Here is a 72,089-nt window from a genome sequence, read left to right as displayed (position 1 = left end):
CAAAATCATGGAATTCCCTCCCTGAGGGGTCTACCTATATCTCATGGTCTGCAGCAATTCAGGAAGGCAGCTCATCACCAACTTCTCAAGAGCCACTGGGCACTGGTGATAAATGCTGGCCAGCTAGTGATGCTCATGTCCCACAAGTGACTAAAAATAATTCCATTCCACTGAGACTGTTCCAGAAAATGAGAGGTTTCACCAATCGCCTCTTAATCCTGGGGATGCAAAAATCATCACAAATTTGGGATTTTCATCCCTGCAGCATCTTGGCAGTGCTTTTCTTTCTGGACACCATTATGTTCCTGTTAGAGTAAAGCTGGTAAATGCAGGTACAGTGGATGAAGACATAAAGTCGCAGAGACATACAGCACAGACTTCCGTCCAACTCGTCTATGCCAACCAGATATCCTAAATTAATCTAGTCCCATTCACCAGCACTTGGCCTATATCCCTCTAAACCCTTCTTATTCATATACCCATCCAGAGGCCTTTTAAGTGTTGTAATTGTACTAGTCTCCAACAATTTCTCAGGCAGCTCATTCCATACATGCACCACCCTCTGCGTGAAAAAACTGCCCCTTTTAAATCTTTCCCCTCTCATGCTAAACCTGTGGCCTCAAGCTTTTGACTCGCCAAACCCGAGGAAAGTACCTTGTGTATTTACCCTATTCATGCCCCTCATGATTTTATAAACCTCTGTAAGGTCACCCCTCAGCCTCCAGGGAAAATAGCCCCAGTGTATTCCGCCTCTCCTTATAGCTCAAATCCTCCAATCCTGGCAACATCCTTGTAAAACTTTCCTAAACCCTTACAAATTTCACAACATCCTTCTCATAGCAGGGAGGCCAGAATTGCACACAGTATTTTAATAATGGCCTAATAAATGTCCTGTACAGCTGCAACATGACCTCCCAAAGTCTCTACTCAATGCACTATGCAATAACGGCATGTATACCAAATGCCGCCTTCATTGAGGCTCTGTTTGAACAAGTATAAGGAGGCATATGTTAGGTATAGACAACTGGGATCAAGTGAATCCTTTGAAGAGTATTTCAAGAGAGATAGATAGGTCCATTATTAAGAGGGAAATCAGGGGACAAAAGGAGATGAGATAGCCATGGCAGATAAGGTTAACAATAATCCAGAGATTCAACACATATGTTAAGAGCAGCTAAGGAAAAAATAAGGCACCTTAAAGATGGATGAGGTTATCTTTGTGTGGAACCACAGATGATGGCAGGCTTACTAAATTTTGTGCCAGTTTTTACTGTGGAGAAACATGAAGGCGAGAGAACTGAGAATAAATATTGATGTTTTGAAAACAATCCACATTACAGAAGAGGAGGTACTGGAGATCTTAAAAACACATAAAGGTGGATAAATCTCTGGGACCTGATCAAGTGTATCCCAGGACGTTGTGGATAGACAGAGAAGAAATTGTGGGCCCCCTACCATAGATATCTATGGGGCACTAGAGGACTGCAGGTCGACTGATGTGCCTTTATTTAAAGAAAGGCTCTGAGGAGAAGCCAGGGAACTATAGACCAGTGAATCTGTCATCGGTGCCACATGGAGTTATAGAGTCATAGAGATGTACAGCACAGAAACAGACCCTTCCAGTCCAACTCATCCATGCTGACCAGATATCCTAAACTAATCTAGTTCTATTTGCCAGCACTTGGCCCAGATCCATCTGAATGCCTCCAATTCATGTGCTCATCCAGATGCCTTTTAATGTCGTAATTGTACCAGCTTCCACCACTTCCTCTGGCAGCGTATTCCATACATGCACCACCCTCTATGTGGAAAAGTTGCCTCTTAGGTCCCTTTTAAATATCTCCCCTCTCACCCTCAACCTATGCCCTCTAATTCTGGAGTTCCCCCATCTCAGGGAAAAGACATTGTCTATTTGTCCTATCCATGCCCCTGCATGATTTTATAAACCTCTATAAGGTCACCCCTCAGCCTCAGATACTCCAATGAAAATTGCCGCACCCATTCAGCCTTTCCCTTTTGCTCAAACTCTCTAACCCTAGCAAAATCGTTGTAAGTCTTTTCAGAACCCTTTCAAGTTTCACAACATCCATCTTATAGCAGGAAGAGCAAAATTGCACACCGTATCCCAAAAGTGGCCTAACCAAGGTCCTGTACAGCCGCAACATGATCTCCCAACTCCTTTACTCAATGCTCTGACCAAACACCACCTTCACTATCCTATCTACCTGTGACTCCACTTTCAAAGAACTATGAACCTGCACTCCAAGGTCTGTTTGTTCAGCAGCACTCCCCAGGACCTTAGTGTTAAGTTTCCAAGTCCTGCCCTGATTTGCCTTTCCTAAATGCTGCACCTCATATTTATCTAAATTAAACTCCATCTGCCACTCCTAAGCCCATTGGCCCATCTAGTCAAGATCCTGTTGTAATCTGAGGTAACCTTCTTCGCTGTCCACTACACCTCCAATTCTGCGGTCAACTGCAAACTGACGAACAACACTTCACATCCATATTATTTATATAAATGACACAAAGCAATGAACCCAGCACCGATCCTTGTGGCACACTGCTGGTCACACGCCCCCAATCTGAAGGCAATCATGCGTCAGCACACTGTCTTCTACCCTCGAGCCAGTTGTTGAAGAGATTATAAAATATCATATTTATAAAAATAAAATTATAAAATACATTGCATTTGGAGAGGTAAAGACAGATTAAGGTTAGTCAGCATAGCTTTGTGATTGGGAAATTGTGTCCCATCAAATTGATTGAGGTTTTTGAGGACGTAATTAAAAGGATTAATAAAAGTAGAGCATTAGATGTTGTTGACATAGACTTTAGTAAAATCTTTGATAATGTTCTACATGGTAGACTAATTAGTATAGTTAGATCACATGGGATACAATTGGATACAAAATTAGCTTGACAATAGAAAACAGAGGAAGATTGTAGAGTTGTTTTTAGACTCGAGGCCGGTAACCAGTGGTGTTCAGCAAGTTTCGGTGCTGGGTCCACTGCTGTTCATCAAAACGATTTGGATCAGAGGTTGTTGACTTGCTTGTTGGAAAGTTTGTTTGCAGACTTTTCAACACCGTATCAGGTAACATAATCAGTCCATCTCCCGTGAAGCGTTGGTGTTCTGTCCTGGTTGTTATTTATGTCTTCCGGTTTGCTGAGGTGGGTTGTTTCATATCTGGTTTTGTTTCTTAGTTGTTGGTGTATGGGGTATAATTCTACATGTTTGTTAATGGAGTTCAAGGTTGAGTGGCAGGCCTTCAGGGATTCCCATGCATGTCTTTGGCTTGTCCGTGGATAGGTACGTGTGTCCCAGTCAAATTGGTCTCCTTCTTTGTCCATGTGTATGGACACAAGTGATAGTTGATCATATATCTTGGTGGCTAGTTGGTTTTCATGTATCCTGCTGGCTAGTTTTTTTTCCAGTGTGCGTTTTGTGGCAATCTTTCCATTGTATTTTGTATATAATGTTGATTCTGTTAGTTGCAGGTATGGGATCCTTTATGCTCATCAGTAGCTGTTGTAGCGTAATTGCTGATTTGTGGGCTACCATAATACCTAGGGGTCAGAGTAGTCTGGTGTTTGTTTCAGAAATGTCCTTGACATATGGCAAAGAAATGCACAGAAATTCCTGGAGGTCTGGCACTCAACCTGGCATTCCATTAACAAACATTTTGAGTCAGATCCCATATTCCAACCACTAAGAAACATTACTAGAAATGTTACCACCTACCTCAGCAAACACACAAAATCAAGTGGGAAGAACACAGGAAATGGGTGGCACAGTGGTGAGCACTGCTGCCTCACAGCGCCAGCAGAACTGGGTTCGATTCCCGTCTCAGGTGACTCTCTGTGTGGAGTTTGCACATTCTCCCCGTGTCTGCGTGGGTTTCCTCCGGATGCTCCAGTTTCTTCCCGCAATCCAAATGAATTGGCCATGCTAAATTGCCCGTAGTGTTAAATGTAGGGGAATGGGTCTGGGTGGGTTGCGCTTCGGCGGGTCGGTGTGGACTTGTTGGGCCAAAGGGCCTGTTACCACACTGTAAGTAATCTAATCTAATCTACCAATGCTTCACGAGAGGCGCCCTGATGATGCTACCGATGACGAAATGCCTGCAATCAAACCTACCAGTTCAGCGAAAAAGTCTACAACCTGAGCTACAAATCTTCTCAGGAACTTCGAGTTGGATGAGAGTTTAGGAGGAAGGATTAGGAGGATGACACCAAAACTGGTGGTGTAGTCGATAGTGGAAATTCGCCAAGAGTACAGTAGAATTTTGATCGGTTGGGTCAACAGGCTGAGTGGCAGTTGGAATTTAATTTGAATAAATGCATTTTGATAAAGTGAACCAGGACAGGATTTATAACTAATGGTAGCACCCCGAGTACTGTTGTAGAACAGAGAGACCTAGGGGTTCAGGTACATAGTTCTTTGAAAGTTGTGTAACAGGTAGACAAGAGGTTTAAGAAGGCTTGCTTGCCATCATTGCTCAGACCATTGAATATAGGAGTTGGGACATCATTTTGTACAAGACATTGGTAAGTCCTCTTGGGAGGACAGTGCACATTTCTGGTCACGCTGATATAGGAAGGATATTATTAAATTGGAGAGGGTTTAGAAAAGATTTATCATGATGTTGTTGTGACTGAAGGGTTTGAGTTATAAGGGGTGACGGGAATGGTTTTCACTGGCATGTAGGAGGTTGAGGGATGACCTTATAAAGGGGCATAGAAAAGGTGAATAGAAAACTTCTTTCCTCAGTTGGGGGACTTCAAAACTTGGGGCATATTTTAAAGGTGAGAAGAGAAAGATTTAACAAGGAACTGAATGACAACTTATTCACACAGAAGGTGGTCCATGTGTGGAACAAACTGCCATAGGAAGTGGTGGATGCAGGTATAGTTCACAACATTTCAAAGACATTGGACAGTACATGATTAGGAAAGGTTCAGAGGGAAATGGGCCAAATGCAGGCAAATGGGACGAGTTCACTTTAAGAAACCTGGTCAGCTTGGATGAGTTGGACCAAAGGGTCAGTTTCTGTGCTGTATGATTCTATGGCCACATTTCTTTGCACATTCTTTCAAATATTATCTTTGTCTTCCTTAGAAGGCCATGGTGGACCTTTCCTAGTGGGGTTTTGTTTTTAAATTGATTTTTTTTTGTTGTTGAATATTTTTCAATTGTTGCTTTCAATGTTTCCAGCTTTCTATTTGTCACCATAGCTTTTTGTCCATATGCCCAATAAACCTAGCCCACTCTCCCCTAAATTTATGTTTTATGTGCTAGCTTTGTTTTTTGCAGTCTGGTCACGATATTATAAGAAGGATGTGACAGCATTGGGAAATTTACCAGGATATCACCTGGACTCAGGGTCTGAGCAATGAGAAAAGTTTGGAGAGACAGTGGTTGATTTTCTTGGAGCAGTAAAGATTGGGAGAGGATCTTATAGAAACATGCAAGGTTGTGTGAGACATAGATAAGGATGGGAGGGAATGTTTCCCATTACTAGATAGGTCAATAACCAGGGAGCATTGATTTAAGATCGAAGACCGAGAGGAGAGTGAATGAGAATTATTTTCACTCAGAGCAGAGAGAGTCTAAAGAGTCACTGCTTCAAAAGGTGGGAGAAAGTGAGGACTGCAGATGCTAGAGGTCAAAGTCAAAAACCATGATGCTGGAAAAGCACAGCAGGTCAGGCAGCATCCGAGGAGCAGGAGAGTCGACATTTTGGGCATAAGCTCTTCATCAGGAATGTCCTGATTGAATGCCTATGTCTGTAATTTTGACTCTCCTACTTCTCGGATGCTGCCTGACCTGCTGTGCTTTTCCAGCACCACACATTTTGGCTCTGCTTCAAAGGGTGGTTGAGTGAGACATTACCTTATCATGAAGTCATATTTAGATACAGGGCAACTATTGGAAAATGGTATTAAGAGTCACATCACAGAAATAATGGGCTGCAAATGTCTATGAGTCTAAATCTCTGTTTGGGACTGGAGTTTATCAATATTAGATATTTCTTAACCATCCTCTTCAGAGATGTTGCGGCACGGTGGCTCAGTGGTTAGCCTCACAGTGCCAGAGACCTGGATTTGATTCTTGCTTTGGGTGACTGTGTGGAGCTTGTGCCTTCTCCCCATGTCTGCGTGGGTTTCCTCTGGGGGCTCCGATTTCTTCCCAAAGTCCAAAGATGTGCAGGTCAGGTGAATTGGTCATGCTAAATTACCCATCGGTTAGGTGCAGTAGTCAGGGTGGGTTGCTCTTCAGAGGGTCGGTGTGGACTTGTTGGGCCAAATAGCCAGTTTCCACCCTGTAGGTAATGTAATGTTATGACATAGCTCTGGAGTAGTGAGGGCGTAAACACAAGTGGCCCCTCATTGACTCTACTCCATAAGCTCGGAGGTATAAGATTTATATTCCTTTACAGGGAGTGTAAATGTTACTTACTAGGTCCACAGAGTAGTTATGAGTCAGCTACGTTGCAGTGGGTCTTTAGTGACTTGTAGGCCAGGCTAGATAAGGATGACTATGAAATAAACCTGATGAAGGAGCAGTGCTCCGAAAGCTAGTGCTTCCAGTTAAACCTGTTGGACTATAACCTGGTGTTGTGTGATTTTTAACTTCATACACCCCAGTCCAACACCGGCATTTCCAAATCATTACTAAATAAACATTAGTGAACCAGACGTGTTTGATTTATATGACAATCAGCATTATTTACATGGTTGATTTTGGACTTGCTTTTTATTCCAGATTTTTACTGAATTTATATTATGCCATCTACCATGGTGGGATTTGAACCCATGTCCCCAAAGCATTAATGTAGGGTTCGAGAGTATTGATGTGGTGAGAATATCAATATACCATCATTTCCTCACATCTCCATATTGAACAATACTGCCCGCACTGCTGTTGTGAAACAACATGCTCAAGAATAGAAATGCTGGATTCTGGGACATTACTTTTTATCTGTGATTCAATATCTTATTATAAGGCTTTTAATTTTAATTTTTAGTATGTAGATTTCTTATTTTTGATAGAATCCTTCAGATATTTGTGTGTGAGTAAGTATTTGCCTCTTAAATCCACAAACTCTTTCCCACATCTACAAGGTGTAAGTCAACACAGTGATGGAATACTTCACTTACGTCAGATGAATCCTCCTCCAACAAGAATCAGAAAGCTGGATGTCATACCAGGTTTTGCAATTTACATATGAAATAAGTGAAACTAACATGGTCATTCTAACAGATGACAGACTTAACAAACATCTGGGTCTTTTTCAATATATAATTTCAGTTACATCACACTGTAAACTTTTGCTCCAAACTGTGTCTTACAACCTTATTCTCCACAACCATCTGATGAACATGCAGCGTTCTGAAACCTAGTGCTTCTAAATAAACCTGTTGGACTATAACCTAATGTTGTGTGATTTTTAACTCCTATTTAGAGGTCACAGAAGTGATTTTATTTAATGCTCAAATCTGTAACAAGTACATAGACTTTAATTTCCATTATAACAACAGTTTATCTCCTCCTGTTGATAACAGAAACGCAGAATGTTTGTGACTTGTTGATAAACCAATCACCAATGTAGAACAGTAGCATTCTCACGATCAGTTTGTACATTTTCACTTGTGTAATGACCCCACTAGTCTGAGCGGAGAATTCTCTGAGACACAAGGGGTCAGCAAGCACAGAGTAGGGTGATCCCGGATCGTGAGGGGAAAAAGAAAACGCAGTGCGGTGAAATTGACATAGGAATTGAAATTGACATCGGAAGTGAAATTGACATTGTCAGAGAAACACAGCGCAGGAAGGAGGTAGAGGGGCATGGAGGGGCGGTGGACAAGATGGAAAGGACGGGGTCAAGGGAGGGCACAGACGGCTGTGTAAGGGCATGACCAAGAGTTTACCTTCATGGTGTGGTGGGGGGATGAAGGTCGGGTCTGCAGGCAATGATAGTCTCCAGCTGAGAGTCATGAGAACCCAGAATCACTGTGTGTGAGTGTGGGTGCATGTTTGGGTGTGTGTGGCCGTGTGTGAGTGTGTTGCTGCATGTGTGTGCATAGGTGCATGTGTGGTGTGTGTCCTGTGTGTGTGGGTGCATGCGTGTGTGTGTGGCTGCGTGTGTGAGTGTGTGCGTGCATGCGTGTGTGTGTGGCGGCGCGTGTGTGTGTGTGCGTGCATGTGTGGGTGTGTGTGTCTGTGTGTGTGTCTGTATGTGTGTGCATGTAGGGATATGAGGGTCTGTGAGAGTGTGTGTCGGTGCATGTGTGTGAGTGTACTGGGGTATCAGTTTGTGAGAAGGTGCGTGAGTGGCTGTGAATGTGGAAGTGTTTGAGTGAGTTTATGAGAGTGAGCTTGTGTTTGAGAGAGGGTATGCATGTGTGTGTGGGTCGGTAGGAGTGTGCTTTTGTGTGTGTGCGTGTACTTGTGAGTGTCCGTGAAATAGTATACAGTGCAGTGTTGTCACGTGTCGTGTGACATGAACCAAAGTGCCCAGTTAAAGTCATCCCCATGGGTACCGAACTTGACTATCAGCCTCTGCTTGGCCACTTTGCATTGTTGGCTGTCCCATAGTCTGCCTTGGAGGATTGTCACCGAGGGGTCCGAGACCGAAAGGCACAGTGTGCTGAAGTGCTCTCCGACTGGGAGGCTAGAACCAGTCTGACTCAAGATTGGGACACAGACAGACTTTAACCTCACACCTTTAATGCATTGTCTGAGCTGAGATGGCATCTCTTGTTAGACAACCTGAAGTTATCTCGACAACGTAACGTTGTTTGGATATTTGTGAACTGTCCACCCACATTTCACTTGATATTCGGCTGTAGTTCACAAAAAACAAAATGAGAGTAATGTTGAAATGAGTGAAATCCGAAAACATTTCTTTTGTAATAAGATGGAAAACCAAGGAATTCTGCCATGACTCGTGTTTCTTTGAACCGTGCTCGACTTGACTCCATAATCCTCTTGGGGACATCCTCAACTTCAAAGTTGTGTCTGCACTCCAGAGGTCTGGCAGACTCAATGTGATGTGCAGACGGAGGTGTTTCATTCCCACTGAATCGATCGGCTCTTTTGGTTGTGGAGTGGTGTTAAAATGCACTCCTTGCGACTGCCGGGAATCGAACCCGGGTCAACTTCTTGGAAGGCAGCTATGCTCACCACTACACCACCAACGCTACAGCCAGAAGCTATCTAGAAATCAGCTGATGTGCCATAATAGTTCTTGACTCGAAATTTCGTTGTTGTTTTGTTGGAAATTTTGCAGTGAAATATTAGAATTGAGAAGTCATCAAAGACCGAATTTTACTGAGTGGATCGGTCTCCTGATGCCCCGCCTCAATTTTTAATACACACAAAGCAGCATTTCGGATTTCTCATCATCTGAAATCAATCAATAACAGAAATAGCACGAAAATCCCAGGGCAACCCTGGAACGATCACATAATTAAAACTTGTCAAGTTCTCAGAAAGGTTCACCGGACCGAAACGTGAACTCTGATTTCTCTTCATACAGCTTTACCACCGACTTCGGGTTTGGTTTCTGATTTACAGCGTAGACATAGTCATCGAGATAGAGATGTACAGCTCGGAAACAGACCCTTCGGTCCAACCTGCCCATGCCGACCAGATATCCCAACCCAATCTAGTCCCACCTGCCAGCACCCGGCCCATATCCTTCCAAACCCTTCCTATTCATATACCCATCCAAATGCCTCGAAAATGTTGCAATTGTACCAGCCTCCGCCACTTCCTCTGGCAGCTCATTCCACACACATCCCACCCTCTGGATGAAAGCGTTGACCCTTTGGTCGCTTTTATATCTTTCGCCTCTCACACTAAACCTATGCCCTCTGGTTCTGGACTCCCCGACCCCAGGGAAAAGACTTTGTCTATTTATCCTATCCATGCCCTACATAATTCTGCAGTTCTTTCAGTTTCTAAAACTTCTCAAGAGTTTTCTTAGAAAACAAAAACGGCAAAAACAGAGGAACCATTAGACTGAGGCCACGCTGCAGTAATTGTGGAGAGGAGGGAATTCCGGGTAACAGTTCGGGAAGCAGAACCCTCTCGAGGAATATGTATTAATTTGAAGTTCGATCCCGTTGATAGATTTGCAGGTTTCTCTTTTACTTTGTAGAAGAGGGGGAGGTGTCAGTCAGCAGTAAGGGGTTTTCACAGGAGGGCATGATTTGGAGATGCCAGTGTTGGACTGGGGTATAGAAAGTTAAAAATCACACAACACCAGGTTATAGACCAACAGGTTTAATTGGAAGCACTAGCTTTCGGAGCGCTGCTCCTTCATCAGGTGGTTGTCCGAAATCTAGAGCTTCCAATTAAATCTGTTGGACTATAACCTGGTGTTGTGTGATATTTAACTTCACAGCAAGGGGTAGTCATGGGCAGCTGTTTAGTGAAGGTCGCTTCCACTGATGTGGGAAGGCAGTGCACGCAAAACCCTCCCTGCCCTAGATAGGTAACCTGAACCAAGATGGGCTTTCCAAGGTCAGGGGGTGCAGAGTGCTGAGGCCGCTGTCATAATTTAGTTCCCAAGGGTCCCAAGTCCTTGGGATGCCGTGGCGCCTTAATGATGAATGGGATTGTGTGGAACCGAGACAGGGTCGTGGCAGAACAGTGTCGAGAGTGTGTTGCTGGAAACGCACAGCAGGGAAATCGATGTTTCGGGCTGCAGCATCTGCAGATCTCCCTGTCTCCGAGCAGAACAGTGTTATCCGCTCAGGTTTAAGCAGAACGTCCGCAGCTACGCCCGCGGGTCCAACGAAACACAAAGCGCTATCCGGGAAGGCAAACGTAGGGGGTGGGGTCAGCAAGCAGAGCGTAGCGTGATCCCGGTTCGTGAGGGGAAAAAGAAAACGTAGTGCGGTGAAATTGACATAGGAAGTGAAATTGACAAAGGACGTGAAATTGACATTGTCAGAGCAACCCTGCGCAGGAAGGAGGTAGAGCGTCATGGAGGGGCGGTGGTCAAGATGGAAAGGACGGGGTCAAGGGAGGGCACAGACGGCTGTGTAAGGGCATGAACAAGTGTTACCCTTCATGGTGTCGTGGGGAGATGAAGGTCGGGTCTGCAGGCAATGATAGTCTCCAGCTGAGAGTCGTGAGAACCCGGAATCAGTGTGTGTGTGGGGGGGGAGGGGACTGTGTGTGTGTGTGTGTGTGTATCTGCGTGTGTGGGTGCATGCGTGTGTGTGTGGCTGCATGTGTGTGTGTGTGGGTGCATGTGTGGGTGGGTGTCCTGTGTGTGTGTGTGTCTGCATGTGTGGGTGCATGCATGTGTGTGTGTGTGGGTGCATGTGTGGGTGTGTGTGGCTGTGTGTGTGTGTCTGTGTGTGTGTGCATGTAGGGATATGCGTGTCTGTGAGAGTGTGTGTAGGTGCATGTGTGTGAGTGTACTGGGGTATCAATTTGTGAGAAGGTGCGTGAGTTGCTGTGAATGTGGAAGTGTTTGAGTGAGTTTATGAGAGAGAGCTTGTGTTTGAGAGAGGGTATGCATGTGTGTGTGGGTCGGTAGGAGTGTGCTTTTGTGTGTGTGCGTGTACTTGTGAGTGTCCGTGAAATAGTATATAGTGCAGTGTTGTCACGTGTCGTGTGACATGAACCAAAGTGCCCAGTTAAAGTCATCCGCATGGGTACCGAACTTGACTGTCAGCCTCTGCTTGGCCACTTTGCATTGTTGGCTGTCCCATAGTCTGCCTTGGAGGATTGTCACCCAGGGGTCCGAGACCGAAAGGCAGAGAGCGCTGACGTGCTCTCCGACTGGGAGGCTAGAACCAGTCTGACTCAAGATTGGGACACAGACAGACTTTAACCTCACACCTTTAATGCATTGTCTGAGCTGAGATGGCATCTCTTGTTAGACAACCTGAAGTTATCTCGACAACGTAACTTTAAAAAGGTTCTGAGGTTCTTATATTAAAGAACGGAAACTAGTAAACCCATTATAAAAGATGAAAGGCTTAACCTAAATGTGTTTAATATATCATTTCAGCTGCATTAAACTGTAATCCTTTTGCTATAAATACTGCGTCTTATGGTCCTTCTTATCATCAGGTTGATCTACATCGGATACTCCATCCATTCTTTATCCTTCAAAGAAAATCAGTCACCTTCATCAGACACTACCTTCCCTTAACAAATCCATGATGACTATATCGGATGATGACGTGGAGGAGCCTGTGGTGGACTGGGGAGGACAAAGTTCAAAATCACACAATACCAGGTTATCGTCCAAGTAGCTTTCGGAGCACTCCTAAAACTAGTGCTTCCAAGTAAAGCTGTTGGACTGTAATCTGGTGTTGTGTGATTTTTAACTTTATCCTGGATTAAACTTTCACTCACTCTGTGGTCATTTCTATCATCTCTCAGAGTTTTATCGAATCATTTTCTCATACTGGAAATATAAAAGCAGCTGGTGTCCACTCCTCCTATTTCTGACCTGCACCTAAAACAATGACTATCGGTAACATTACCGATTCGATATGAGAAATAACGTTGTTTGGATATTTGTGAACTGTCCACTCACATTTCACTTGATATTCGGCTGTAGTTCACAAAAAACAAAATGAGAGTAATGTTGAAATGAGTGAAATCCGAAAACATTTCTTTCGTAATAAGATGGAAAACCAAGGAATTCTGCCATGACTCGTGTTTCTTTGAACCGTGCTCGACTTGACTCCATAATCCTCTTGGGGACATCCTCAACTTCAAAGTTGTGTCTGCACTCCAGAGGTCTGGCAGACTCAATGTGATGTGCAGACGGAGGTGTTTCATTCCCACTGAATCGATCGGCTCTTTTGGTTGTGGAGTGGTGTTAAAATGCACTGCTTGCGACGGCCGGGAATCGAACCCGGGTCAATTTCTTGGAAGGCAGCTATGCTCACCACTACACCACCAACGCTACAGCCAGAAGCGCTCCAGAAATCAGCGGATGTGCCATAATAGTTCTTGACTCGAAATTTCGTTGTTGTTTTGTTGGAAATTTTGCAGTGAAATATTAGAATTGAGAAGTCATCAAAGACCGGGTTTTACTGAGTGGATCGGTCTCCTGATGCCCCGCCTCACTTTTTAATACACACAAAGCAGCATTTCGGATTTCTCATCATCTGAAATCAATCAATAACAGAAATAGCACGAAAATCCCAGGGCAACCCTGGAACGATCACACAATTAAAACTTGTCAAGTTCTCAGAAAGGTTCACCGGACCGAAACGTGAACTCTGATTTCTCTTCATACAGCTTTACCACCGACTTTGGGTTTGGTTTCTGATTTACAGCGTAGACATAGTCATCGAGATAGAGATGTACAGCTCGGAAACAGACCCTTCGGTCCAACCTGCCCATGCCGACCAGATATCCCAACCCAATCTAGTCCCACCTGCCAGGACCCGGCCCATATCCTTCCAAACCCTTCCTATTCATATACCCATCCAAATGCCTCGAAAATGTTGCAATTGTACCAGCCTCCGCCACTTCCTCTGGCAGCTCATTCCACACACGTACCACCCTCTGGATGAAAGCGTTGACCCTTTGGTCGCTTTTATATCTTTCGCCTCTCACACTAAACCTATGCCCTCTAGTTCTGGACTCCCCGACCCCAGGGAAAAGACTTTGTCTATTTATCCTATCCATGCCCCACATAATTCTGCAGTTCTTTCAGTTTCTAAAACTTCTCAAGAGTTTTCTTAGAAAACAAAAACGGCAAAAATAGAGGAACCATGAGACTGAGGCCACGCTGCAGTAATTGTGGAGAGGAGGGAATTCCGGGTAACAGTTCGGGAAGCAGAACCCTCTCGAGGAATATGTATTAATTTGAAGTTCGATCCCGTTGATAGATTTGCAGGTTTCTCTTTTACTTTGTAGAAGTGGGGGAGGTGTCAGTCAGCAGTAAGGGGTTTTCACAGGAGGGCATGATTTGGAGATGCCAGTGTTGGACTGGGGTATAGAAAGTTAAAAATCACACAACACCAGGTTATAGACCAACAGGTTTAATTGGAAGCACTAGCTTTCGGAGCGCTGCTCCTTCATCAGGTGGTTGTCCGAAATCTCGAGCTTCCAATTAAAACTGTTGGACTATAACCTGGTGTTGTGAGATGTTTAACTTCACAGCAAGGGGTAGTCATGGGCAGCTGTTTAGTGAAGGTCGCTTCCACTGATGTGGGAAGGCAGTGCACGCAAAACCCTCCCTGCCCTAGAGAGGTAACCTGAAACAAGATGGGCTTTCCAAGGTCAGGGGGTGCAGAGTGCTGAGGCCGCTGTCATCATTTAGTTCCCATGGGTCCCAAGTCCTTGGGATGCCGTGGCGCCTTAATGATGAATGGGATTGTGTGGAACCGAGACAGGGTCGTGGCAGAACAGTGTCGAGAGTGTGTTGCTGGAAACGCACAGCAGGGAAATCGATGTTTCGAGCTCCTGCATCTGCAGACCTCCCTGTCTCCGAGCAGAACAGTGTTATCCGCTCAGGTTTAAGCAGAACGTCCGCAGCTACTCCTACGGGTCCAACGAAAAACAAAGCGCTATCCGGGAAGGCAAACGGAGGGGGTGGGTTCAGCAAGCACAGCGTAGGGTGATCCCGGTTCGTGAGGGGAAAAAGAAAACGTAGTGCGGTGAAATTGACAAAGGAAGTGAAATTGACAAAGGACGTGAAATTGACATTGTCAGAGCAACCCTGCGCAGGAAGGAGGTAGAGCGTCATGGAGGGGCGGTGGGCAAGATGGAAAGGACGGGGTCAAGGGAGGGCACAGACGGCTGTGTAAGGGCATGAACAAGTGTTACCCTTCATGGTGTCGTGGGGGGATGAAGGTCGGGTCTGCAGGCAATGATAGTCTCCAGCTGAGAGTCGTGAGAACCCGGAATTAAAGTGTGTGTGTGGGGGGACTGTGTGTGTGTGTGTGTGTGTGTGTGTGTGTGTGTGTGTGTGTGTCTGCGTGTGTGGGTGCATGCGTGTGTGTGTGGCTGCATGTGTGTGTGTGTGGGTGCATGTGTGGTTGTGTGTCCTGTGTGTGTGTGTGTCTGCGTGTGTGGGTGCGTGCATGTGTGTGTGTGTGGGTGCATGTGTGGGTGTGTGTGGCTGTGTGTGTGTTTGTCTGTGTGTGTGTGTGCATGTAGGGGTGTGCGGGTCTGTAAGAGTGTGTGTAGGTGCATGTGTGTGAGTGTAATGTGGTATCAATTTGTGAGAATGTGCGTGAGTGGCTGTGAATGTGGAAGTGTTTGAGTGAGTTTATGAGAGAGAGCTTGTGTTTGAGAGAGGGTATGCATGTGTGTGTGGGTCGGTAGGAGTGTGCTTTTGTGTGTGTGCGTGTACTTGTGAGTGTCCGTGAAATAGTATACAGTGCAGTGTTGTCACGTGTCGTGTGACGTGAACCAAAGTGCCCAGTTAAAGTCATCCCCATGGGTACCGAACTTGACTATCAGCCTCTGCATGGCCACTTTGCATTGTTGGCTGTCCCATAGTCTGCCTTGGAGGATTGTCACCCAGTTGTCCGAGACCGAAAGGCACAGAGCGCTGAAGTGCTCTCCGACTGGGAGGCTAGAACCAGTCTGACTCAAGATTGGGACACAGACAGACTTTAACCTCACACCTTTAATGCATTGTCTGAGCTGAGATGGCATCTCTTGTTAGACAACCTGAAGTTATCTCGACAACGTAACTTTGAAAAGGTTCTGAGGTTCTTATATTAAAGAACGGAAACTAGTAAACCCATTATAAAAGATGAAAGGCTTAACCTAAATGTGTTTAATATATCATTTCAGCTGCATTAAACTGTAATCCTTTTGCTATAAATACTGCGTCTTATGGTCCTTCTTATCATCAGGTTGATCTACATCGGATACCCTCCATCCATTCTTTATCCTTCAAAGAAAATCAGTCACCTTCATCAGACACTACCTTCCCTTAACAAATCCATGATGACTATATCGGATGATGACGTGGAGGAGCCTGTGGTGGACTGGGGAGGACAAAGTTCAAAATCACACAATACCAGGTTATCGTCCAAGTAGCTTTGGGAGCACTCCTAAAACTAGTGCTTCCAAGTAAAGCTGTTGGACTGTAATCTGGTGTTGTGTGATTTTTAACTTTATCCTGGATTAAACTTTCACTCACTGTGTGGTCACTTCTATCATCTCTCAGAGTTTTATCGAATCATTTTCTCATACTGGAAATATAAAAGCAGCTGGTGTCCACTCCTCCTATTTTGACCTGCACCTAAAACAATAACATGACCGATTCGATATGAGAAATAACGTTGTTTGGATATTTGTGAACTGTCCACCCACATTTCACTTGATATTAGGCTGTAATTCACAAAAAACAAAATGAGAGTAATGTTGAAATGACTGAAATCCGGAAACATTTCTTTCGAAATAAGATGGAAAACCAAGGAATTCTGCCATGACTCGTGTTTCTTTGAACCGTGGTCGACTTGACTCCTTCATCCTCCTGGGGACATGCTCAACTTCAAAGTTGTGTCTGCACTCCAGAGGTCTGGCAGACTCAATGTGATGTGCAGACGGAGGTGTTTCATTCCCACTGAATCGATCGCCTCTTTTGGTTGTTGAGTGGTGTTAAAACACACTGCTTGCGATGGCCGGGAATCGAACCCGAGTCAACTGCTTGGAAGGCAGCTACGCTCACCACTATACCACCACCGCTACAGCCTGCAGCGCTCCAGAAATCAGCTGATGTGCCATAATAGTTCTTGACTCGAAATTTCGTTGTTGTTTTGTTGGAAATTTTGCAGTGAAATATTAGAATTGAGAAGTCATCAAAGACCGAGTTTTACTGAGTGGATCGGTCTCCTGATGCCCCGCCTCACTTTTTAATACACACAAAGCAGCATTTCGGATTTCTCATCGTCTGAAATCAATCAATAACAGAAATAGCACGAAAATCCCAGGGCAACCCTGGAACGATCACACAATTAAAACTTGTCAAGTTCTCAGAAAGGTTCACCGGACCGAAACGTGAACTCTGATTTCTCTTCATACAGCTTTACCACCGACTTCGGGTTTGGTTTCTGATTTACAGCGTAGACATAGTCATCGAGATAGAGATGTACAGCTCGGAAACAGACCCTTCGGTCCAACCTGCCCATGCCGACCAGATATCCCAACCCAATCTAGTCCCACCTGCCAGCACCCGGCCCATATCCTTCCAAACCCTTCCTATTCATATACCCATCCAAATGCCTCGAAAATGTTGCAATTGTACCAGCCTCCGCCACTTCCTCTGGCAGCTCATTCCACACACGTACCACCCTCTGGATGAAAGCGTTGACCCTTTGGTCGCTTTTATATCTTTCGCCTCTCACACTAAACCTATGCCCTCTAGTTCTGGACTCCCCGACCCCAGGGAAAAGACTTTGTCTATTTATCCTATCCATGCCCCACATAATTCTGCAGTTCTTTCAGTTTCTAAAACTTCTCAAGAGTTTTCTTAGAAAACAAAAACGGCAAAAACAGAGGAACCATTAGACTGAGGCCACGCTGCAGTAATTGTGGAGAGGAGGGAATTCCGGGTAACAGTTCGGGAAGCAGAACCCTCTCGAGGAATATGTATTAATTTGAAGTTCGATCCCGTTGATAGATTTGCAGGTTTCTCTTTTACTTTGTAGAAGAGGGGGAGGTGTCAGTCAGCAGTAAGGGGTTTTCACAGGAGGGCATGATTTGGAGATGCCAGTGTTGGACTGGGGTATAGAAAGTTAAAAATCACACAACACCAGGTTATAGACCAACAGGTTTAATTGGAAGCACTAGCTTTCGGAGCGCTGCTCCTTCATCAGGTGGTTGTCCGAAATCTAGAGCTTCCAATTAAATCTGTTGGACTATAACCTGGTGTTGTGAGATGTTTAACTTCACAGCAAGGGGTAGTCATGGGCAGCTGTTTAGTGAAGGTCGCTTCCACTGATGTGGGAAGGCAGTGCACGCAAAACCCTCCCTGCCCTAGATAGGTAACCTGAACCAAGATGGGCTTTCCAAGGTCAGGGGGTGCAGAGTGCTGAGGCCGCTGTCATCATTTAGTTCCCATGGGTCCCCAGTCCTTGGGATGCCGTGGCGCCTTAATGATGAATGGGATTGTGTGGAACCGAGACAGGGTCGTGGCAGAACAGTGTCGAGAGTGTGTTGCTGGAAACGCACAACAGGGAAATCGATGTTTCGGGCTCCAGCATCTGCAGACCTCACTGTCTCCGAGCAGAACTGTGTTATCCGCTCAGGTTTAAGCAGAACGTCCGCAGCTTCTCCTGCGGGTCCAACGAAACACAAAGCGCTATCGGGAAGGCAAACGTAGGGGGTGGGATCAGCAAGCACAGCGTAGAGTGATCCCGGTTCGTGAGGGGAAAAAGAAAACGTAGTGCGGTGAAATTGACAAAGGAAGTGAAATTGACATTGTCAGAGCAACCCTCCGCAGGAAGGAGGTAGAGGGGCATGGAGGGGCGGTGGGCAAGATGGAAAGGACGGGGTCAAGGGAGGGCACAGACGGCTGTGTAAGGGCATGAACAAGTGTTACCCTTCATGGTGTCGTGGGTGGATGAAGGTCGGGTCTGCAGGCAATGATAGTCTCCAGCTGAGAGTCGTGAGAACCCGGAATCAGTGTGTGTGTGGGGGGGGACCGTGTGTGTGTGTGTGTGTCTGCGTGTGTGGGTGCATGCGTGTGTGTGGCTGCATGTGTGTGTGTGTGGGTGCATGTGTGGGTGTGTGTCCTGTGTGTGTGTGTGTCTGCGTGTGTGGGTGCATGCATGTGTGTGTGTGTGTGGGTGCATGTGTGGGTGTGTGTGGCTGTGTGTGTGTGTCTGTGTGTGTGTGTGCATGTAGGGATATGCGGGTCTGTGAGAGTGTGTGTCGGTGCATGTGTGTGAGTGTACTGGGGTATCAATTTGTGAGAATGTGCGTGAGTTGCTGTGAATGTGGAAGTGTTTGAGTGAGTTTATGAGAGAGAGCTTGTGTTTGAGAGAGGGTATGCAATAGTGTGTGGGTCGGTAGGAGTGTGCTTTTGTGTGTGTGCGTGTACTTGTGAGTGTCCGTGAAATAGTATACAGTGCAGTGTTGTCACGTGTCGTGTGACATTGACCAAAGTGTCCAGTTAAAGTCATCCGCATGGGTACCGAACTTGACTATCAGCCTCTGCTTGGCCACTTTGCATTGTTGGCTGTCCCATAGTCTGCCTTGGAGGATTGTCACCCAGGGGTCCGAGACCGAAAGGCACAGAGCGCTGAAGTGCTCTCCGACTGGGAGGCTAGAACCAGTCTGACTCAAGATTGGGACACAGACAGACTTTAACCTCACACCTTTAATGCATTGTCTGAGCTGAGATGGCATCTCTTGTTAGACAACCTGAAGTTATCTCGACAACGTAACTTTGAAAAGGTTCTGAGGTTCTTATATTAAAGAACGGAAACTAGTAAACCCATTATAAAAGATGAAAGGCTTAACCTAAATGTGTTTAATATATCATTTCAGCTGCATTAAACTGTAATCCTTTTGCTATAAATACTGCGTCTTATGGTCCTTCTTATCATCAGGTTGATCTACATCGGATACACTCCATCCATTCTTTATCCTTCAAAGAAAATCAGTCACCTTCATCAGACACTACCTTCCCTTAACAAATCCATGATGACTATATCGGATGATGACGTGGAGGAGCCTGTGGTGGACTGGGGAGGACAAAGTTCAAAATCACACAATACCAGGTTATCGTCCAAGTAGCTTTCGGAGCACTCCTAAAACTAGTGCTTCCAAATTAAGCTGTTGGACTGTAATCTGGTGTTGTGTGATTTTTAACTTTATCCTGGATTAAACTTTCACTCACTGTGTGGTCACTTCTATCATCTCTCAGAGTTTTATCGAATCATTTTCTCATACTGGAAATATAAAAGCAGCTGGTGTCCACTCCTCCTATTTCTGACCTGCACCTAAAACAATAACATGACCGATTCGATATGAGAAATAACGTTGTTTGGATATTTGTGAACTGTCCACCCACATTTCACTTGATATTAGGCTGTAGTTCACAAAAAACAAAATGAGAAAAATGTTGAAATGAGTGAAATCCGGAAGCATTTCTTTCGAAATAAGATGGAAAACGAAGGAATTCTGCCATGACTCTACTTTCTTTGAACCGTGCTCGACTTGACTCCTTAATCCTCCTGGGGACATCCTCAACTTCAAAGTTGTGTCTGCACTCCAGAGGTCTGGCGGACTCCATGTGATGTGCAGACGGAGGTGTTTCATTCCCACTGAATCGATCGGCTCTTTTGGTTGTGGAGTGGTGTTAAAATGCACTGCTTGCGATGGCCGGGAATCGAACCCGGGTCAACTGCTTGGAAAGCAGCTATGCTCACCACTATACCACCATCTCTACAGCCAGAAGCGCTCTAGAAATCAGCTGATGTGCCATAATAGTTCTTGACTCGAAATTTCGTTGTTGTTTTGTTGGAAATTTTGCAGTGAAATATTAGAATTGAGAAGTCATCAAAGACCGAGTTTTACTGAGTGGATCGGTCTCCTGATGCCCCGCCTCACTTTTTAATACACACAAAGCAGCATTTCGGATTTCTCATCATCTGAAATCAATCAATAACAGAAATAGCACGAAAATCCCAGGGCAACCCTGGAACGATCACACAATTAAAACTTGTCAAGTTCTCAGAAAGGTTCACCGGACCGAAACGTGAACTCTGATTTCTCTTCATACAGCTTTACCACCGACTTCGGGTTTGGTTTCTGATTTACAGCGTAGACATAGTCATCGAGATAGAGATGTACAGCTCGGAAACAGACCCTTCGGTCCAACCTGCCCATGCCGACCAGATATCCCAACCCAATCTAGTCCCACCTGCCAGCACCCGGCCCATATCCTTCCAAACCCTTCCTATTCATATACCCATCCAAATGCCTCGAAAATGTTGCAATTGTACCAGCCTCTGCCACTTCCTCTGGCAGCTCATTCCACACACGTACCACCCTCTGGATGAAAGCGTTGACCCTTTGGTCGCTTTTATATCTTTCGCCTCTCACACTAAACCTATGCCCTCTAGTTCTGGACTCCCCGACCCCAGGGAAAAGACTTTGTCTATTTATCCTATCCATGCCCCACATAATTCTGCAGTTCTTTCAGTTTCTAAAACTTCTCAAGAGTTTTCTTAGAAAACAAAAACGGCAAAAACAGAGGAACCATTAGACTGGGAGGAAGTCGTAGCCAGGCACAGTGATGTTGGGACAGGAATACCGATCAATGCAGGGGACACAGAGAGCAGGGTCACTGGACAAGGGATTATTGGATCACAGCCCCTCGTGTAGCAGTCCACCCATGCACTGCCCTCAGGTACTCAGCGAAACGGTGCCCATCCACAGAGACAGCCTCCGCAGGCCTCCTATATTATGAGTGGGCCATTTCCCCAACACGCGAGACCCTTGGGCTACTGCAGGAGCGAGGTTTTGCAGGCTGTCTCTAAACGCTCCTCACACTCCGCGTTTGCGAATCCAATTCACGTGGAAGTAGGGGGGACATTTCATTGTCTCAGTGAGAAAGTCCTTGAGGAGTGTGATAGGTTAATGAACTCTCTGTCTCAGGAGCAAAGAATCCAGTTGAAATGATTGGTGCAGCAGCATGACAACATATACAGGAATAAGATGAGGAGGACTAATACTGTTGTGCATGAGCTGGAAGTTGGGAATGCTGATGCATAAAATAACACCCCTGCAGACTTCATCATTTCAAAGCCACACAGGTCCAGAAGGAAGTGGATGTCATGCTTAACGGAGATATCTTCGAACTGAGTCAGAGCAAGTGGAGTTCGCCGATCGTGATAGTTCCCAAACCTGACAAGACTCAATGGTTTTGTGTGGACTATTGGAAGATCAATGCCGGAACAAAATCAGACTCATACAAGATTGGAGGACTGTAGGGTGAAGGTTGGATAAACTAGTTACATCAGAAAGTTGGACTTACTGTGTGTTTATTGACAGGTACCTTTATCAGAGAAAGTGAAAGAGGTTTCTGCGTTTGTCATTCCAAATGGGCTATATCAATTCAAAGTGGAATGAAGAACACACCAGCCACATCCCAAAAATTTATGAACAGAGTCGTGGCTGAGTAAACAAACTGTGCAGTTTATCTGGATGATATATTGATGTTTCGCGAGTCATGGAAAGATCACATGGTTCAGTTGGCAGAGCTCTTTGAACAATTAAGAGAAATAAAACCGCAATAAATGTAAAGAAAACAGAATTTGCGAAAACCGAGGTGATGCTTTTGGGGCATAAAATCTGCCACCTCAAGGATCGCAAAGACAAAGGCCATCAAGGAATTTCATCTGACAGCACGTGTTATTGTGAATTCAACAGATAAATTACAACTAAGATTGGACAGATACCTTATGTTATGTATATGTGCAGAAATTTAATATGATCTTAAATTAATGTCTTTTGTATTTTATTGTAATGGGATTTAAGAATTAGAAAAAAGATGAAGCAGTTGTTTCATTATGATGGTCCATCTTTTACTTAACGGAGGGGGGGAGGTGTTATGAAGTTGAAGTTTAAGAGAGAGTAAATGCTGTTCTGAACTGAGAGCTGACACGCACCTGTGGGGACTAGATGGCAGTTTCAGAGAGTATTGGAAATTTGAAAATATGTATAATTTGGCTGTGAAATGGATACATGAGTTGGTTGCTGCTTTGACAAGAATTCAAACTTACCCAATCATTTTGATTATGCCCCAGGATACTAAAACCCAATCGCGTTTGTATTTATTGTTTTTGCAAACATACAACCAGTGAGACGATGTGATGTTGGGGTATTAAAAAAAAAGCCGGCATTTAGAAAGTCTGACAGAGCAACTGCTATTGAGAGAGTAACTGCTATCAAGAAAGACTGCCATTCAAAAACACTCTCTGTCAGAGGTATCTTCTTCATATGAAATATCTTCTCATTAAAAGGCAGAAAGCAACCCAGAGAGATCTTCAGCCAAAAGAAGACAGACACCGGAGACGACAGCCACCATATGGTTTTGAAACTAAATTGATGTAATATTAATATGTTTTTTTTATTGGAAGAGTTCATTGTTATAGAATTGTAGGCAGACAATAAGCAGTTAAGAGAGGGAGGACGGAGCTTAGAGTTGTGAATTGTTGTTTAATGTTCACTTTTAGAGTTAAGGAATAAATTAATGTTATTTTCTCTAAATAGTGGAATTTGGATGTTCTCTATTACTCATATTTTAACAGATTATGAGGTGAGGAGAACTTTTTTGGGTGTTTCATTTAATTAACAGAGGAGTTCACCACCGTGTCATAATACAATACATAAAGCCATAGTATCATCACAGAAGACATAATGATGCTGCCTCCGGAGATGAATGACTGGGCTTGCAACAATGGTGAGCTGTCAGAGTAATAATTGACATGGTGATTGGCCATTGGTGTTGGTGTGATGATGTGGGCGGTCAGGCAGAGGAATGATGGCATGAATGCCAATAGGATGGGAATGTTGGTGAGGTATATGTGAGAAAGAGAGTGCTAACGTACATGGAGACTGGACATGGAGATGTGCATGCTGGGTTTAGAGTTATGGTGGGTTAGGTATGGAGTGCTATGACGGCCATGGTAACTGACCATTGGGATGCCAGTAATGTTGGAGTCTGGGAATGGCCAATAGGATGTGGGAGATAGTGCAGTGGAGGTTTGGTGATGAACATGGAAACTCGCCAATAACATAGCAGCGTTGGTGAGGTGGGCAGTAGGACACAGGATGAAGGATGTGGATACTGGATTTCAGAGTTTTAATTCAGAAATCTTTTGAGGTATCAAGTGGATTCAGTGAACAGTTAGGAAGGCAAATGCAATGTTTGCATTTGTTTTGAATGGACTAGAATACAAGAGCAGAAGTGAACTGTTGAGGCTGTACAAAGTTCTGGTCAGACGGCATTTTCTACATTGTGAGCAGCTATGAGCCCTGTGTCAAAGGAGGGATGTGTTACCCAAGGAAGTGACAGAGAAGGTCTACAAGAATGGTTCTGGGTTGTCATATGAGGAGAAGTTGAGGAATCTGAGCCAGAACACAATGCTGAGTAGATAGATGATGTGGGGCCTCACTGAAAATTATAGACAGTTACCTTGGATGAGGGGAATGGCCAATTCGATGGGGGCTAATAGTTGGGATGAATGTGTTGCTTGACGTGTAGATTGTCCAATGGGATGAGAGAAATGGTGTGGGAAAGTGAGAGTAATGATGGACATGGTGTGTGGAATGAGGATGGTGTGGAGGTTTGGAACAGTGTAGGGATGGGGATGATATGAGATATGTGATAGTGTGGAGGATGAAGACGGGGATGGAGATTGTTAAAAATCACACGGCACCAGGTTGTAGTCCAACAGGTTTATTTGGAAGTACCAGCATTCGCAGCACTGCTCCTTCATGAGGGAGCTGTGGAGCAGGACTATAAGACACAGACTTTATAGAAAAAGATCACAGTGTCATGCAACTGAAATGATATGTTGAACAAACCTAGATTGCTGTTAAGTCTTTCATCTTTTAGAATGGGCTGCAGGTTTCAGTTCATTAATATGTAAATCCCAGAACTTCTTTCAAGTCACATGCTTGAGATAACTTCAGGCTTTATTAGAAAAGAGATGACATTTCAGCTCAGACAATGCATTAACTGTGTGAAGTTAGAGCCTGTCTGTATCTTAATCTTGAGCCAGACTGGTTCTATTTCCAAAGTAGCAATTTGTAAAATGTTACATGGATTGCCTGCTTGCATTGACTGCTTGCAAATTGTGTGCTTTTTGAACAAAATAGAATCTATCTGCAATGACAATACTGTAAACGCAAAATCACCCCATAGACTTATATGAGTGTGTGTTTGCATGTAAGTCTCAGAGACTCTGAGTGATTTTACGTGGGTGTGTGGTAAAGACTGTGAGTGTGTACATGTAAGTGTTAATGCTTGTGAGAGGGTGTGTTTGCGTGTGTGCATTCTTAGTAGAGTGTGTGCATGAGTATGACGGAGAATAAGCCTGTGAGAGAGTATGTCCATGGGTGAGAGTGTGGGTGGTGTATGTGTGTGTATGATAGGGTCCATGTGAGTATGTAACAGTGTGTGGGTATTGTGTCGTGCGGTCCCCTGTGGTGTGGCATGAACCTAAAATCCTGGTTGAAGCTATCCTCATGGGTACCAAACTTATATGAGCCTCTGCCCGGCCACAGTGCAATGTTGCGTATCCCAAAGTCGGCCTTGGAGGACAGTCCCCTGAAGATCTGAGGCCGGATGTCCGTGACTGCTGAAGTGTTCCCTGACATCTTGATTTATTGTAGTCACGTGTACCCAAGTAGAGTGAAATACACAGGCAGGAGGCTGGAAGAACACAGCAAGCCAGGCAGCATCAGGAGGTGGAGATGTCGATGTTTCGGGTATAACTCTTCTTCAAGATCTCCTGATGCTGCCTTGCTTGCTGTGTCCTCCAGCCTCCTGCAGTATTTTTTGTCGTAATCTAAGTGCAGCTTTGTTTTGTGAGCAGAACAAGCAGATCATAACAAGCAAGGACATATAGATCAGAGGGTGTCTGGGCAGAGCCAGGCATACAGGTTACACTGCACAGAAGGTGCACAAAGCAGTTTCAACAACAGCAATATCAACATTATTTTAACTGAGAGGGGTCCTTGCAGCAGTCTAATAACAGCAGGGGATGAGGCCAGTTATGAGAGATTGAGGATGATGTGTGGAATGGGGACAGATTGGAGGAGAGTTGTGAGGGAAGGGGATGGTGTGTGGATTGGAGATGGGACTTCATCCAAACGCCAATCAAATGAAGGATACGAACGGAAGCCCCGCCCACTGCGACGGTTCCGTCACTGCCGTGAAGGCCAGCTTCCGGCTGAGCGGTCAGGGGGCGGGGCTTATGACCAGTTAAAGATGTCAGGGGACGACGGGGCTGGGTCTCCGGGCGGGGCGTGGTATCCGGGACAGGCGTCGTGGGGCGGGGCTTGATATTGGGGAAGAGACGTCAGTGGGCGGGGCGCGGTGTCCAGGATAGGCGTCGGAGGCCAGTCGAGGTGTCCGGGGAGGATGTCCAGGGGGGCGGGGCTGGGTTGCCCGTGGGCGTGGCTTGGCAAACCGGGTGAGGCGCTAGGGGGCGGGGCTTAGTTGCCAGGGCGGGGAATAAGTGGGCGGGGCTTGGTGTCCATGGGCGGAGGGCAAGGCTTCACACAGTGCTGAGTGTCTGGGAGTGAGGTCAGGGGGCGGGGCTACGTGTCCCGTAGTGACGTCAGGGGGCGGGGCTACGTGTCCGTAGTGACGTCAGGGGGCGGGGTTCTCAGCGCAATGGCGGTGGTGGTGGTTGCTCTCGGGTTGCAGCTGGAGCGAGCGGCGGTTGCGGCTCCCGCTCGAACAGGTACTGGGTGGGCAGAGTCATGCCCCTGTCACCCGGCCATTGTCAGCAGTGATGACCCATGTGCACCTGCATTAACCCCGTCTCTCTCTCTCTGGGCCTGAAGGTTGGCGGTTGATGTCGGCCTCGGCTGAAGCCTCGATAGCCCCGGACACGCGAGAGAACGAGACGGTCTCGCCGCGATTTGTGAACCGCAACCCCCGGAACCTGGAGCGTCTGGCGCTGGCGAGGAAGGACAACGGCTGGCAGAGCACCTGGCCGAGGGGCAGCTACTGGCACCGGTGAGCACCGGCCACCACATGGGACAGCACAGTACAGGCCCTTCGGCCCACCATGTTGTGCTGAGCATTTATCTAACATCAACCACATCTACACACCCTGCAAATTACTGCCGTCCATGTGCTTGTCCAGCAGTTGCTTAAATGTCCCTAATGTCACTGACTTTTCTACCACCGCTGGCAGTGCATTCCACACACCCACCGCTCTCTGAATAAAGAACCTACCTCTCACATCGCCCCTATACCTTCCTGCAGTCACCTTAAAATTCTGACCTCTTGTGACACCCATTTCTGCCCGGGGGTGGGGGGTGGGGAAGTCTCTGGCTATCTACTCTATCTAAGCCTCTCATTAACTTGTACACCTCTATCGGGAAAAATCCACTCCATCTTCCTTCGCTTTGCCCTTGAATGTATCTGTCCGCTTCCCCCTCTTCCAGCTTCTGCCCTCAGTTTGTCTAGTTCATTTGAACCGTGATCGACTTGACTTGACTACTTTATCCTCCTGGGGCATCCTCAACTTCAAAGTTGTGTCTGCACTCCAGAGGGCTGGCAGACTCAATGTGATGTGCAGATGGAGGTGTTTCATTCCCACTGAATCGATCGGCTCTTTTGGTTGTGGAGTGGTGTTAAAATGCACAGCTTGCGATGGCCGGGAATGGAACCGGGTCAACTGCTTGGAAGGCAGCTATGCTCACCACTATACCACCATCGCTACAGCCTGTGGCGCTCTAGAAATCAGCTGATGTGCCATAATAGTTCTTGACTCTAAATTTCGTTGTTGTTTTGTTGGAAATTTTGTAGTGAAATATTAGAATGGAGAAATCATAAAAGACCGGGTTTTACTGAGTGGATCGGTCTCCTGATGCCCCGCCTCACTTTTTAATACACACAAAGCAGCATTTCGGATTTCTCATCATCTGAAATCAATCAATAACAAAAATAGCACGAAAATCCCAGGGCAACCCTGGAACGATCACACAATTAAAACTTGTCAAGTTCTCAGAAAGGTTCACCGGACCGAAACGTGAACTCTGATTTCTCTTCATACAGCTTTACCACCGACTTCGGGTTTGGTTTCTGATTTACAGCGTAGTCATCGTCATCGAGATAGAGATGTACAGCTCGGATTGGCTCGGAATATGTGTCGTTCCCGAGGACCAGAGGAAGAGATTCTGCTCGAGTGTTGTCGGTTCGACGCAGCAGACTGTGCTGGCGGGGGAAGTACCACGGGGATCGTGTTGCGAGTCGTCGGAGCTGCTGGAGACCATTGCTGGATCGTGATTGAACGTTGGAGGATCGTTTGGTTGTGCTGACCTGCTCTTGGTGGATCTTCATGCTGGCTTCGACCTAACGCCAATTCAGGGACGAGCCACCCTCAGAGCTATGGCCTCGACAGCTGCCCGCAGCCCTGGCCAGGGGGTTCGAAACACAGTCAGGGTGACTGTGAAGAAGATTGAGGATCATACACCACTCGACCGCACCGTGTTTTTCAAGAAAGTACTGTTGGGATGCTGTGGGTTTGCTGCTGTGGATGTGTGCTGCCAGACCGGGCCATCTTCCAATTCATTTGGAGATCAAAGATGGACCGGGTCCGAAGAGACTCAATGTACAAAGACCGGTGCAATGGGGGAAAAAAACACGCCCAATGCCACCCTCACCCTGATGGCCACCTTTGTGTGTCGCTGCATCAAGCTGTGCGTGGATCCCCGGTAAGCAAACACCAAGTGTCACTACGTACTGAGGTTCTACCTGTCCCCGGTGTTGCGAAGGATGGGCCTGGCCTCGCTGCCGCGGAACGCTCCGAGTAGTTGGACCGTTCTGTATCATCTGTCCTTCGTGGAGAAATTTATGAGGAAAAACACCTTTGACCACAAGTCCATCAGGAAGTGGTCAGCACGTAGCGTCCTTGAGACCCTTCGGGAAAAGGAGAGGGCGGATCCTGTCGAGCGGTTCCCTGAGCAGACTGTCAAAGCCATTTGGCAGAATGCCTCATCGCCAGAACATTCCAACAAGCACCAAGACGTGGCTTGGCTGGTGGTGAGAAGGGCTCTGCCTGTGAGATCCTTCATGCACGCCCGGACTCTCTGCCGCACCGCACGCTGCCCTTGAAGTGGCTGCGGGGGGGACGAGACTGTCACACACCTCCTTCTGGAATGTGCCTATGCAGAGGAAGTCTGGAGAGGAATGCAGTGGTGCTTGCCGAGGTTCGTCCCGAGCAGCGCTGTGACGCGGGACTCCGTGCTCTATGGCCTGTTCCCCGGGACTCACACCGAGACGAACATTAACTGCGCCTGGAGGATCATCAACTCGGTGAAGGAGGCTCTCTGGGCGGTCCGAAACCTGTTGATCTTCCAGCTGAAGGAGTTAACCCCGACCGAGTGTTGCAGACTGGCACATTCCAAGGTCCAAGACTACGTGTTGAGGGACGCACTGAAGCTTGGGGCAGCTGCCGCCAAGGCGCGGTGGGGAAAGACCACCGTGTAAGATCAGCCTGCCTAAAGAAGAACAGGGGGCCCATGCGGACGTTTTTTTGGGCTCTGCTGATGCCTCAGCCAAATATATGTACAAGATTGAAAAATGCACAGGATTGTAAATGACAAGGATAAATTCGAATCTGTTTTTGTAAATGTGGACATATGTATGGCATGATCAAATGTACAGACCATCAAATCATTTTATGAATAAAGTATATTTTTGAAATTAAAATAAATGTGTACTGTCTGCAGGATTTCCCTGGGGCAGGCTACTTCGATGTGACCTTCAGAAGTGTGAAGCAGTGCGAACAGCTCCTGAAGGTCTTCAAGGAGAAGGAAGGCGAGCCGCTGTTTTCCATCTTGTCAGCGAACCCATTGTGTGTGCTTCCTGCACAGAGGAATCGTGTTGTTACAATCCATATGTTCCAGCGGCTGATGTCCTGACCTTCCTGGGAAGGTGCGTCCAAGTTGAGGGAGAAGCCACTGATGTGATCGACCCTTTTGCGATCTGGACCAGTAAGCGGCAGGTCAGGGTAACTCTGAGGGCCGATGATAGTGGGAACATCCTCCACCCACCCTCGAGCTTCACAATCGGAGGGAGCAGAGACTACCTGACATATGCAGGGCAGCCGAAAGTGTGCCGAACCTGCGGGAAGTCGGGACACGTGGCGGCGGATTGCAAAGTGAGCATCTGCAGGAACTGCAAACAGGAGGGTCACTTGACTAAGGACTGTCAGGAAGAAAAGAGCTGCAACCTGTGCGGAGAGGCGGGCCATATGTATAAGACCTGCCCAAGACGGGGGGGGGGCCCACTTACGCACAGATGGCTGGAGGTGGCAATGTGACCCGTGGACCCCCAAAGAACAGTAAGGGCCACCCGGACAGCAGTGAAACGGAGTCTGGTGACACCCAGAAAGAAGAACAGGCTGGAGTGGAGGAGGCGGCAGCCAGCGGAGAGACACAGCAGCTGATCCTAGCTCTAGCTGGGCAGATGGAAGAAATGGAGGAGGAGGTAATCAAGCAGGCAGAGGAGTCGATACCTGTTAAAAACAGGAGGAGGAAATCTTGCCAGGCTCCCAAAGCCCCCCAGCAAAAGGGGAAAAGACAGCTGCACGAGGGAGGGACGGCCAGCTCTTCGGAGGGGGAAGATGGACGCAAAGAAGGCCATCACCAACAGAAGAAGAGACAGAGCGCCGTCAGTAAAGAGGAGGGCATTTCCTCCCAACCAGGAAACACCGGATCCCCAGAAGTCCACCCTCCACCCAGTGAGAACCAGGAGGTACCCACTGGCCCACAACTACAGGCAACCGAGATCTGTGATCCTCTGACAGTCCCACTGTCAGACACAGAACTGGACAGGGAGGACCCTTGCCTTGGCTCAATGACACCAGAGCGGGAAAATGACCCCAGTGAGGGGCTGGATAGCTACCTCAGCCCAGCGAAGGTCCAGCAGTTCCTGCTTACCATGGGGATGTAGACAAGCTACCCCAGAGACAGGACAGTCAAATGGACAATGGTAACCCCATAAACTGGGCGTTAAAGAAGATTAATTTGCTTTCAGATAACAGGGCACCCACTCTTTAGGTGGGTTCCGCTGAAGCCACAGCCAAATACCAAGAGACTGGATAGTTAATAAAGGTAAATGTTAACAGGATAACTGTGAATTCGATTAATTAAGTTTGTTCTTTGTAATGTTAAGACATGCAATGTATAAAACTATGAACAACATGGAAAAATTGTCCAAGTACCAGAGATTTATTTACATGAATAAAGTATATTTTGAAATTAAAAAAAAAACGTGTACTGTCTGCAGGATTTCCCTGGGGCAGGCTACTTTGATGTGACCTTCAGAAGCATGAAGCAGTGCGAACAGCTCCTGAAGGTCTTCAAGGAGAAGGAAGGCGAGCCGCTGTTTTCCATCTTGTCAGCGAACCCATTGTGTGTGCTTCCTGCACAGAGGATTCGGGTTGTTACAATCCATATGTACAACACCTATGTTCCAGCGGCTGATGTCCTGACCTTCCTGGGAAGGTGCGTCCAAGTTGAGGGAGAAGCCACTGATGTGATCGACCCCTTTGGGATCTGGACCAGTAAGCGGCAGGTCAGGGTAACTCTGAGGGCCGATGATAGTAGGAACCTCCTCCACCCACCCTCGAGGTTCGCAATTGGAGGGAGCAGAGGCTACCTGACATATGCAGGGCAGCCGAATGTGTGCCGAACCTGCGGGAAGTCGGGACACGTGGCGACGGATTGCAAAGTGACCAGCTGCAGGAACTGCAAACAGGAGGGTCACTTGACTAAGGACTGTCAGGAAGAAAAGAGCTGCAAACTGTGTGGAGAGGCGGGCCATATGTATAAGACCTGCCCAAGACAGGGGGGCCCCACTTACGCACAGATGGCTGGAGGTGGCAATGAGAGCCGTGGAACCCCAAAGACCAGTAAGGTCCACCCAGACAGCAGGGAAAAGGAGTCTGGAGTGGAAAGAAGAACAGGCTGGAGTGGAGGAGGCGGCAGCCAGCGGAGAGACACAGCAGCTGATCCAAGCTGTAGCCGGGCAGATGGAAGAAATGGAGGAGGAGGAGGTAATCAAGCAGGCAGAGGAGTCGATACCTGTTAAAAACAGGAAGAGGAAATCTTCCCAAGACCCCAAAGCCTCCCAGCAAAAGGGGAAAAGACAGCTGCACGAGGGAGGGACAGCCAGCTCTTCGGAGGGGGAAGATGGACGCAAAGAAGGCCATCACCAACAGAAGAAGAGACAGAGCGCCGTCGGTAAAGAGGAGGGCATTTCCTCCCAACCAGGAAACAACGGACCCCCCGAAGTCCACCCTCCACCCAGTGAGAACCAGGGGGTACCCACTGCCCCACAACTACAGGCAACCGAGAGCTGTGATCCTCTGACAGTCCCATTCTCAGACACAGAACTAGACAGGGAGGACCCTTGTCTTGGCTGAATGACACCAGAGAGGGTAAATGACCCCAGTGAGGAGCTGGATAGCTACCTCAGCCCAGCGAAGGTCCAGCAGTTCGTGCTTACCATGGGGATGTAGACAAGCTACCCCAGAGACAGGACAATCAAATGGAAAATGGTAACCCCATAAACTGGGGTTTAAAGAAGTTTCATTTGCTTTCATATAACAGGGCACCCACTCCGTAGGTGGATTCCGCTGAAGCCACAGCAAAATACCGAGAGACTGCAGAGTGAATAAAGGTAAATGTTAATAGGATAACTGTGAATTCGATTAATTAAATTTGTTCTTTGTAATGTTAAGACATGCAATGTATATAACTATGAACAACATGGAAAAATTGTACAAGTACCAGAGATTTATTTAAATGAATAAAGTATATTTTGAAATAAAAATAAGATGTACAGCTCGGAAACAGAACCTTCGGTCCAACCTGCCCATGCCGACCAGATATCCCAACCCAATCTAGTCCCACCTGCCAGCACCCGGCCCATATCCTTCCAAACCCTTCCTATTCATATACCCATCCAAATGCCTCGAAAATGTTGCAATTGTACCAACCTCCACCACTTCCTCTGGCAGCTCATTCCACACACGTACCACCCTCTGGATGAAAGCGTTGCCCCTTTTGGTCGCTTTTACATCTTTCGCCTCTCACACTAAACCTATGCCCTCTAGTTCTGGATTCCCTGACACCAAGGAAAAGACTTTGTCTATTTATCCTATCCATGCCCCACATAATTCTGCAGTTCTTTCAGTTTCTAAAACTTCTCAAGAGTTTTCTTAGAAAACAAAAACGGCAAAAACAGAGGAACCATTAGACTGAGGCCACGCTGCAGTAATTGTGGAGAGGAGGGAATTCCGGGTAACAGTTCGGGAAGCAGAACCCTCTCGAGGAATATGTATTAATTTGATGTTCGATCCCGTTGATAGATTTGCAGTTTTTTCTTTTACTTTGTAGAGGAGGGGGAGGTGTCAGTCAGCAGTAAGGGGTTTTCACAGGAGGGCATGATTTGGAGATGCCAGTGTTGGACTGGGGTATAGGAAGTTAAAAATCACACAACACCAGGTTATAGTCCAACAGGTTTAATTGGAAGCACTAGCTTTCAGAGCGCTGCTCCTTCATCAGGTGGTTGTCCGAAATCTAGAGCTTCCAATTAAATCTGTTGGACTATAACCTGGTGTTGTGTGATGTTTAACTTCACAGCAAGGGTTAGTCATGGGCAGCTGTTTAGTGAAGGTCGCTTCCACTGATGTGGGAAGGCAGTGCACGCAAAACCCTCCCTGCCCTAGATAGGTAACCTGAACCAAGATGGGCTTTCCAAGGTCAGGGGGTGCAGAGTGCTGAGGCCGCTGTCATCATTTAGTTCCCATGGGTCCCAAGTCCTTGGGATGCCGTGGCGCCTTAATGATGAATGGGATTGTGTGGAACCGAGACAGGGTCGTGGCAGAACAGTGTCGAGAGTGTGTTGCTGGAAACGCACAGCAGGGAAATCGATGTTTCGGGCTCCAGCATCTGCAGACCTCCCTGTCTCCGAGCAGAACAGTGTTATCCGCTCAGGTTTAAGCAGAACGTCCGCAGCTACTCCCGCAGTTCCAACGAAACACAAAGCGCTATCCGGGATGGCAAACGTACGGGGTGGGGTCAGCAAGCACAGAGTCGGGTGATCCCGGTTCGTGAGGGGAAAAAGAAAACGTAGTGCGGTGAAATTGACATAGGAAGTGAAATTGACATTGTCAGAGCAACCCAGCACAGGAACGATTTAGAGGGGCATGGAGGGGCGGTGGGCATGATGGAAAGGATAGGGTCAAGGGAGGGCACAGACGGCTGTGTAAGGGCATGAACAAGTGCTAACCTTCATGGTGTGGTGGGGGGATGAAGGTCGGTTCTGCAGGCAATGATAGTCTCCAGCTGAGAGTCATGAGAACTAGGAATCAGTGTGTGTATGGGGGGGGGGTGGCTGTGTGTGTGTGTGTGTGTGTGTGTGTGTGAGTGCACGCGTGTGTGCGTGGCTGCATGTGTGTGTGTGTGGCTGCATGTGTGTGTGTGTGGGTGCATGTGTGTGTGTGTGTCCGTGTGTGGGTGCAGGCATGTGTGTGTGTGGGTGCATGTGTGGGTGTGTGCGGCTGTGTGTGTGTGTCAGTGTGTATGTGCATGTAGGGATATGCGGGTCTGTGAGAGTGTGTGTAGGTGCATGTGTGTGAGTGTACTGGGGTATCAGTTTGTGAGAAGGTGCGTGAGTGGCTGTGAATGTGAAAGTGTTTGAGTGAGTTTATGAGAGAGAGCCTGTGTTTGAGAGAGGGTATGCATGTGTGTGTGGGTCGGTAGGAGTGTGCTTTTGTGTGTGTGCGTGTACTTGTGAGTGTCGGTGAAATAGTATACAGTGCAGTGTTGTCACGTGTCGTGTGACATGAACCAAAGTGACCAGTTAAAGTCATCTCCATGGGTACGAAACTTGACTATCAGCCTCTGCTTGGCCACTTTGCATTGTTGGCTGTCCCACAGTCTGCCTTGGAGGATTGTCACCCAGGTGTCCGAGACCGAAAGGCACAGAGCGCTGAAGTGCTCTCCGACTGGGAGGCTAGAGCCAGTCTGACTCAAGATTGGGACACAGACAGACTTTAACCTCACACCTTTAATGCATTGTCTGAGCTGAGATGGCATCTCTTGTTAGACAACCTGAAGTTATCTCGACAACGTAACTTTAAAAAGGTTCTGAGGATCTCATATTAAAGAACGGAAACTAGTGAACCCATTATAAAAGATGAAAGGCTTAACCTAAATGTGTTTAATATATCATTCCAGCTGCATGAAACTGTAAACCTTTTGCTATCAATACTGCGTCTTATGGTCCTTCTTTTCATCAGGTTGATCTACATCAGAAACACTCCATCCATTATTTATCCTTCAAAGAAAATCAGTCACCTTCATCAGACACTACCTTCCCTTAACAAATCCATGATGACTATCTCGGATGATGACGTGGAGGAGCCTGTGGTGGACTGGGGAGGACAAAGTTCAAAATCACACAATACCAGGTTATCGTCCAAGTATCTTTCGGAGCACTCCTAAAACTAGTGCTTCCAAATAAAGCTGTTGGACTGTAATCTGGTGTTGTGTGATTTTTAACTTTATCCTGGATTAAACTTTCACTCACTGTGTGGTCATTTCTATCATCTCTCAGAGATTAATCGAGTCATTTTCTCATACTGGAAATATAAAAACAACTGGTCTCCACTCCTCCTATTTCTGACCTGCACCTAAAACAATAACATTACCGATTCGATATGATAAATAACGTTGTTTGGATATTTGTGAACTGTCCACCCACATTTCACTTGATATTAGGCTGTAGTTCACATAAAACAAAATGAGAGTAATGTTGAAATGCGTGAAATCCGGAAACATTTCTTTCGAAATAAGATGGAAAACCAAGGAATTCTGCCATGACCCTCGCCTATTTGAACCGTGATCGACTGGACTCCTTCATCCTACTGGGGACATCCTCAACTTCAAAGTAATGTCTGCACTCCAGAGGTCTGGCAGTCTCAATGTGATGTGCAGATGGAGGTGGTTCATGACCACTGAATCGATCGGCTCTTTTGGTTGTGGAGTGGTGTTAAAATGCACTCCTTGCGATGGCCACGAATCGAAGCCGGGTCAACTGCTTGGAAGGCAGCTTTGCTCACCACTATACCACCATCGCTTCAACTTTAAAAAGGTTCTGAGGTTCTCATATTAAAGAACTGAAACTAGTAAACCCATTATAAAAGATGAAAGGCTTAACCTAAATGTTTTTAATATATCATTTCAGCTGCATGAAACTGTAATCCTTTTGCTATAAATACTGCGTCTTATGGTCCTTCTTATCATCAGGTTGATCTACATCGGATACACTCCATCCATTCTTTATCCTTCAAAGAAAATCAGTCACCTTCATCAGACACGACCTTCCCTTAACAAATCCATGATGACTATCTCGGATGATGACGTGGAGCAGCCTGTGGTGGACTGGGGAGGACAAAGTTCAAAATCACACAATACCAGGTTATCGTCCAAGTAGGTTTCGGAGCACTCCTAAAAGTAGTGCTTCCAAATAAAGCTGTTGGACTGTAATCTGGTGTGTGATTTTTAACTTTATCCCTCAGGATTCCCTCCAACAACTTGCCCACCACTGAGATCAGGCTCACTGGTCTATAGTTCCCTGGCTTGCCTTTACCACCCTTCTTAAACAGTGGCACCACGTTTGCAAAACTTCAGTCTTCCGGCACCTTACCTGTGACTATCGATGATACAACTATCTCATCAAGAGGCCCAGTAATCACTTCTCTAGCTTCCCACAGAGTTCGCGCGTACACCTGATCAGGTCCCAGGGATTTATCCACCTTTAACCATTTCAAGACATCCAGCACTTCCTCCTCTGTAATCTCGACATTTTGCAAGATGTCACCATCTATTTCCCTACAGTCTATGTTTCTTTTTATTTTATGAAACAATACGCAGTTTGCAAAAGAATTAACATTAACAGCTGCACACAGAGAAACAGCAATTTTACGAGGGAAAGGAGTGGCAAAGCCAGGCCCCAACCCTACCAGTTCAACCAGTTTTCAGGGAAATGGGGACAAACCTCAAATCCCACTTTCAATCATTACAAAACACTACCAATAATATTTGTACATATAAGACAGTCCAATTACGTTTTTAAAAATGTATACAATATAGACCACAAGCAACCCACCAGTCCCTCCCACCTTCCGGCCACTCTAAGGCAGTCTGCCCCTACACCCCTTCCAGTTCTAGGTCCACCCCTTGCCCCTTCCAGCTCTCAGTCCACCCTGACACACCTTCCGGCCTCCTCTAGGACAGCCCACACTGGTTTGTTCCCCTTGTATCGGACGGTTCAAGTTAGAAATAATGAGTGGAGACCAGCTGCTATTATATTTCCTGTGGTGAGAAATTGATTGGAAATTCTCTGAGCTACAATAGAAATGACCAAATAGAGTGTGAAATTTCAATCCAGGAGAGTCAGCATGGACTCATTAAGAGAAGATCGTGACTGATGAACTTAACTGATTATCCTTGAAGGAACAATATTATTAATTGAGATGGCATTTGTGATGTAGGTCAAACGGATCACAGAAATAGTGGTATATGGTACTGGCTGAAATAGCTCAGTTGTGAGAATGTTAGCCTGAAGATCTGACCTGGTGTTGGACAAGAGTTGATTTGGTTTTTACTGACACAATGACAATGCTTCTTTCTTTGCTATAAACTGTCTCTAGTTCCATGACCCCATGTAACAGTGTGGTAGCAAGGTAAAGTAACAGGTTAGATTGATAATGACACCAAAGTGAAAGGTAACAATGGACTCATATTTGCATGATTGGAAAGTTGGTTTCAAAACAGAGGAACAAGAACGGGCTGTTTTGCCCCTGGAGCGTATTCCACCATTCAAAAGCCAGATCCATGGACTAGCTCCATATGCCTTGGGCCTACATTCCTTGAAATCCTTGCTTCTAAAAATGTTTATCTCAGATTTCAATTTAACAATTGAATGAGGAACAACCACCCATTTGAGGAAGAGAATTCAATTCTCCTGAAGTCTTGTGTGACTAAGTGCTTCCCACCGTCCCTCGTGAATGGCCTGGCCCTAATTCTTACACTATGCCCCTGTTTCTAGAATCTTTAACCAGTGGCAAAAGTTATCTCTATCAACTCTGTCTTTTCCTGTTAATTTGCTGAAGAGCTCAATAAACTCATTCCTGAACCATCTAAATTCTGGAGAATAAAAGCCTAATTTGATTAAATTGATTGCATTTCTTGACCCCTGAATCCCAGGTATCATCCTTGTAAACCTATGTTGAACTACCAACAGAGCTAAAACAGTCTTCCTAATGTATGATGCCCAGCTCTGCTCACAGTAATTTAAGTGGGATCTGAATAGGATTTTCCATACCATATGCATCCCCTTACTCCAGCTTTTTAGATTTGAAGGCCAGCATTCCATTAGCTGCCTGATTATTTTCTGAAACTGAACCTCAGAATCTTGTTGGACGTTCACTGCATTAAACAAATTGCCTTCTGAAAATAATCCTAATCTATCCTTGTTCGAACCAATTGGGTAATTTCTCATTTGTTTGCATTGAAATCCATCAGTCTCAGCTTTGCCCATTCACCTCATCTATTAATATTATGCTCCAATTTTGCCCAATTTTGTCTTCAGCAACCTTGGATATTTGATTTTTGGTACCATTACCAAAGTGTTAATGAAATGGCGAATAATTGAGGGCCCCACCACAGATCCCTTTGGGACATCACTAGCCACAAACTTCCAGTTTGATTACTTTTAAAATATTCTGAATCCCTGTTTGCTGCGACAAAATAGAGCAGACGAGCTGAGGCTGATAGCCAAGTTGGGTACCCATGGGGATGACCTTTCTGCATCCTGTTAATGTCCTGTTGCAACATGCAACAGACCTCCACACTATCCACAACTCCACCAACCTTCGTGTCATCAGAAAACTTACTTCCACTTCCTCAACCAAGCCATTTATAAAAATCACAAAAAGCAGAGCTCCTAGACAGATCCCAGTGGAACGCCACTGGTCACTAAGCTCCACACTGAATACTTTCCATCTACTATCACCCTCTGTCTTCTATGGGCCAGCCAATTCTGTATCTAGACAGTCAAATTCCCTGTATTCAATTCCTCCTTACTTTCTGAACGAGCCTCCCATGGGGAACCTTATTAAACACCTTGCTGGAATCCATATTATCCACATCCATTGCTCTACTTTCATCAATACGTTTTGTCATAACCTCAAAGAATTCAATAAAGTTCAATAAGATCTCTCAAATATTTCAATGAGGCATGATGTGCCCCTCACAAAGCCAAGCTGACTATCTCTAATCAAACTATGCTTTCCAACTAATCATAATTCCTGTCTCTCAGAATCATCTCGAGTACTTTGCCCACCACCAACATAAGACTGAATGGTCTGTAATTCCCAGGATTATCCCTATTCCCTTTCTTGAACAAGGCAATAACATTTGCCACCTTCCAATCATCTGCTACTGCTCCACTCGACAGTGTGGACGCAAAGATCATCGCCAAACGCACAGCGATCTCTTCCCTCACTTCTCCCTGAAACCTTGAGTATATCCCGTCTGCCCCAGGGGACAGATCTGTCTTCATGTTTTTCAAAATTTCCAGCACATCCTCCTTCTTAACATCAACCTGTTTCAACCTAATATCAACTTAACATCAACCTCATATCCGCCTGTTTCACACTGTCCGCACAAACGACAAGGTCCTTCTCAGTTGTGAATACTGAAGCAAAGTATTCATTAAAGATGTCCCCTACCTCCTCCGACGCGAAGCTTACATTCCCTACACTATTCCTGATTGGCCCTACTCTCACTCTGGCCATCCTCTTGTTCCTCACATAAGTGTAGAATGCCGTAGGGTTTTCCTTAATTCTAAGTGCTAAAGCTTTTCCATGTCCCCTTCTAGCTCTCCTCAGTCCATCCTTCAGTTCCTTCCTGGCTGCCTTGTAGCCCTCTAGAGTCCTGACTGATCCTTGCCCCCTCAACCTTAAGTAAGCTTATTTCTTCCTCTTGACTGGATGTTCCATATCCCTTGTCACCCAAGATTCCTTCACCCTATCATCCTTTTCTTGCCTCAGTGGGACAAACCTATCCAGCATTTGCAGTAAGCGTTCCTTAAACAACCTCCACATTATCGACCTCCACATTTCTCTGAGAACATCTGTTCCCAATTTATGCTCCACAGTTCATGCCTAATAGCTTTGTAATTCCCCCTTTCCCAAATTAAATACCTCCCCACACTATCTGCTCCAATTCTTCTCCATGACCGTAGTAAAGATCAAGGAGTTAGGATCACTATCACTGAAATGCTCTCCCATTGAAAGATCTGACACCAGACTTGGTTCGTTTCAAGCACCAAATCCAACATGGCCTCCCCTCTTGTCAGCCTATCTACATCCTGGACACACCTGACAAAATCAGCTCCATCCAAACTCTTTGCACTAAGTCAGATCCAATCAATATTGAGAAAGTTGAAGTCACCCATGGTAACAACCCTGCTACTTCTGCACTGTTCCAAAATCTGCCTCCCAATGTGCTCCTCCGTGTCTCTGTTGCTGTGAGGAGGTCTATAGGAAACTCCCAATAAAGTGACTGCTCCTTTCCTGTTTCTGACTTCCACCATAATTATTCAGTTGGCAAACCCTCTTCAACAACCTCCCTTTCTGCAGCTGTGATACTATCCCTGATTAGGAATCCCACTCCCCCACCTCTTTTACCTCCCTCCTTATTCCTTTTGAAACACTTGAACCCTGGAACATCCAACAACCGTTCCTGTCCCTGTGACATCCAAGCCTCTATAATGGCCACAGGGCTTCAGCTCCAAGTACAGATCCATGCTCTAAATTCATCATCCTTATTCCTGACACGTCTTGCATTAAAATGGACACACTTCACCCCATCACACCGACTGCAACTTTGCCCTATCAACTGTCTGTCTTTCCTCACGGACTCTCTGCACACTCTATCTGCCTGTACACCTGTTACCCCATCCTCAAATCTGTAACTCTGGTTACCACAACCACTCCCCTCCAAATTCTTTGTAGATGATGGAAGGACATTATCCTGCTTTCAAGCAGAAGAATCAGGGCTTTTTAAAAACTTCTGAGATGAAATCTTCATGACTTCATAGAATCCCTACAGTGTGGAAGGAAGCCATTTGGCCAATTTAGTCCAAACCAACCCTCAGAAGAGAGCCCTGCCCAGAGGTGGCACGGTGGCTCAGTGAGGGGTGGCACGGTGGCTCAGTGGTTAGCGCTGCTGCCTCACAGTGCCAGGGACCCGGCTTTGATTCCCACCTCAGGAGACTGCCTGTGTGGAGTATGTACATTCTCCCTGTATCTGCGTGGGTTTCCTATGGGTTCTCCGGGTTCGACTCACAATCCAAAAGATGTGCCGGCTTTGTGAATTGGTTGTGCTAAATTGCCCAGAATGCAAGGTGCATTAGTCAGGTGTAAATATAGGATAGGGGAATGAGTCTGGGTGGGCTACTCTTTGGAGGGTTGGCATGGACTTGTTGGGCCAAAGGACCTGTTGCCATTCTGTTGGAAATCTAACCTAATCTAATCAGACCCAACTCCCACCTTATCCCCGTATCCCTGCATTTCTCAATGTCAGTCTATCTAGCTTACAGTTCCTTGGCGATTTAGGATGGTCAATCCACCTAAGCTGTGCATCTTTGGACTGTGGGTGGAAACCGGACCACCTGGAAAAAACCCTGGCAGTCCGAACCACTGAACCATCATGCTACCCACAAACCTTTCACTAAATCTTTTAGTTTCACATCGCACACAACCTGGTTCTGTCTGGATGTTGGAAGTGTTTAATCAAGAGTAAGGAGATTTCTCAGAATAGTTGAGAAACCCTCATTTGAAAGTAAGTAACATCAAATAACATTTAATAAAATCAGAATCTCTACAGTGTGGAAGCAAACTATTCAGCCCATTATGTCCACACCAACCTTATCCCTGTAATTTCCATAACTAATGGCAATTTAACATGGCCATTCCACTGAACCTGCACAACGGGAGGAAACCAGAGTATGTGCAAACAAACTGAGGCTAGAATTGAACTTTGCCCCTGGCACTGTGAGGCAGTAGTGCTAACCACTAAGCCACTGTGCTGTCTTGTCACTTTGGTAAGGGCAGAAACTTGTGTTTACATGGGATACCTGAGCTTTCAGTTCATTCTAGTTGTTGGACCCCTCACATTAATAGCCTGACTCCGCCGACTACAACTGCAAAGAGGGACAGGTTCCTGAAACATCGAGAGATACTTGCTTGCCGACATCCAGGTCAGACCAGACCAGACTTGATGTCACTGTCATCCATCATTTACTTTGGACAATCAATGGACAGTTATTGAAAATGTAACTTTCAAATGTACCATTTCAGCTTTTATTAAAGAACATTCATGCCATTCCCAACATTTCCTATTTTCAGGTTGTCAGGACGATTGATATTCTCAGACAGAAAACCAGATGGAATATTGTTTTAGTTACAAGATTTTTTTTTGGTTTGAATTCACATGTCTGTTATTTTAAAAAAAGGATCAAGAGATTTATCCCAAGGAGACTTCAGAACATCTCTCAGCTCTTCTCTGATTTTCCTCTGGGTTGCTGCATAAATGCACGTGTTTGTACAGGAACTTAAATACACAAGCAGATATCCTGTTTCCGTGGCGATATATCCAGGATTGGAGTAATCACCTTGATAGTAGACATTGCTTGATAGTCTGGTGGCTGCAAAACTTCCAACAGATGTTAACCACAACAGAATAAAGGTGCCTGACACAGTGAAGAGTAATATGATGGATTTCCTCCGACCTCTCACCTCTGGATCACTCTGACTCTCGGTGTTTTAGCTCAGAGTCCCTTGCATGTTCTGTTAGCCAATAAAATACGTCCGACAGTCAAAGAATTAAACAAGGTCATGAGAGCAAAAGGAAGCAAAACAACTGACAATGACTGCATCCAACTCTACACTGACCATGCAGGTATTGTATAAACAGCTGCTTTTGTCCTGCACCCTCAGTGCACATTGTTACTTATTTGTTCAGCTTCATATGAAAACAACCCTTTAAACAAGTCAAGACTGAAGATGTTGCTATAACTGTAGTTGCAATTCTCTTGGTGCAGTACTTTTCTTTAAAGTCATGACAACAGATCGCCACAAATCGATCAAATGTGAATGTGACTGTGAACCACACTGACATATCCAGCGTAGCAAAAGCTATGTACAAGACAAACTTACAAACAGCAGTGTAAGACAGAAAGGAATATGGAAAGTGATAATTAAATATCAAGTAAACAATCACATTGAAGATCATGACAAATAGATCTGCTCCTGCCATGCCCACCATGTAGACAGAGATACATTTCGATATGCCACAATTTCCTCTGGAGAGAATCATAATTGTCATAACATTTGCTGCAAGAAACGGACAGAGAAGTGGAAAATTATTGTGTGCTTCACATCGTAAGTTCATGTCTGTTATATCTTACTGAGGCTTTCAGGTGTACTGCTTAGTCACGTACATTAATAGGAAGGTGGAAACTGAAAGTGTTATCAGGATGAAAAGTGGCCTCATAATCTATGCTTGTTCCAGTAGAGTTTGGCTGGAATTTGCCAAGGAAGTGATAATGGATGGACAAATGGTGGCAGATCTCTGAAGGCTAAGGTAGTCGGCATATTTCTGCCTCTTCTCTTCATGCCTCAGCTTGTGGCCTTCTGCATAAAGGGTGGTGATCTTCAAAGGTGAGTCACTCAGCAGATACTTATAAATCAGGTGACTTGACCAATACTCCATATAGAATGGTGCTCAATGAGCTACTTTAGCAGACTAGCATGATCTGAGTGGATTTGTGCCACTCAGGTGACATACGATTCCTGTCACCAGTAGCACAAAATGTCACCATCTCTGCTTATCATTCAATGACATGACCATATTTAAATTCCCCATGATGAACATTTAGGCTGGACAAGAAACTGAACTGGACTTATGTAATGGACCCCGTTAAAACATTTAAGAAGGTAGCCGAGACCTTAACATTTTGTGTTAACTTAGGCAGATGGAAGGTGGATATTCCAGGACTCAAGCATCTGGTCAAACCACTCAGTTTTAAACAAAACAGAATTTATTTAAAGCCTACTGAATGAAACATGAACAGAAAAGAGAACAGAATGTAGAGTGTAGAGTAGCAACCAATCTGAAAATCCATCCGACTCTATCTAGAAAACTAGCCATCCGGATACATGAACATGAAAGACATGACCCTCTTTCACTAGTATTCTTACATGCAGATGAGGAAGAACACCACTTCAACTGGGGCAACACATCCATCCTAGGACATGCCCAACAGAGACATGCAGGAGAATTCCTAGAAGCATGGCATTCCAACCGGAACTCTATCAACAAACACATTTACTTGGATCATAATTACCAACCCCCTGAGAAAAAGAACAGGAAATGATATCACCACAGGAAATGACATCACCACAGGAAATACCACAAGTAACCCAATGAAACCTAAACATGTAAATAGAAAGTGAGCTGCACCCCCAGTGCTTCATCCGGAGGTTACAGTATGGTGATGAAATGTCTGACAATGAACATTCCAGCTGAGCGAGCAAACCTACACCCAGAACCTCAACCTGAGCTACAAATCGACTCAAAGACCAGCTGATCTGACTGATTGGTGGAGCAGGCTCGAAGGGCCTACTCTTGCTCCTCGTTCTTATGTTCTTAAAGGCTTTAGTTACTACCTTCCCAGCTTAGTACTTTCCAGCATATTTCGGCATACTTTCCCAGCTGATAGTAATAACTCTTGCAGGGCATTTTGATTCACTTCCTGAAGGTAACTTAATAATTTACCTCAATTTTTGACAACTTCCTCATTGTCCAATTTAATTTGAGGAATGTCCAATTCAGAATCCTCTAAACTAGTTCTTCACTCTGTGTTGTAACTCGTTTCACATTCCCCTTTTGCTTTCCTTCCTGATCAAAATATATTTTGAATATATTCACATGACATACTCGACGAGATTTCTTTCTGTCTGGAGTCTTTATCAAATAGGTCACCTCACTCACTCTCATTTTAACGTAATAAGGTCCATTAAACTTTCATTTAAAAGTTTAATCTACTACCATTGGTAGTAACTTTATCTCCAATAGCAAAATTGCGAGTTTTTAACTCATTGGCTACTTCCTGTTTCATTGTATGTTGTGATGTTTTTTAAAAGCTATGTAGCCAGCACCCCCACTCCATTTAGTTATTCCATACAATTTGACACATAGTTCAAACATGTGGTCTCTGAATTCTGGCTTACCAATTTCTCCTTAATCAATTTTAGTGGCCCTCTCACTTCATGCCCAAAAACTAATTAAAATGGATTGAATTTGTTCGATTTACAGATAGTACAAATGGAAATCCTTTACCCTAATCACCTGGGTAGTGTTGACTATAAGCCCTGAACATGGTCTTTGATATCTAATGCCACCTTTCCAGCACTCCCTGTGATTCTGGATGGTATGCATTGGATTTGAATTGTTTTATTCCTAAGCTGTCCATTTCTTCCTTGAATAATTTTGATGTGAAGCTTAACCCTTTATCTGATTGTATCTTTTTGGGTAGCCCATACAGAGTCATAGAGTCATCAAGATGTACAGCATGGAATCAGACCCTTCAGTCCAACTCGACCATGCCAACCAGATATCCCAATCTAATCTAGTTCCACCTGGGAGCACCTGGCCCATATCCTCCCAACCCTTCCTATTCATATACCCTTCCAGATGCCCTTTAAATGTTATAATTGTATCAGCCTCAATCACTTCCTCTGGCAGCTCATTCCACACACGCACCACCCACTGCATGAAAAAGTTGCCCCTTGAGTCTTATATCTTTCTCCTCTCACCCTAAACCTATGCCCTCTAGTTATGAACTCCCCCACCTCAGGGTAAAGACCTTCTCTATTTACCGTAACCATGCCCCTCATGATTTTACAAACCTCTATATGGTCACCCCTCAGCCTCCGACATTCCAGGGAAAACAGCCCCAGCCGATTCAACTTTGCCCTATACCCTAAGTCCTCCAACCTTGACAACATCCTTGTAAATCTTTTCTGAGTCCTTTCAAGTTTCACAACATCTTTGAATCACAGAATTGCACGCAATATTCCAAAAGTGGCCTCACCAATGTCCTGTACAGCCTGAACATGACCTCCCAACTTCTGTACTCAATACTCTGACCAATAAAGGAAAGCCTACCAAACGCCTTCTTCACTATCCTGTCTACCTGCAACTCCAGTTTCAAGAAGCTATGAACCTGCACTCCAAGGTCTCTTTGTTCAGCAACACTCCCTTGGACCTTACCATTAAGTGCAGTAGTCCTGCTGAGATTTGCTTTCCTAAAATGCAGCACCTCTTATTTCTCTAAATTAAACTCCATCTTCCACTCCTCAGCCCATTCTTGTGAAAACTTTGAATAACTCTTCTACAATCCTTTTAGCTGTGATATTGCCTCATGGAATGTCTCCAGAAATCTAGTGGACACATCCATCAATGTTACCAAATATTGATTCCCACCTTTTGTTTCAGGTAGGGGTCTTACATAATCAATCAAGACTCTTGTGGAAAGTTCCTCAAATGCAGGAATGGGTATTAAAGGTACAGATTTTATTATTGCCTGTGTTTTTTTCCAAATACTTGACATGTACGGCATGTCTGGAAAAATTCACCTACATCCTTGTGCAGTCCAGGTCAGTAATAATATTTTTGTATTTTAGCACAGGTTGGACTGAAGGGTCTGTTTCCATGCTGTACATCTCTATGACTCTATGACTCTAAATGACCTCCTACTGATATTTCATACACCTCCAGTAACACCTCCTTTCTATAACCCACTGTCAAAACAACTTGACGAACTTCTGCTCATTTCTCATCCTCCAGAATACGTGATGGTCTCCATTTCCTCATTGAGACATTATTTTTAAGATAGTAGTACACAGGGATACATTCAGTTTCTCTTCTGTGTATGCTTTTCGATACAATTGCTTCAGTTTTTCATCTTCCTGCTGTAACTCATAGACCCTTCCAAACAAAGGGTATTGCTCTGAGCTAAAGATGTGTGCTTTGTCATCCATCTGCTCCTGTTTTGTTCTCAACCATCTGATCATTCTGATAATTTCATTTCCTATTTCTTACTTCTCTTTGATCTCTCCTGTTTGAACTACTGACATTGCGACCTCCTTACCACACAGTCAGGAAGAATCCCAGGGCATGCTTCTTGTAATAGCTCAGTTGCCTGATTGTCCACTGGGCTTATCAACCACAGTAGGCAGCACTCCTACCTGTGAACCAGCTATATCGTTAGCAAGGACAAATTGTATTCCTGGAGCTGAGAGTTTTTCCAGTACTTCGACTGTCACTTCCCCACTTTGCACTCTAACCTCACTTTACATACTTGAGCCCTCTTGTCTCACCGTGAGTTCCACTTACTAGCACATTTTCCGGCACTGGTCCTTCGGAGGTATATATCTCATCATTCAAAATCCTGCTGCTCCCTGAATATGTGAGTAAACTTTACCTTCACAAGTATATGGTTTTAGAAGATCTGGCACTTCCTCCTGAACCAACCTCCGGTCAGCTTGCACATTCCGGTCTCCATTGTGCTTTCCTTTACAACTCCAACAAAATTCACTTGCTTATCCTACTTTCCCAGTGCTTTTCTTTACTGACCAACACTGTGAGTTCATGTGGCCTCCTTTATTGCAGTGAAAGCACAAGAGATTTTTCACTTCACTTTCCCTGTCACGGGTTTTCTTTTTACCCTGTGGTAGGTTATCCTTACAATCTTCACTGAGGTCTACAGTTCCCTTATCATGTGAGGATTTCTCTCTTCCCCCAGTTTCTATCCCTCATGGGTTGAAATTGTTGGAAACCAAACTTTGATTTAAGAACCATCTCACAATCATCAGCCATTTGAGCTGCTCGTTGTTTTAACTCTCTGTTCTTCCATGAGTTCTCATTATTGCTGGAAGTGCATTTCTGAACTCCCCCAAAATAATCATCCCCGGAAGAATGTCATGGGTATGCTCTATTTTTGGTGCCTTTATCCAACTATCAAATGTACGTTGTTTGATCCTTTCAAACTGAAGAGTATGTTTGACCAGGGTCCCTCCTTAGGATTCCTGAAATGTTATCTGTAGTGTTCTGGCACAAGCTCATATGTACTTAAGATGTCTTTCTTCACATCCTCATATTCCCCAGATGCCTCTTGTGATCGTGATTCAAATACCTCACTAGCTCTACCTACCAGCTTTGTTTGGATCAACAAAACCCACATGGTCACTGGCCACTTCATTTGTTTAGCCACTTGCTCAAATGAGGTGAAAAAGGCTTCTACATCCTTCTCATCAAATGTTTGTATATATCTGAACAGATCCCCACCAGGCCTTTTGTCATGATGGGTTTGGTCATCCTCATTAAGCTTACCTTCTGCATTCACCTCTCCCCTTTTAAGCCAACTTTTCTTTGTAAGTACCAATTTCTGAAGTTCAAACTCTCTCTCTTTCTCCCTTTCCTCTCTCTGTCCTTTTCCTTTTGTTCTGCTCAGGTGATCCATTCTTTTTTTCTTTCCTCTTCTTTTAATTGGAATTCAAACAGTTTCATGTCTTCTTCCTCTTCTTTGTCTTCTAACTGTTGTTGCCTAACTTGCAATTTGAATTTTTCTAACTCCACTGCACTTGCCTCTTTCTTTGATATATCCAAGCACTTGACCAACTCCATGACCATTTCAGCTTTGGTTTTGGGACAAACCCAATCCTAACGTATTTGTTAATTCTAAAAGTATGTCCTTCCTCTGTCTTTCTAAACTTTCTTGGCAAATTTGGGAAACACCTTCAAACCCCAGGACGTCCTTAGCAATGTCAAGAGCCATTTCCAAAGATTCTAATGACATTTGCAGCACATTTAAATGTTGAGCGATTTTGGTAATAACCACATCCTTTTTCAGAGATGCAGCAATTTCAGCTCCAGCTTGACTGTCATTTCCAGCGGCTTTGCCTTTTTCACCTTCTGGAAAGCCCCAATGTCATTTCTTCCACCCCCAGAACATTCCTCGTGACTGAAAGATCCATTACCACACCAAGCAGTGTTTAAACTAACCAAATATAACATGCGGAACAAAAGACACTAACTCGACCACTTGCTGCCTTTGAGTCTAGCAACCCTAGTCCTAAATTGGAACGATGGAATAAATCCTACAAAGGGACTCCAATCTGTAATGGATCAGACCAGACCCCTTCCAAACATTTTATGAAGGTAGCCCAGATGGTCACTAGTTTTATGCAGATGTAAGATAGATATTCCAGGAATTATGTTGCTGGTTCAAACCAATCAGTTTTAAGCAAAACAGAATTAACTTACAGTCTACCAAATGAAACACAAACAAAAGAGTACAGAACACAGAGTAACAACCCATCTGAAAGCCCAGTTGACTCTATTGCAAATTAATGATGTTGTTCCAATTTATTGCAACATCCCCTTGAACTCAGCCTTTTCTTAAAAAGGGTAAGTTCAAACACAGGTTCTGACATGTGAGATGTCAGAGAGAGAGGATCAGCTAGGGATCATTTGCTGAAGCATGGAACCTCTTTTAACTGTACCCCCTGTTTCTCTGATGTTTCTTTCTGAAATATGTTCCATGTTAACATTCAAAGAATGTGAGGTGAAGGTGTCTGAAAATCCAATAAATGATCATCATATAAAAATAGATTAAGATGAGCAATTCAATTGGTATCAGAAGGGGCAGAATAGTGTCAAACTTCAGTGACTGATCCTCTCTGAAAGGGAAGGTGAGTCCCTGACTGGGGTAAGGAATCACAAGCTCTCAATGTTGCAGTGGTGCAGTGAGTTTGCACACTGGTTATACCTGACCCCCATGGACTGCAGCAATTCAAGACTGATTTCTGCACCAATCTCTGAACAGCAATGGAAGTAGCCGGTGACAGTGACCTCTTTGGGATGAATAAAGACACCTCTGCAATAACAAATAAACATAAAGAAATAATGCCCAGGTTGCTTGTAAATGATTGAGAAGTGTTGTCTGGTAATTTGGAACTTACAGAATATCAGCACTGCAGACAACAGCCAGAGCATTCTCTTGTTTTTTGAAAGCACTTCCTCTCTGATCGACTCAAACATATTTTTGAGTCAGCATTGTGCTCTGAACAGATATAGCCATGAATGTTAAACACATTTCTTGCGCCATCCAATGGCATACCTTCTTTCAATTTAAACTACAGACCTATTTAAGTAACAGATGGAAACAATGTTAAATTAGAATTGTTTTCCAGGTTTCCCAAGTGTCGGAGAAATGGTGAAGCATGACTCTCAGTCTCAGGCCAGCGAATGGAGGGAAAGAGAGAGCGAGCATCACAAGATACAAAGCATTCATTTCAAACTGTATTGAGGAACGGGAAGGGGGAGAGGAAAAACGGGAATGCCGGGAGTGTGCAACAGGAGGGAATCAGACAAGGAGCCAGACAGCAAGATCCCTATTGGCCACGGACAGTGGGAAATAGTGCAGGAGCCTTATTGGTCATGGATAGTGGGAAATAGGGCAGGACCCTTATTGGCCATGGACAGTGGGAAATATGGCTGGAGCCTTATTGGTTATGGACTGTGGGAAATAGAGCAGGACCCTTCTTGGTCTTGGATGCTAGGAAATAGTGCAGGAGGCTTATTGGTCACGGATAGTGGGAAATAGTGCAGGAGTCTTATTGATCACGGACAATAGGAAATAGTGCAGGAGTCTTATTGATCACGGACAATAGGAAATAGTGCAGGAGTCTTATTGGTCACGGACAATAGGAAATAGTGCAGGAGTCTTATTGATCACGGACAATAGGAAATAGTGCAGGAGTCTTATTGATCACGGACAATAGGAAATAGTGCAGGAGTCTTATTGGTCATGGACAATAGGAAATAGTGCAGGAGTCTTATTGATCACGGACAATAGGAAATAGGGCAGGAGTCTTATTGGTCATGGACAGTAGGAAATAGGCAGGAGTCTTATTGGTCATGGACAGTGGGAAATAGGCAGTAGTCTTATTGCTCACGGACAGTGGGAAATAGTGCAGGAGCCTTATTGATCAAGGACCATAGGAAATAGGGCTGGAGCCTTATTGGTCATGGACAGTAGGAAATAGTGCAGGAGCCTTATTGGTCATGGACAGTGGAAAATAGTGCAGGAGTCTTATTGGTCATGGACAGTGGGAAATAGTACAGGACCCTTATTGGTCATGGACAGTAGGAAAAATGGCAGGAGCCTTATTGGTCATGGACAGTGGGAAATAGTGCAGGAGTCTTATTGGTCATGGACAATGGGAAATAGTGCAGGAGCCGTATTGTTCATGGACAGTGAGAAATAGTGCAGGAGTCTGATTGGTCATGGACAGTGGGAAATAGTGCCGGAGCCTTATTGGTCATGGACAGATGGCAAAACTGTATGAACCCAAGTGATCAAGGACAGGAGGTAAGCGAACAGGAGTTTGATTGATCATGGATAGTTTGCAGGGCAGAAGAATGCCTATTGATCCAAAATGGGGGGCAGGGGTGCGGGGTGGTGGGGGTGGCGGGGGGGGGGGGGGTGTTTGGGGCAAGGCAGCAGGAGACTATTGATCAAAGAGTTGTGGAAAGACAACATGAGGGTTTATTGAACATATAGAGGAGGCAGTACAGCAGGGACAATATTGATCAAGACATCTGGAATTTTATTGATCAAGATATCTGGAATTTTATTGATCATCACCTTGAAGGCATGAATGTAACAGGGGGAAGTGATCATCCATTCCGCAAAAACTTGTTACTTACTAGATTCCAAATACACGACTGAAAGACCAAGAATTTTAAAAAGGTACTGGAAATATCCAACAGGTCAGGCAGTGCAGAAAGAGATTAAACATTGCCTTTTCAGATTTGTGAGCTTTCTTCAGCATTCTGCTTTCTATTTGTTATGGACACGGCCAGACCCCCTCAAAATATTTTAAGCCGAGACTCAAACATTTTCTTATTTTAAGGGCAGATGTGAGTGGATATTGCTGGTGTAACGCAGCTGGTCAAACCACTCGGCATTAAGCAAAACAAAACTTAATTAAACATCACAGCTGAAAAACAACAAAAGAAGGCAGAATTTAGAATAAGCTAACTTTAGGAAAATGTAACTGACCCGATACAGTAACTGTTATTAATTAACAGTCCCAAGGCAACAACACCCAATAACACATACCTAGGCAAAAAGGAAAGTCCAAACGCAGGTTCATACAGGCAAGAGGGAGCAATATCCAAAGGGATAGCTCAGAGGAAAATCAGAAGAGTTCTTCATTGAAGCTTGCAACTCCTCTGGATTCTCACAGCTTGTGATTGCTATCGCAAAATCAAACTAGAAATAAAGTGAACTGGGAGAACTGGCCATTCCCCTACCATTGTTAAACTAGATCCTTAGGTAGCTCTGCCTTTACAATCCTTCCTCCAAAAACCTCAGACAAAATAACCTTTTCAAAGTGACAGCATCATTGCGTAATTTTGACTGTCTGACATTAAAGTGGTTACAGCATTTCCTTGTCTCTCTTTGATGATACAAGCATATTCCTGATATCACTCAAACTGATCACTTTTCTCTGGGTCAAACAGGAAAGAGAGCGGGAGATTAAACAAGATGTAATAGGCTGAAATCTTTGCCATGAATGTCATTCACACTTTTTCAATATAGTGCACTCTGGTATTCCCAGAATCTTCCTCATCATGCGTCGGGGCCAGTTTTGGGGCTGCATTCTGGCGTCAGGAATTATTCATGATGTCTCCACAATAAAAGTCGGTTCCCAGAGACCCTTTACTGTTTCTTCCAACAAGCATTTCATAAACTGTGGAGTTGCCTCAGACTGTATTGTCCACATTAAACAGCATGCAGGATGTCAGTGTGTGACTCAAGCACAGACACTGCACTGTACAAGGGGCTGGAGGTGAAGGGAGAGAGACAGAGAGAGAAACTCCTGCGCTACATCAAGGAGTTTCAATGTCCCATTTTGCATCACTGGGACAAACACCTCCCTTGCCTCACGCATGTTTGAAACGCTGTATTCTGGCGGCTCCGAGATTGTGCAGCTCTGGTGTCAGCGGGGAAATGTTAATGTATCTATCAGGCACCAAACCTTCAGCTCCCATGACAACGATTGATTGATCTCCAAGGATTCACTGACTTACCAGGTACACCAAAGGCTGCCAGAATGGGATAATAAATATCCTTTATCAGGAGGATTGCCGGCCGTCCCATTCTATTTTCATGGGAATGGGAATTCACTTTGCCCTGATAGGTTCCAGGGAAAATGTAGATCCTACCCAAAACTGAGTCCCATTTATGACTCTCTCTGTGCCCAGGTGAGATCAGTCAGTGACATCATGTGGAACATTACTTACTCCCATTAAACAAATAATGTTACATTCTCTGCTTCCCCATTCTCTCCTGGGATCAGCATCTCGCAATAATGGCAGTGTAGGAGGAGGGCATTTTAGCAAATACCAGAGGTTACAGCAACTCACAATTCATATTTTAATGCGTTGTATTTATTCTGTGGAATTAAAGTTGCTGCACGAATATATTTATTTATGTGGCCAATCAGTTGAAATTTCGAGAGCCATTCAAGAGCCTCGTGAAATACCCGATTGCATCAATGGTTCAAGTCATTCATGAGCAAACCAACCAGCAGCAACCTTGAGGCTGGTTCCAGTGATTTGAATTTTTGTCGAAAGACTCTAAATAGAATCAAAGGCATGAGTAATGCAGTCTGGCAACATGTGAAAAACTGGAGTAGCAGTTGTACTCCAGGCCGGCGCAGGTACAGTGCTGGCTGCACAAGGGGAAAGGAAAAGTCTACCATAAAATCTCAATTACCTCAATGGGTTCGAATTTCACCTTACTTTTAATCGAGAAATAAAAATAGAATAAACATCTCCTTACAGAACTCAAAGTACTGCAGATGCTGGAAATTGATATGTGTATCCAATTATTCCTCCCTTTTCTTTTAGAAACACTCTACTGAGCTTGTCTTCCTTCCATTGTCGCCAGATTGTCATAACCAATTTCTTTTTTCAAACATTTTATTCCACCCCCACCGCGATAATTCACTCTCTCTTTTTTATTTCACTCTATTAAGCTTTTTCACTCTATTCTCTTTTTCTCTTATTCTTGATTATGACTAATTGAACTCACTCCTACTTTTTCTGATGACTGATGTACCTTCCAGATTTATCACCTCCTTATAGTCTCTGACTTTATGTGTGAGTCTCCATAAAGGCACATGGATGGTGGTGGTGTCCTATATCAGTGTGGATGCATGGTTCACTGTCTAAAATTAAACTGAGGGTGGGCATTCATGGTGTTATTTGGGTTAGCAGACCGACAGGGAGAATATTTGAGACCTTAACCTTTTCGAAGTTATTTGTTTGGCATGGATGATCAGGCAGATGCTGCCAGAATTGCTCATGAATCAAAAGTGTGTTGAAAAATAAATTATGAAGTGGATGTAAAGTCACCTTAAAGCACTCTGAACAGGAGTCACGCAAGTGAGATAATATCAGGTTAATGGACTTAAACTGGGGAGATGTGCAAGTGTTTATTTTGAATGCAAGAATGAAGAGAAGCAAATTATGAGCAATGAGTTGAACGGTATGAAAAGTGGCAAGGAAAGTGGACTTGGAGCAGACACAAGATCAGCCATCACCAAATGAGTTGCCAGATTAGGTCTTGAGCGGCTAAATGATCTATTCCTGCTCCTAGTTCTTATATTCTTAAGTCTTATATATTCTTATATTTCCTTCCTACACGATGAGAGAGTGCAAGAGCTCTGGTCTACCCATAGATCTCGTTGTCATAGAACATGAATTACAAAGACCGCATAATACCATAAGGTATAAAATGAACCACTCTACCAAGCTCATTGGTGTTGGCAACTCTAGAAGAACAAGGGCAGCAGATACATGGGAACACTGCCACCTTCAAGTTGCTTTCCAAGTCACTCATCACCCTGATTTGGCAATCGTTTGTCCTTTCTTCACTGTCTCTGGCTCAAAACCCCAACCCTAACCACATACTGGGTCAACGCACAGCAGGTGGACTTCAAGAAGGCAGCTCACCACCATCATCCCAAAGGCAACTTCGGATGGGGAATAAATGCTGGCCAGCCAGTTATACGCACATTCCAGAACTGTATAAAAAATTAAAAATACAGTAGTTTGTGCAGTTACACAAGAATTTGGAGAGGATCTCCACAATGTGGAAACAGGCCATTCAGCCCAAGAAGTCCATTCTCAACATCCACGCCCCCATGCCCCCACCCTATCCCTGTCATTCCCACAACTAATCCACCGAACTTAAACATGCGTGCGTGTGCGTGTTATGAAGTTGAAGGTGTGTACTGTACCTTTAAGAGCAAGGGAATACTGTTCAGCACTGAGAGTCTCAGATAATACTGGATAGGTGAAAATATGTAATATTTGGCTGTGAAATAGATACCTGATTTGGTTGCTGTTTTGGCAACCATTTGTCACTAAAACCCAATTGTGAGCGAATTTATTGTTTTGCCATCATTGAATGAATGAGACAATCCGATATTAGGGATAGAAAAAAGAGACAAGCATTTTGAAAATCAGAGAGAACAAATGCCATCGAGAGAAACCCCAAAATTAGGAAAACCTCTCTATCAAACGTACCTTTTCAAATGAAACATATTCATAGTAAAAAGAAAGAGATGACCCAGGGAGCTCGTCCAGCCGGAAGAAGACAGACACTGAAGATGACAGTGGCTGTGTGGTTTTGAAATGAAGTTGATGTCATCTCAATAAGTGTTTTATTGGAACAGTATATTGTTATCGAATTGGAGGCAGGTAATAAGCAGTTAAGAAAATGGAGGCTTAGAGCTGTGAAAAGTTGTCGTTTAATGTTCAATTTTAGAATTAATTTCCCTTCAATAGTGGAAATTAAGAGTTTATTGTCAGTCATATTTTAATAGATTATGAGTTGAGGTTACCTTTCATGGCTGTTTGGTTTAGTTAACAGAAGAGTTCACCATCATGTTGTAACACTGGAACTGTTGGCAATTAGACAAACTACCTAATGTGTACATGTCTGCAACTATGGGAGAAAACCAGAGCACCCAAAGGAAAGCCACACTGACATGGGGAGAAGGTGTAAACTCCACATAGTCATGTGAGGCTCGAATCGAACTTGCGTCCTTGGTACTATGAGATTGCAACGCTAACCACTAAGCCACCATGCCATCCAGTGTTTTGTGCTCACGGTTCTATTCACAAGCTCTTCCCTCACCTCTCCCTGTAACTACTTGATTGTGGAGACCAATCCAGGAAAACACAAGTCTGGGAATCTCCAAAACAAGGTTGTCATTCTGAGTGGATCCAAGGAGTGGATCTTACTGAGCTGAGGAGTCAATCTCAGCTGAGGCACCCAGTCCCCTTTTCACTTATAAAGTCATAGAGGTGCACAGCAACTCCACAAATTCACCTCGAATTGGATTAACACAGGGCACTGGCAATGAACATGAACAAAGAGTAATTTACTGATAGACCCAATGTAATTGTCAGTGTCCCACTGCAGCCCAGACTGAGTCCGACGGTTGGCTCCTTCCTGTCTGTCCCCCTTTGGAGGACAACGAGGCCTGGGTATCCTGCAGAAACCGTGCTGTGGGAGAACCAATGACCCTTCGGTTGGCCTATGGCTTCACAATGGGTGATGATCCTTACTCAGCACGAGCTGGGGAAGGACGACAAGTGACAGGGAATCAGCAGAAAATGTTCATATGATGACAGTGGTGATGTTTATAACTTCCACTGATGTGATGTTCACACTGTCACTCTCAGTATGGATTGGAGCTCCTGCAGAGACTCCGAGTGGCTTTTTCCATTTGGAGTGAATGTATCTTTTCTCACAATCTGAAACAGATGGAAAAATAAACAAGAAGTAATGAGATGGAAACCGAATGTAAATGATAGGTAGCCTGGGGTTAACATTCAGTAATGAGTACTGAAACGTATTGTATACAACCGATGTTTGATTTCTAATAGTAAAGAAGCTTGTGAATACTCACTCAAACCTCTGCAGACTCCTGCAGTTCTGGATTAGTTGGAGCAATGAGGGGTTATGATGTTGAACGGGAGGCGAGGGTGTGGTGACGGAAAAGCACAGCAGGTCAGGCAGCATCCGAGGAGCTGGGAAATTGACATTTCGGGCAAAGGTCCATCATCATTAATGGGAGGGGCAACTCCTTCAGTGTCTGGCTTGTACTGAAACCAAGGACAGGTTCCTCAACACAAAGATTGGAGATGACTGCAGTATGTATCCCTGGGGGAGGTGGAAAGAAAGACCAAGAAACAAGATTTATTCATCATGGGAGGGAAAAACAAAAAATGCTGGTGATCACAGCATATCAGGTGAAAAAGAGAGAGAGAGAGAGAGAGAGAGAGCAAGCTCACGTTTCGAGTCGAGCTGACAGCATTACTGACTCTGATGCAAATGTATAATGTGGGATATTCTGTGACAGTGCACTGACGATAACATTGGGCAGAATGTTTCCAAGCTCGGAACAAACTGGACGACAGTGTGAAATCCAGGGAAATCCAAAGAACTCCAACAGTATCTTCCCCGACATTGAGAGCGTCAAGCACGTTTTCCAAATGAGCTTTTGTCTGTGTTTATTCATGGGAGGTGAGTGTCGCTGGCTGGTCCAGCATTTACTGCCTGTCCCTACTGGGCCTTGAGAAGGTGGGGATGAGCTGCCATCTTGATCTGCTGTAACCCACATGCTGTATGTTGGCCCACAATGCTGTTAGGCAGGGAATGTCAGGATTAGGTCGAGTGAGGATGCAGGAATGGTGATATTTATCAAAGTCAGGTTTGTGAGTGATGTGGTGCAGATCGCAGAAGCTGTGATGATCCCATATATCTTGTATATGTCCTATATCCCTTGTCCTTCTAAATGGAAGTGGTCGTCACTTTGAATCTGAGGATGCTTGGTGAGTTTGGACACTCTACACCTGGGCAGGAGTGTAACCAATGTCCTTGGGAGTGCTTTTGCTAACGCAGTTGGAGAGGGTTTAAACTAATGTGGCAGGGGGATGGGAACCAAATGAGGAGGTATGTGGACAGTAAGGAAGTAGAAACTAAAGCCTGGAAGGAATTAGATAATGAAGTCAGTGTAACAAATGGGAAGAGGAGGCAGGGAGCAGATGATGTACACAAAGGAATAGGTGGTCTGAGGTGCATTTGCTTTAATGTAAGAAGTGTAGGAGGTTTGCAGCTGAGCTTAGGGCTTGGATTAGTACCTGGGAGCATATGTTATTGTTATTACTGAGACTTGGTTGAAAGAAGGTCATGATGTGGCAACTAAATATCCCAGGATATAGATGCTTCAGGTGGGATAGAGAGGGAGATAAAGTGGGTGGAGGAGTTGCATTACTGGTCAGGGAGGATATCACAGCTGTGCTAAGGGAGGGAACTATGGAAGACCCAAGCAGTGAGGCAAGAGAAAGAAGGTGGCTTATGTTAGGATGAGACGTGGAGGCTCAGTTAGCGCACTTGAGAGTGACAAGTTAGCCAGAAAAGACTGAAAGATAGAGATAATTCCAGCCAGAGTGTGGTTTACTTATTCCCATGCCTCACCAACCAAGAGTTTGTCACTGTTTACATACAATTCCTGACTATGGAACCTGGGAATACCTGTAAGTGCCACAATGATGCACACAGTAAGAAAGACAGATTTGAGATATATCTCTGTTTTGTTGCTGGTTTGTCCTCCCTACAGGCAGATTGTGCTCTGGAGGAGTTCCTGGATGCATCTCATCAACAAACAACCCTCCAAATGATCAACTGGGTGAAGGAGATGATTGAATAAACTCGATATTACTATGACACAGCGGTGAACCCTTCTGTTAATTCAACCAATTACCCAGAAAAACTCACCTTGACTCATAATCTGTTAAAATATGAATTTGAGAACTCCCAAATTCTACTATTTAGAGAAAGTAATATCAATTTATTCCTTAACTTTGAAACTGAGTATTAAACAATAACTATTGAGAAGTCTAAGACCACCTTTGCTTAACTGCTTATCACCTGTCTTCAACTCTATAATAACATTCTGTTCCAATGTATCATTTATTAAAATTACATCAACTTAATTTCAAAACAACACAGTGGCTGTCATCTTCGCTGTCTGTCTTCTTTCGGCTGAAGATCACCCTGGGTCATCTCCTTTCTTTTTACAGCGAACAAGTGTCATATGAAAAGGTACATTTGATAGAGAGTGCTTCCTAATTTCTTGGGTCTCTCTCAAAGGTGGTTGCTCTCTCACCAATTACCAAAATATACACTTTTTTTATCCAACCCTGAACATCTCCTTGGTTTGATGTTGGCAAAACAATAAATTCAAACTTGATTGTGTTTTAGTATCCTGAGGCATAATCTAAACTGATCGATTAAATTCGAATTGTTGTCAAAACCACAACCAAAACTCAGGTATCTATTTCACAGCCAAATGTTACATATTTTCAATTTTCCAGTACATGCTAGGGCTGCCATCTAGTCATATGACACAGGTGCTTGTAAGCTCTCAGCGCAGAACAGCATTCACTCTCTCTTAAAGGTATAGTACATGCCTTCAACTTCATTTCACAATTAAAATGCTCAAAAGGCATCTGGATGAGTGTATAAATAGGAAGGGTTTGGAGGGATATGGACCAAATTCTGGTAAATGGCACAAGTCTAATTTAGGATATCCAGTTGACATGGACAAGTTGGACTCTACTGGGTCTTGGCTGTTTGTGATATATATAAATGACTTGGATGAAAACATTGATGGGTGGGTTAGTAAGTTTACAAATGATAGATTGGTGGAGTTGTGGTTAGCGTAGAAAGTTGTCAAAGGATGCACCGGGATACAGACATAGGCAGAGAACGGCAGATGGAATTTAATCTGGGTAAGTGTGAAGGGCTGCACTTTAGGAGATCAAATATTAAATAACAGTATCCAGTTAATGGCAGGACCATGAACAGCATTGATATACAGGGGGATCTTGGAGTTCAACTCCATAGCTCTCTGAAAGTGCCCACACATAGGTTAGTTGGGAAAGAAGGCATATGGCATGCTTGCCTTTACTGAGAAATGAGTCAGGATCTCATGTTGCAGTTTTACAAGGCTGGCTAGGCCACACTTAGAATATTGCATTCAGTTCTGGATGCCACATTGCAAGAAGGAAATAGAGGCTTTTAAGCAGGTGCAAAAGAGGTTTATCGGGATGCAGCCTGGATTAAAGGGTATGAGCTATAAGAAGAGATTTAAAAAACTCAGAATATTTGGTCTGGAGCAGCAGAGGCTGAGGGAAAGTTGATAGAAACTTATCAATTTATGAGATGCATAGATATGTTTGACAATCAGATTCTTTTTCCCATAGTTGAAATGTCAAATACACGCATTTAATGTGAGAGAGGGAAAGCTGAAAGGAATATGATGGAGATGTTTTTTACACAGAGGGATAGATGTCTGGAATGTGCTGCCAGGGGTAGATATGATAGGGGTGAGTAAGGGTTTTTTTAGATAAACACATGAATATGCACAGAATGGAGGTTTATGGACCAAGGGCAGGTAGAAGGGAATAGTTAAACATGGCTTCGTGCTTGACAGAACACCATGGGCCAAAGAGCCTGTTCCAGTGCTGGACAGTTCTATGTTCTAAGAACTGTGTGGTGGTCGCTCTTACGGAGATTGCAATCGACAGATACTTCCGCAGTGGCAGATGGGTGAGGGTGAGGTCAAGTATGTTTTTCCCTCTTGTTGGTTCCCTCACCACCCAGTCTCAATCCAACTATGTCCTGTAGGACCCAATCAGTTTGATCAGAAGTGCTGCTACCAAGTCACTCTGTCTTCCTGAGTTTTCTCTCCCTCTCTCTTGCCTCTTTTGCTCTGAATCTCTCTGACTGGGTTAGATTTGGACTCAGTGCCACATGGAATGTAATGGCTCTTTCTGTTCCCCGTCTCTCCTTTGCTTTACTTCCATGCTGTCTAATCTGAAAGAGACGGTGGTGAGAGGGGAAGATAAATCAACTTTCTCAGTGAGAGGATTGCAGGGAATACCTGCTAACTTGGATCTTGCTGTGTGTTAAAGCAGTCAGTCAACAGGCCAGTTTGACTCTGCACCTGCTCACTGTGTCCTCCATCCCAGGAGCTGGGACTCAGTGAGGAGGGAGGGAACTGTAAATCGATGGAGATTCAGAGGGAAGTTCCATATATGGTGACTGGGTAATATGGGAATTAGAGAGGGTGCAGATTAGCCGGTTGGACAGAGATCATGGGGAGGGAAGTGCAGTTTGGTATGCACAAAACCAAGGGGTGCAAATCCCTGTGCTGATCCCTGATGCGAGGACTGCAGATGCTGGAGATCAGAGTCGAACGAGTGATGCTGGAAAAGCACAGCTGGTCAGGCAGCATCCGAGGAGCAGGAGAACTTGCTTGCTGCCTGACCTGCTGTGCTTTTCCAGCACCACACTCCTCATTCCTTGTTCCAGTCCTACTTCAACCCCCACCCACAGTTCTTTCTCCGATATATCGATGATATTGTCGTCGCTGCTTCCCTCATTTGTCTGGAATTGAAAAAGTTTATCAATTTCGCTTCCAATTTCTGCCCCACTCACACATTCATCTGGTCCATCTCTGACTCTGCCCGTTCTTCCTTTGATGTCTCTGTTTCCATTTCTAGGGATAGGCTGGCCACCAGTCGCAACACCACAAACATCTTAACTGTGCATCCTTTCTCCGCGTGGGGACTCCGCAGCCTTATGGAGTCAATACCAAGTTCAACAAGTTCAGGGCTTGAGACACCTACGCTCACGTCCTACCCCCAATTCCCAAACACCAGGCCTTTTTATCAAATGCCCTGCTCTAACACACAATTCATTGTTAAGGAAGGATGGGAGAAATGATGAAAGGAAAGAATGAAGGGATTGAGGAAAGAGAAGTATGAAAGGAAGGAATGACAGAATGTAGGAATGAATGATGGAAGGAATCACTGAAGTAATGTAGGAATGAAGGAAGGAAAGAAGGAAGGGAGGAAGGAATGATAACTTGAAGGAAAAAAGGAAGGAAGTAACAAAGGAAGGAATGAGGAGGGAATGAGTGAATGAAAGGAGGAGGGAAGAATGGAAGAAAAGAAGAAAGGAAAGAATGAAGGAATGAATGAATGGAAGAAGGAATGAAGTAGTGAAGGAAGGAAAGAATGAAATAAGGAAAGAAAAAAGGAAGGAAGGAAGAATCGAAGGAAGGTATCAAGGAAGAAATGAAGGAACTAAGGGGGAAAGGAAAAGAAAGCACGAGGGAAGGAATGAATGAAGGAAGGAATGAAGGAACGAAGGAATGAAGGAAGGAAGGAACGAAAGAAGGATTATTGACGTAATCAAGGAAGGAATGGAGGAAGAATGGAATGGAGGTCAGAAGGAAGGTAGGAAGTAAGGAGCAAAGGAAGGAAGGAATGAAGAAATGAAGGAAGGACAGAAGGAGGAAAGGTGGGATGGAAGGAATAATGAAATGTAGGAATGTAGGAATTAATGAGGGAAGGAATCATTAAAGTAATGTAGGAATAAAGGAAGGAAGGAAAGACGGAAGGGCGGAACGAATTATAGCTTGAAGGAAGGAAGTAACAAAGGAAGGAATGAGGAGGGAATGAATGAATGAAGGAAGGAGAGAAGGTTGGAAGAAAAGAAGAAAGGAAAGAATGAAGGAATGAATGAAGGAATGAAGGAATGAAGTAGTGAAGGGAGGAAAGAACAATAGAACGAACGAAAGAAAGAAGGAAGGATGAATCAAGGGAAGGAATCAAGGAAGAAGTGAAGGAAAGAAGGAGGAAAGGAAATGAAAGCACGAGGGAAGGAATGAATGAAGGAAGGAACGAACGAAGGAAGGAACGAAGGAAGGAAGGAAGCAGTGAATGAAGGAAGGAGCAGAGGAATGATTGTTGATATAATCTAGGAAGGAATGGAGGAAGAATGGAATGGAGGTTGAAAGGAAGGTAGGAAGGAAGGAGTAAAGGAAGGAAGGAATGAAGAAATGAAGGAAGGACAGAAGGAGGAAAGGTTGGATGGAAGGAATGACAGAATGAATGAATATGGAAGCAAGGAAGAAATGAAGGAAGGAATATCGGATGGAATATTGAGAGGATTGATGGAAGGAAGCAATGAAGGAAGCATGGAAGGATTGAAGGAAGGAGGGAAGGAAGGATGGTTGGAAGGAAGGTAGGATGGAATGTAGGAAGGAAGGAAAGTTGGAAGAAAAGGAGGAAACAGGTAAAGAAATAATGAAGAAATGAAGGATGGAAAAAAGGAAACAAGCAAGGAAAGAAGGAAGGAAGGAATGAAGGACAGAACTAATGAAGGAAAGAAGAAAGGATGAAACAAATGAAGGAAGCAATGTATGGATGAAGGAAGAAGGAAAGAAGGAAGGAATAAATGAAGGAAGGAAGGATGAAAGATAGGAAGGAAGGAACGAAGGAAAGAAGGTATGAATGAAGGAAGGAAGGAATCAACAAAAGAAGGAAGGAAGAGTGGAGGGAATGAAAGAATTAAGAAAGGACAGAATGAAGGAGGTAATGTAGGAAGAAATGAAGGAAATCATGGAGGGAATGAAGGAGGGAAGGAAGGAAGTAATGAGGTATGAAGGCAAGAAGGAAGAAACGAAGGAAATAATGAAGGGAATGAAGGACGGAAGGAAGGAATGAAGGAGGCGATGAAGGAAGTAAAAAATGAAGGACAGAATGAAGGATTGAAGAAAAGAAGGAACGAAGGATGGAATGAATGAAAGAACGAGGGAAGGAATGAATGAAGAAAGTGAGGAAGTAATGAAGGAGTGAAGTAAGGAAGGAATGAAGGAAGGAATGATGGAAGGCAGGAAGAACAGAATGAAGGATGGAATGATGGAAGGGAGGAATGAAGCATTGAAGGAAGGAAGAAATGAAGAAATCAAGGAGGGAAGTAAGGAAGGAAGCAAGGAAGGCATGAAGGAAGAAAGGAATGAAGGAATGAAGAAATGAAGGAAGGAAAAAACAAATAAAGAATTAACATAATCAAGAAAGGAATGAAGAAAGAATAGAATGAAGATCGGAAGGAAGGAAGAAAAAAGAAGTAAGTAATGAATGAAGAAATGAAGGATGTAAAGAAGCAAATGAGAAAGAAAGAAAGAAGAAATAAAGAGTGAACGGAAGGAATGAAGGAATGAAGGAAGCAAGGAGGGAATATAGGATGGAATGATGGAAGGATTGAAGGAAGGAAGGATGGAAGCATGGAAGGATTGAAGGAAGGAGGGAAGGAAGGATGGAAGAAAGGAAGGTAGGAATGAATGAAGGAAGGATGGAAGGAAGGTCAGCAGGAGGGAAGGAAGGAAATAAGTGAGGAAAGAATGAAGAAATGAAGATTGGAAAGAAGGAAGCAAGCAAGTAAGAAAGGACGGTAGGAAGGAATGAATGAAGGAATGAAGTTGATGAGACCACAATTAGTATATTGCATGCAATTCTGGTCTCCTTCCTATGAGAAAGATGCTGTGAAACTTGAAAGACTTCAGAAAAATTCACAAGGTTGTTGCCAGGGTTGGAGAGTTTGAGGGAGAGGCTGAACAGGCTGGGACTGTTTTCCCTGGAGTGTCAGAGGTTGAGGTGTGACATAATAGAGGTTTACAAATTTATGAGAGGCATAGATAGGATAAATAGACAAAGTCTTTTCCTTGGGGTGGAGGAGTCTGAAACTAGTGAGCATAGGTTTAGGGTGAGAGGGGAAAGATATAAAAGAGACCTAAGGGGCAACTTTTTCACACAGAGGGTGGTACGTGGATGGAATGAGCTGCCAGAGGAGGTGGTGGAACCTAGCAAATTTGCAACATTTAAGAGGCATTTGGATGGGTATATGAAAGGGAAGGGTTTGGAGGGATATGGGCTGGGTGCTGGCAGGTGGGACTGGATTGGGTTGGAATATCTGGTCAGCATGCATGGGTTGGACCGAAGGGTCTGTTTCCATGCTGTATATCTCTATGACTCTATGACTCTATTAATCAATAGTAGTCCCTAGTAGTAATCATTCACTCCCCCAGGTTGATCATTATCCAATCCTTTGTCTGTCCAACCGCTGTACTCTCTCTTTGGGCTCTCTCTCCACTTGTCATTTACTCCTTCCCCACCCCACCAACCACCCGCCCTCCCCCAAACGCATGTTCTGCACAAAAAACACTTTATCCTAGCTACCACCAGTTATGAGGAAGGGTCACTGGACTTGAAGCATTAGCTCTAATTTCTCTCCATGGATGCGGATGGACCTACTGAACTTTTCCAGCAATTTCTGCTTTTGTCCCTATTTCATGCTTCCAAATTCCCTATCTATTGCTCTTCCTGGCCTCTTCCCCTGTCATGGTTTCTTCCTTCCCACTCAGGATCACTCCACTGACCTCTTCTCCCACCTCTCCCCCGTCATAATCTCTTTGCCCTTGTCCTGGTTTCTCTCACTTCTCCCTGCCTTCTCAGTCTCTCTGCAGGAACAATACGGTTGTCACAGTGGGGGATTTTAATTTTCCTAACATGGATTGGGACTGCCAGGGTGTTAAGAGCTTAGATGGGGTGGTATTTGTTAAGTGCTTTCAGGAAAGTTTCCTCAAGCAGTGTATAGAGGGACCTACTTGGGAAGGGGCAAAGCTCGACCTACTCTTGGGAATTAGGGCAGGACAGGCGACGGAGGTGACAGTGGGGGAGCACTTTGAGAGCAGTGACCATAGTTCTATTAACTTTAAAATAGTCATGGAGAGGGATAAAACTGTCCACAGGTTCACATTCTGAACTGGACAAGGCGAATTTTGGTGGAATTAGACAGCAGCTTGCAGGGATTGGTTGGATTAGTTGGTTTGCAGGCAAAGGGACCTCCAGCAAGTGGGAGGCCATTAAACGTGAGATAGCTAGAGTTCAAGATCTATATGTTCCTGTGAGGGGGAAGGGCAAGGTTGGCAGGAATAGGGAATGCTGGATGGCAAGAAATACTGAGGCCTTGACCAGAATAATGAAAGAAACAATGCTCAGGTACAGTCAGCTGGGATCAAGGGAACCCCTGGAAGGAGACAGGGAACAGAGGTCTTTACTGAAGAAGAAAATCAGGAGGGCAAAAAGGGGCTATGGTTTCCTTTGTTGAAAAGATTAGGGTGAATCCAAAGAGGTACTTTAGGTATCTTAAAGGAAAAAAGAATATCTAGACAAAGAATGGGATCCCCTCAAAGCCCAAAGTGGACATGTATATGTAGAACTGCAGGGGTTAGGCGAGGGTCTCAATGAACATTTCTCCTCTGTGTTTACCATGGAGAAAGATATGAAGACCTAGAACTTGGGGCCGTTAGTGGTCATATCTTGGGGACACTCCATTTCACAGTAGAGGAGGTATTGGATGTATTAGAATGTATGTAGATGAATAAATCTCCTGGTCCTGACCAGATATATCCAAGACCACTGCAAGAGACTAGAGAAGAATTCACAAGGTCCCTGGCTGATATTTTTGCATCATCATTAGTCATGGGTGAGGTCCTGGAAGATTAGAGAGTGGAGAATGTTATTCAAGAAGGGCTGCTAAGAAAAACCTGGAAATTTTAGACCAGTAAGCCTAACATCTGTAGTGGGTAAGTTGCTTAAGAAGATTCTGAGGCATAAGATTCATGTGCATTAGAAAGTCAGGGTTTTATTCAGCATCGTCAGCGTGGCTTTGTGCATGGGAGATCATGCCTCACAAATTTGTTACAGTTTTTTGATGAAGTGAGCAGGAAGGTTAACGAGGGCAGGGCGGTGGATGTAGTCTGTATGGATTTCAGTAAGGCCTTTGATAAGCTTCTAGATAGTAGGCTGCTCTGGAAGGTGAGATCACATGGAATCCAGGGGGAGCTGGCAAAATGGATAACAATTGGCTTGATGGTATGATGCAGAGGGTAATAGTGGAAGGATGCTTGTCGGACTGGAAGCCTGTGACAAGTGGAGTGCCTCAGGGATCGGTGCTGAGCCCATTACTGTTTGTTATCGATGTCAATGAATGGGATGAGAATATAAAAGGCATGATTAGTAAGTTTGCAGATGACACTAAAATATGCGATATTGTGGACAGAGAGAAAAGTTATCAGAAATTGCAGCAGGACATTAATCATCTGGGAAAGTGGGCTGAGAAATTATAAAAGGGATTTAATATAGATCAGTGTGAAGTCTTGCATTTTGGAAGGTCAAATCAAGGTAGATGTTTCATGGTGAATGTTTGGACCTTAAGGAGCATAGTGGAAAAGAGGGATCTTGGAGTTCAGGTTCATGGTTCTCTAAAAGTGGAGGCACAGATAGACAGGGCAGGGAAGGCTTTTGGAGCACTGGCCTTCATCAGTCAGGGCATTGAGTAGAGGAGTTGGGAAGTTACGTTGCAGTTAGACAGGACATTGGTGAGGCTGGACTTACAGTACTGTGTTCAGTTTTGATCACCTTGCTATAGGAAGGATGTTATTAATCTGGAAAGAGTGCAGAAGAAGTTTAGAAGGAGGTTGCCTGGACTCAATGGTCTGAGTTATAGGGAGAGGTTGGACAAACTGGGACTTTTTTCTACAGAGCGTAGGAGACTGAGGGAGGACCTTTTAGAGGGCATGGGTTTCCTCCAGGTGATCTGCTTTCCTTCCCCAATCCAATGCTTTGCAGGTTAAGTGAATTGGCCATGCTACATGGCCTAGAGTGTTCAGGGATGCAAAGGTTTTGGTGCATTAGCCAAGGGAAATGCAGTGTTATAGAGCAGGGGGGATGGATCGAGGTGGGGTGCCCTTCAGCCGGTCGGCGTGGTCTTGTTAGGCTGAGTGACCTGTTTCCACACTCAGGGAAACTTTCTTTGACACAACTACAGTCATGATTCTTGCTTATGGCATACTTCCAATTGTTCACTTGAACAAATTATTTTGCACCAAAGAGCGGTGGGAGCTGGGTGGAAGTGAAGTCGGAGCACAGAGGCTGTTGGGAAGGTGGGTGAGTGTTATTTAAGTAGATGTGTTCTAGGCCCCAGGTCCTACACAGTAGGGCCTCCCTCCCATCTCCTCCTCTCACCTAAATTAAAAGTCCACAGACTTGCAACAAAACATCCCTGTTCGAGGGACGTTTCTGTTGAGGAAAGAGCGAGTCTTTTGCTCAGGAGCCTTCGACAAAGAAGTTGAGAGAAGTGATTATGCCACAGTTGAAGAGGGTGAAGACATGATAGCAAGCTGGCAGATGCAGTTTAATGTGGATAAATGTGTGGTTATCCACTTTGTTGGCAAGAACAGAAAGGAAGATTACTACCTAAATTAAGTCAAGTTAGGTCAAGGGGCAATACAACGAGATCTAGGTGTTCTTGTACATCAGTCAATGAAAGCAAGCATGTAGGTACAGCAGGCAGTGAAGACTGCACATAGCATGCTAGCCTTCATAACAAGAGGGATTGGGTATAGAAGCAAAGAGGTCCTTCTGCAGCTGTACAGGGCCCTGGTGAGACTGCACCTGGAATATTGTGCACAGTTTTGGTCTCCAAATTTGAGGAAAGACATTTTGGCTATTGAGGGAGTGCAGCATCGGTTCACGAGGTCAATTCCCGAAAGACGGGGCGATCTTACGCTGAAAGATTGGAGCGATTGGGTTTGTATATACTTCAGTTTAGAAGGCTGAGAGGGGATCTGATTGAGACGTATAAGAGGACACAGTTTCAAAATAAGGGGTAGGCCACTTAGAACAGAGTTGAGGAGAAACCTCTTCACCCAGAGAGTGGTGGGTGTATGGAATACTCTACCCCAGACGGTAGTGGAAGCGAAGTCTCTGGATACTTTCAAGAAAGAGTTGGATAGACCTCTTAAGGATCGTGGAATCAAAGGTTATGGGGATAAGGCAGGAACAGGATACTGATTGGGGATGATCAGCCATGATCATAATGAATGGTGGTGCAGGCTCGAAGGGCAGAATGGCCTAATCCTGCATTATTGTCTATTGTCTATTGAACGGCTGGACATTAGCATATTGCCATTGCCTACTTTGATCTTCCTGAAACATTGCAGCAAGTGCTGCCCTGACATGGTGAACAGTTTTGACTTCATTTATTTTCATCATTGAATCCGGACACTGTTGAAGCCGGTCATTCTACCCTTTGGGTCCACATCATCTCTTCAAAGAACACCCCTACCTTATCCCTGTAACCCTACATTATCCATGACATTCCACCAAGCCTGCACTCCCCTGGACATTATGGACAATTTAGCATGGCCAATCCACTTACCCTGCTCTTCCTGGGACTATCGGAGGAAACCAGAACACTTGAAGGAAACCCCCAGAGAGATGGGGAGAATGTGCGAACTCCACACTGACAGTCGCTTGAGGCTGGAATCGAACTCAGGTCCCTGGTGCTGTGAAGCAGCATCGTGAAGGGGCGACATGGTGGCTCAGTGGTCAGGACAGCTGCCCCACACGACCAGGGACCCTCATTCGATCCTAGCCTCAGGTTATTGCCTATGTGGAGTTTGCACATTCTCCCCGTGACAGTTTGGGTTTCCTTCAGGTGCTCCAGTTTCCTCCCACAATCCAAAGATGTGCAGTTTTGGTGAATTGGCCATGCCAAATTGCCCGTAGTGTTCAGGCATGTGGAGGTTAGGTGCATTAGTTGGTATAAATGAAGCGCAATAGGATAGGGGAGTGGGTCTGGGTGGGGTACTCTTTGGAAGGTCGGCATGGACTTGTTGGGCCGAAGGGCCTGTTTCCACACTGTGCCTCACTGAGCCACTGTGTTGCCATGCCACCAGAACAAAGTTAGAAAGTTGTGTCTGCATGGGATACCTGAGCTTTGAGTTCATTTTAGTTGTTGGACCCCTCACATTAATGGCCCGAGACACACAACTCAGACGACTACAACTGCAAAGAGGGACAGGTTCCTGAAACATCGAGAGATACTTGCTTGCCGACATCCAGGTCAGACCAGACCAGACTTGATGTCAGTGTCATCCATCATTTACTTTGGACAATCAATGGAAAATTATTGAAAACATGACTTTCAAATGGACCATTTTAGCTTTTATTGAAGATCATTCATGTCCATTTCCCATTGTCAGATTCTCAGGACGATTGACAGTCTCAGACAGCAAGCTAGATGAAACATTTTAGTTCCAAGATGGTTCTTTTTATTTGAATCCATCTGTTCCCTATTTTTTAAAAAAACTAAGACATTGTTCAAAAGGAGACTTCAGAACAATTCTCAGCTCTTCTCTGAATTTCCTCTGGGTTGCTGCATAAATACACGTGTTTGTACAGGAACTTAAATACATGAGCAGATATCCAGTTTCCGTGGCGATATATCCAGGATTTGAGTAATCACCTTGATAGTAGACACTACTTGATAGTCTGGTGGCTGCAAAACTTCCAACGGATGTTAACCACAACAGAATAAAGCTGCCTGACACAGTGAAGAGTAATATGATGGATTTCCTCCGACCTCTCACCTCTGGATCACTCTGACTCTCGGTGCTTTTAGCTCGGAGTCCCTTGCGTGTTCTGTTAGCCAATAAAATACGTCTGACGGTCAAAGAATTAAACAAGGTCATGAGAGCAAAAGGAAGCAAAACAACTGACGTTGACTGCATCCAACTGTACACTGACCATGCAGGTATTGTATAAACAGCTGCTTTTGTCCTGCACCCCCAGTGCACATTGTTAATTATTTGTTCAGCTTCATATGAAAAGAACATTGGAATACCCTTTAAACAAGTCAGGACTGAAGATGTTGCTATAACTGTAGTTGCAATTCTCTTAGTGCAGTACATTTGTTTAAACTCGTGACAACAGATAGCCACAAATCGATCAAATGTGAATGTGACTGTGAACCACACTGACATATCCAGAGTAGTAAAAGCTATATACAAGACAAACTTACAAACAGCAGTGTAAGACAGAAAGGAATATGGAAAGTGATAATTAAATATCAAGTACACAATCACATTGAAGATCATGACGAGTAGATCAGCTACTGCCGTGCCCACCATGTAGACAGAGATACACTTTGAAAGGCCACAATTTCTTCTGGAGAGAATCACAATTGTCATAACATTTGCTGCAAGAAATGGACAGAGAAGTGGAAAATTATTGGGACCCACATGGAATGTCTATATCTTATTCATCACTTAGACTTTCAGGTGTGCCATTTAATCTTGCACATTAACGGGAATGTCAAAATCCAAAGTGTTAATGGAATCAAAAGCAGATTAATAATCCACATCCTGCAGCCAAAACAGGAGGGCAAATGGTGGCAGACTTCTGAAGGCTCAGGTAATGGGACAGATTTCTGCCTTGTCTCTTCATGTCTGAGTTTGTAGCCTGCTGCATAACGGTGGCGATCTTCAAAGATACATCCACTCAGCAGATACTCGCAAATGAGATGAATTGTCCAATCCTCCAGACAGGGTCGCATTTCATGAGCGCTTTTGCCAGATTAGCCTGATCGCAGTGGATTATTGCTACTCAAGTGATATACACTTACTGTTACCAACAACAGAGAATATCACCATCTCTACTTATCATTCAATGAGACTACCGTACTTAAACTCCCACAATCAACAAAGAATCATAGAAATCATAGAATCCCTACAGTGTGGAAACAGGCCATTTTGCCCACCATGTCTGTACTGACCCTCCAAAGATTATCCCATCCAGACCCATCTCCCCGCCTACTTGCGGAACTTTTCAGAGTACACCTCTGGGACACCCGGACCAACCAACCCAATCACCCCGTAGCCCAACACTTCAACTCCCCCTCCCACTCCACCAAGGACATGCAGGTCCTTGGACTCCTCCATTGCCAGACCATGGCAACACGACGGTTGGAGGAAGAGCACCTCATCTTCCGCTTGGGAACCCTCCAACCACAAGGGATGAACTCAGATTTCTCCAGTTTCCTTATTTCCCCTCCCCCCACCTTGTCTCAGTCAAATCCCTAAAACTCAGCACTGCCTTCCTAACGTCCAATCTTCTTCCTGACCTCTCCGCCCCCACCCCACTCTGGCCTATCACCCTCACCTTGACCTCCCTCCACCTATCGCATTCCCAACATCCCTCCCCCAAGTTCCTCCTCCCTACCTTTTATCTTAGCCTGCTGGACACACTTTCCTCATTCCTGAAGAAGGGCTTATGCCCGAAACGTCGATTCTCCTGTTCCTTAGATGCTGCCTGACCTGCT

At 44.8% G+C, this 72,089-nt stretch overlaps 1 protein-coding gene and 2 non-coding genes across 3 annotated transcripts; 1 reads left to right on the top strand and 2 right to left on the bottom strand.

Moving 5' to 3' along the window:
- Positions 1-16,627: 16,627 nt before the first annotated feature.
- Positions 16,628-16,699, bottom strand: trnag-ucc (transfer RNA glycine (anticodon UCC)). Its single transcript has one exon. It is a non-coding gene; the product is annotated as a tRNA-Gly (tRNA).
- Positions 16,700-20,333: 3,634 nt separating this feature from the next.
- trnag-ucc (transfer RNA glycine (anticodon UCC)) lies at positions 20,334-20,405 on the bottom strand. The gene has a single exon. It is a non-coding gene; the product is annotated as a tRNA-Gly (tRNA).
- Positions 20,406-26,369: 5,964 nt separating this feature from the next.
- On the top strand, positions 26,370-30,947 carry LOC140486109 (uncharacterized). Its single transcript, XM_072584763.1, has 2 exons — positions 26,370-26,439; positions 26,543-30,947. Exon 2 carries the CDS (start codon positions 30,012-30,014, stop codon positions 30,663-30,665), a length of 654 nt encoding a protein of 217 aa, XP_072440864.1. The 5' UTR covers positions 26,370-26,439; positions 26,543-30,011; the 3' UTR covers positions 30,666-30,947.
- Positions 30,948-72,089: the final 41,142 nt, after the last annotated feature.

The sequence above is a fragment of the Chiloscyllium punctatum genome, chromosome 15 (genome assembly GCF_047496795.1).
Source record: "Chiloscyllium punctatum isolate Juve2018m chromosome 15, sChiPun1.3, whole genome shotgun sequence".
Lineage (NCBI taxonomy): Eukaryota > Metazoa > Chordata > Chondrichthyes > Orectolobiformes > Hemiscylliidae > Chiloscyllium > Chiloscyllium punctatum.
Note: the sequence above shows the minus strand (reverse complement) of the source record. Positions and strands in the feature narration are given on the sequence as shown.

What these genes read in the sequence shown, in the direction of transcription:
- LOC140486109 (XM_072584763.1), top strand. Translation starts at nt 30,012, where the DNA reads ATGGCTGGAGGTGGCAATGTGACCCGTGGACCCCCAAAGAACAGTAAG.